General features: G+C 43.0%; 1 protein-coding gene across 2 annotated transcripts; it reads right to left on the bottom strand.

Annotated features, from left to right (window-relative positions):
• Nucleotides 1-18,022: 18,022 nt before the first annotated feature.
• On the bottom strand, nucleotides 18,023-55,238 carry LOC147463305 (BTB/POZ and MATH domain-containing protein 1-like). Of its 2 annotated transcripts, XM_086487970.1 has the most exons (5): nucleotides 55,091-55,238; nucleotides 54,472-55,004; nucleotides 53,852-54,200; nucleotides 19,077-19,353; nucleotides 18,023-18,694 (listed from the first exon to the last, which is right to left on the bottom strand). In XM_086487970.1, the coding sequence occupies exons 2-5, from the start codon at nucleotides 54,900-54,902 to the stop codon at nucleotides 18,513-18,515; spliced, it is 1,239 nt and encodes a 412-aa protein (XP_086344096.1). In that variant the 5' UTR covers nucleotides 54,903-55,004; nucleotides 55,091-55,238; the 3' UTR covers nucleotides 18,023-18,512. The 2 variants fall into 2 exon arrangements, with proteins under 2 accessions (XP_086344096.1, XP_086344101.1); XM_086487975.1 differs by lacking the exon at nucleotides 55,091-55,238 and having other exon boundaries at nucleotides 54,472-55,084.
• Between the last annotated feature and the right edge of the window lie 16,851 nt (nucleotides 55,239-72,089).

Here is a 72,089-nt window from a genome sequence, read left to right as displayed (position 1 = left end):
TAACCTACTTCTTGTTTTGAAGTACTAAAGCCATTGAGTGGTTGCTTTCCCATGGATGTAGCCAATGTTGGGTGAACCACGTATATTGTGTGTACTCTCTCTCTCTCTCTCTCTCTCTCTCTCTCTCTCTCTCTCTCTCTCTCTCTCTCTCTCTCTCTCTCTTGTTGGGATTAAAGCCCAAGCGGCCTCTTATACAGATATGGCCGCCCGCCCGCCTCACTCGCTTATTACTAACTCTTTGTATATACTCACTTATACTTGTGTGAATAATAAGATTTGGGAGATAATCCTTCAACGAATTCTCTGCGTACTATGTAAGTTCTCTATTTGTGTATCTGTGTGTGTGTGTGTGTGTGTGTGTGTGTGTGTGTGTGAGTCGATCTAAGCTCCGCTCCGTGACTTCAATTGGTATAAGAGCAAGGTCAGTGCGTTTTCACGTAATCGCGTCGCGCGCACTTTTCAGGCAGATTCTGGATCCGGAGCTTGGAAATTCACACTCAACGTTCTGGGAGTATTTTCAGCAGGTGACCTGCGGTCATACCCCCCTTTCGAAGATGTTTATGCCCTCAGAATTTCGTTCTGAGTACTACATCAAAAGATAGGTTTCAGCCGCAAAGAAACCCGTCTTGTGTAGATTGGCAAGCAGGAGGTGGTTGGCATCAATATTGGCATCAACATACATCACTCATTAGTCTTCAAAGCATCATCTATAGACTAGGTACACATATATATCATCAGATATATATATATATATATATATTGCAGTCTGCATTGCTACTTCTTGTGCTTGCCAGGTTCTAGGGGAGGTGTGGCCATACGACGGCTTGACACCACTGGCATGTATTGCAGATTGATGTACTGTGATTGTGGGTGTGCTAGTTGTGAGTCACACTAGCAGACAGAACACCGCAGCGGTCATAGGATAGTGATTGTTCTATTGTAGGATGTATGCTAGTTCTGGGCAGTTTGCTGAGCCATCTGAGAGGGTCGTGTGTGAGGTTTTTTTGAAGCCAAGCACTGGGGGCTAGGTTACCCAGTGTGAGGTGGATTAGGTTGCTGGAATTCCCCTCTACACGCATCCTCTTCCGCGACTTTTATCCCATAGGATGTATGACTTTGTGTAGACACTGGATTGCATCTTATGCGTCAGGCCGTTGAGGCATTGTTCAGGGTTCAGTCTTGAGACAGATACAGGTTATGTGATTGCCGAGATAGGAGACAGTGTATGCTTACAAGATAGCATATTACAGAGATTTTTAGATTTGTCACTCGTCAGCTATTTATGGTTGTTTTTTAGCTATCTTTTGGTTTTCAGAGCTCAGTTTACAGGGGAGACTCTGTCAAATTTATTCAAAATACTGACAGTTCTTGAGGAGAGGTGTTCAACTTGTTGTTTACAACTTGTTTATTGTGTACAGAGGCTAGTTTAGAGGGGAAACTCTGCCGGATTCTTCCCAGGAGTAAACAGTTTGGCAGACATGGCATGCTCAAAGTGAGACTTTTTACAACATAAAGAAGCTGGATGGCACAAACTATTCAAGCAGATTTGACAGGTTTTGGTGCAGAAAAAACAAGTGAAGCCACTGAAGCTCAAAGGGAAGAGACCAGAAGGTATGGTTGAAGATGAGTGGGAAGAGTTTGACGAGTTAGCTTGTTCCACAATCATGTTGACACTGGCAGAAAATGTTTACTTCAACATAGCAGAAGAGACTACAGCGTATGGCATATGGAAAAAGCTATGTGGTATGTACGAGAAACAAAGTGCTGCTTCTCAGATTTATTGGCTCAAGAAATTGGTGGATTTGAAGATGAAGGAAGGGACAACCATGTCAAATCATCTCAATGAATTTCACACAATTTTTAGTCAGTTAACAGCACAAGAGATAGTCTTTTGAGATTCAGTGAAGGCTACGTTTCTCTTAATCACTTTGCCAGACAGTTGGGATACTTTTCGCACAGCATTAAGTAATTCTGTAGCACCAGAAGGTCTTACAAGTGCCAATGTAGAAGGCAGCTTGATCACAGAGGAAGTGAACAGGAAGAACATTGACAAAGGCAAAGGCAATAGTGCTTTGGTCGTTCGAGGGAGACAACATTCTAAAGAGAAGAAGGGTAAGAAGGCACAAAACCGAAGTAAGTCTCGTGACTCGAAGTCAAAGGATGACATAGAATGCTACCATTGTGGCAAGAAGGGTCACATGAAGAGAGACTGTACGAAGTGGAAACAAGAAAAAGGCAAAACAAAGAGTTCTGAGCAAGATGAAAAGAAGAGTTCAGTGAAGATTGAAAAGGTGAATGTCACAGGATCTGGTTCAGACAGTGATTCTAGTATAGTAGCTGGTGACATCTTCCTCACAAGCAATTTTGATTCTATTTTCTTGACTGCAGAGGATGGACATGCTATGAGCGATTCGATTATCAACTCAGGGGCATCTTTACATGTTTCTCCGCACAAAGAGCGGTTTACATCATATGTGGCTACTAAAGATCATGTCAGACTTGGCAATGAGCAGGTTTGTGACATACTTGGAGTGGGAGATGTGCAATTGAAGTTTCAGAATGGCTCTTCTTTATGGCTCAAGAATGTCAGACATGTTCCAACAATCCAAAAGAGCTTGATTAGTACAGGGAAGTTGGATGATGCGGGTTATGTGACAGTTTTTGAGAACAGTGCTTGGAAGATCTCCAAAGGTTCGATGACTGTAGCACATGGCAGCAAGTCAGGAACTCTGTACACTTTACATGTTTCAGAGGTTAAAAACCATGTAATTAATGTGATTGAGCAGCCAAGTGTCTCACTATGGCATCGTAGGCTGGGCCATATGTCAAAAAGAGGAATGGAAATACTTTCTCGTTATGGTTATTTACCTGGCTTTTCATTTCAAGATTTTGAGTTTTGTGAGCAATGTGTTTATGGTAAGCAAACACAGGAACCGCATAGATCAAAGAGAAATCGTACGGATGAACGGCTAGCTCTTGTACACGGTGACTTATGCGGACCAATGCCTAGTTTGTCGCTGGGCGGAGCATCGTACTTTTGTACATTCATAGATGACTATTCTCGCAAAGTATGGGTTTACTTCTTGAAGCCCAAGGATGAGGTGCTCAAGGTATTTAAGACATTCTTGCAACTTGTGGAGAATTAGAGTGGTCAGAAGCTGAGATGCTTAAGGACAGACAATGGTGGAGAGTACGTTTCGAAGGCTTTCCAAGACTCTTGTGAAGCAAAAGGGATAAGGTGGGAACTTACTGCACCATACAATCCTTCACAAAATGGAGTTGCAGAACGTATGAATAGGACCATAGAAGAGAAGTTCAGACGCATGTTGTCAAATGCTGAGTTGCCTGATGGATTTTGGGCGGAAGCAATGGCTACAACAGTCCATTTGATCAACAAGTCTCCTAGTAGGGTTCTGGATAAGAGTGAAGTGGTCGAGATGCTATGGACAGGCAAGGCACCTTCGTATAAGCATCTCAGAGACTTTGGTTGTAAAGCTTATAGCCATATTTCTAAGGATTTGAGGAATAAGTTAGAACCAAAGAGCAGGAAGTATATATTTCTTGGCTACGGAGAATCGGGCGAGATGGGTTACCGGCTTTGGGATCCTGAGTCCAGAAAAGTTATTCGTAGAAATTATGTGCATTTCAATGAAGCCAAGTTTCACACTAAGCCAGAGAAGACAGAGGAGATCAGAAGAGTTGTCCTCAGGGAAGATGGACCTAGTGCTAGCACATCAAGACAGCATGGTCAGGCTCAGGAACAACCTATAGTGGCTAGAGAGGCAGAATCAGTTGTGGTGAGACGTTCTGAGCGTGTCTCCAAACCACCTGGTCATTAAGTGCCACCTTTAAATTATGTCATGCCTCACGGATTTCAAAGAACCATCTTGTTACAAGGAGGCATTACAAGTGGCTGACTCGAAAAAATGGCAGTTGGCCATGCAATCAGAGATGAAGGGTCTGCATAAGAATCAAACGTGGGATTTGGTTCAATTGCCAGAGGGCAAGAAAGCTCTACCTTGTAAGTGGGTTTATAGGTATAAGCTTACTCCTCATGATGGACAATCAAAATACAAAGCACGGTTGGTTGCCAAGGGTTTTAATCAAGAACACGGAATAGGTTTTGATGAAGTATTTTCACCAGTTGTCAAGATGACAACATTGAGAAGTGTACTTGCTTTGGTTGCCAAACATGATCTGCATTTACATCAGATGGATGTGAACGGCATTTCTTCATGGATATTTGCATGAGGAGGTTTATATGCAGCAGCCAGAAGGGTATGTTGAGAAAGGCAAAGAGAAATTGGTATGTCGTTTGAGAAAGAGTCTCTATGGCAAAAAGAAGTTTCACCAATTTATGCTTTCTCAAGGATACAAGAGAAGTGAGACAGATCATTGCTTGTATACTCGACAATCTAAGGATGGTAGCTTGATAATCCTCATCTTGTATGTGGATGACATTTTACTTGCTAGTAGACAAATGGCAAAAATTCAGCTCTTAAGTAAAAAATGGCAAAGGTGTTTGACATAAAAGACATGGGTGAGGCAAGTCATATACTGGGTATGCGTATCCAGTGAGATAGGTCAAAGAAGATGCTTTACTTATCTTAGGAAGAGTATATTAACAAGGTGTTGCAATGTTTCCATATGGACAAGGGAAAGGCATTGATGACACCATTGCCGTCATATGTGAAACTAAGCAACCAAGATTGCCCACAGTCTGAGGTGGAAAAGGTTGAAATAGATACGGTGCCGTATGTGTCTGCATGTGGGAGTTTGATGTATGCAATGATTGCTACATGTCCGGATATTGCATTTACAGTGGGAGTGGTTAGCAGATATATGTCAAATCCCAACAAGAAACATTGGGAGGCAGTGAAAGGTATCATGAGATACTTAAAACATACAAAGAGTATGCGCATATGCTATGGTAGTCAAGATTTGAGTGTCAGAGGATACACTTAGATTATGCAAGAGACTTGGATAAGAGGAGATCTACATCAGGCTATGTCTTTACATTGGCTGGAGGTGCCATATCATGGCGATCTCGATTACAAGATTGTATTACGCAGTCTACTACAGAAGCTGAGTATGTTGCAGCAAATGAGGCATGCAAAGAAGCTATTTGGCTTGGTAGATTGGTAGCAGACTTGGGAATCAAAGTAGATATGCCAGAGTTATATTGTGATAGTCAAAGTGCTATACAATTGGCAAAGAATCCAGTGTTCCATTCAAAGACTAAGCATATTGATGTGAAATATCACTTCATTAGGGAAGTACTTGAAGACAAGCAGATACAACTGCTGAAGATCCACACCAAGGACAATCCTCCTGATCTACTCACAAAGGGACATCTAGGACAGGGCTTTGTGCATTGTCGTGAGTTATTGGGCAGCATTGGATAGATGGCATCCATGTAAACCTTTGTACATTTATGTTCATAGATTTACAGTTACTTAAAGTGACACATTGGACTTTAAGTGGGAGGTTGTTGGGATTAAAGCCCAAGTGGCCTCTTATACGGATATGGCCGGCCGCCTAACTCGCTTATCACTAACTCTTTGTATATACTCACTTATACTTGTGTGAATAATAAGATTTGGGAGATAACCCTTCAACAAATTCTTTGCGTACTGTGTAAGCTCTCTATTTGTGTATTTGTGTGTGTGTGTGTGTGTGTGTGTGTGTCAATCTAAGCTCCGCTCCGTGACTTCATCTCTCTACTCTATAATCTCTTGTGTGTGAAAATTATCTCTCTCCATTAAGTAATCTACTCAATTATCTACTTAGCTACGTCATATTTCCTAACAAGGAAGCCATGTAACACAATTAGTATGGTAGATGTTTTTTGGTAGATATTCAACCCCGAGATACTATATCATGTCATCAAGGGAGAAATGGATCAAAATTTGTAGAGAAAGGTGACAATTTGCAAGTCATTCTGCATCTCTCTCTCTCTCTCTCTCTCTCTCTCTCTCTCTCTCTCTCTCTCTCTCTCAGGAGGAGGAGCCATACATTGTGTGTAACAAAGAGACACTTGAAGTGGTTGAGAGCTTTAAGTACCTTGGCCTTGAGGTTCCGGTCAATTACAATTGGTATGAATGCAGTATTCATTTTTTGGAAGCTGGGAATAGAGCGTAGGGATGTCAAATGCTGGGTTCTCAAGAAAGTACCTTTTTGACATAGTGGTGACAAAGATTCTTCTTTATGGAGTTGAGGTGTGGGGCGGAAACATCCCAAAGTCTACTTGGAAAGAGTTTGAGAATGCTAGCACTTTCTTACAAACTTTCTCCAAGTTAAGACACAATCACCTTATATGATCCTAGTTCTCTTTCAATTGAGGTTATGGGCATTGAAAGGGTTGTGGAGTACATGATAAAGATGCATCAAAACCCCTCACATCAACTTCCTACAATTGCATGGGAAGGAAGAAAAAGGTTCAAAAAATGCATAAAAGCAAGACCTTGGGTAGGGGATGGATGCAAGACATAAACAGGAATCTTAGGAAATGGGATGCATTATACTTGCCACATGATGCTCCCAAGTGACTCAAGCTTTTCTACAAGACCAATGTATATTGGCTTGGGAGGAATCCAGTGGTTCATGCTTCATACATTATACCACCCATATTGCCCCCAACTATAAGCCCATGTACTCTCTTGTACGTGTAATCTTGTAACCCCCTATGAGTGAACTCACATGCTACACTTACATATTTTCCCATGACTTTAACCTACACACTTTCCTCTTCTAGCCAAAGTGTGGACTCTCCATTGCAATTCTCATCACCATGATGCTGGAGCATTGGGAATCACTTGCGAAGCCCACATATAGTAGAACACATGTATCTTTGGTCCCATAGGTCATATTTAATCTCTGAGGATGATAATGGAATCTCTCTCTCTCTCTCTCTCTCTCTCTCTCTCTCTCTCTCTCTCTCTCTCTCTCTCTCTCTCTCTCTCTCTCTCTCTCTCTCTCTCTCTCTCCCCCTCATACTAGCGACTCTCGAGATTCAATAGAAGTACTAGGGAAATGTCACTTGTGTGCACCAAAATTTCCTAATTCACCCTATATATGGGATATTCCTTTGTCAAATCTATGTTTTTAACCTATAGAACCCCCCTATTTTACAATCATGTGACACCATTAGCTAACTCTTAGTTAATGGCCCGGACTAGTGAGAGATGATAGAGCTTGAAGATCACTTCCACTAGAAGACTGCAAAGCGCTTGACTCGGATCGAATCAGACCCATATCGTTCACTAACATCCCCAACTTTGATGTATATCATACACCACCCCCAATATAGTACATGATGGAGTTAGCTAGGGTGCATACCATACTTGTATACTTTTTCATATAGTCGTACATTTTGAGCCCACAACTATAGAGTTCCATCCTCTATCCATCCATCATAGTCACCACTCATTGTAGACCTCAAATCACGAGTTTACCAATTAGCTTTAGTTATAGTCTTTATTTTTTAGTTAAGGGTTGAGAATTTCCTCTTTGGGAGGACAGACATGTCACATCTATGCAATGATTTGTCTCGTAGGCCAAGTCTGGCCTTTTGAAGATGCTAGTAAAATGTGTGTGTGTGTGTGTGTGTGTGTGTGTTTCATAGCAAATTGGCCAGCCAATTCTAGATTTGCAGCAAATCAGCCAACATTTTTAGTTTTTAGCCCTCTTGCTTGTGGGTGATGTACAAGACCTGCAATCAACAGCAATACAAATGTGGTTTGATACTTTTGCATCCCATTTAGCCTCTTCTTGGACATTCTCTCACCGCATTGAGTGCTCCCATCGATGTCCATCGTCAGCAACATCAAGATCTTCATTTTTAGACATGTTTTAAGCGATGGATTGGTTGTATTTTTGCATCCAGATCCATGTTTTTGTAGCCAGCTTTCAGCCCTTGTTTCCTCTCACATCGGGAGCACAAATCATTCCTTGATGGCCATCAGCAAAACCTCATGGAGAAAGATCCAAAGGTGCATCAAATCAACCCCGGCGATGCTCCATCTTGAAGAATTACCATGGCAACATTCCCCATTCAAGTTGGTAGAGTAAGCACGTGAGGTATTGCATGTGTCTCGATTTCATCTATGCAATCAAAGGTAAATACCACATCGGAAATGGTGTGGGGGGCCCTTGAGAGGATTGGTTGGGACCCCATCGGGTGTCATTCTCCTCTCTCTCTCTCTCTCTCTCTCTCTCTCTCTCTCTCTCTCTCTCTCTCTCTCTCTCTCTCTCTCTCTCTCCCCCTCTCCACATCTCTCATTCTCTCTCTTCAAAGAAATAAAATTCAATCATTAGCACAAGGAAATTAGAAAAGACTTGTGGAAGGATTGTGTAACCATTTGTCAAAGGGAATGACCTAGGGTCAGTTCCCATCACCCCCATCCACGACAAGGTTTCATTGCCTCAAGAAATTTCAAAGCCTAAGCAAAGCAAGGCACTGCCTTCTCCTCACAAGTTTTCCTCATTGCAACAAAGAAAACACTTGTAGTGTATTGGGATAAAGGTGGTGTGCCTCTTACCCCGATCGGACGAGCCAGAGGCATCCAACCGACCATCACTTGTACACACTTTCATCGCTTATTCTTTACTAGATAGAAAAATAACGAGCTCTATCTCACACATAGTGTTGTGAGTTGCTCCACCCACATCCTGTACTCTCTCTCTCTCTCTCTCTCTCTCTCTCTCTCTCTCTCTCTCTCTCTCTCTCTCTCTCTCTCTCTTTCTTTCTCCACACATGCACCGCATTTGTGTACTCATAGTTGGTATGAGAGCCAGAGTGAAGGTCTTGCATCATTGCAATGTCGTGGCAGAGAATGCGATGAAGTTGCAAAATTTCCTTCATTGTATTGCAACAAAAATTTGACTGAGTAACAGGTCAATTTTCAGCTTGGTTCCTGGTAACCTTACCAAACACGTCATGGTCTACAACTTTCCAGTTGAAAGTTTTTTCAAACTCTACACCAATTTTGCTATATGTTTGGTAGACTACCTGCAAGTGGAGAGTAGACAGCTATAGATTTTTACAAATCTCTTTTGACCTATAAAAATAGTTGTTTCATGTCCATTCTTGTGCATCTCAAACATTTTTCCAAGATCTACAACTTTGCAGAAGGAATTTTTTGCAAATTCTAAACATTTTGAGAGATATCGACTGACCGACTGCACAATTTTTTGGGAGTTGCAGATTGATATGCAGATGATGTATGCATATTATGGTGATTTAGAGTGCTTTTGGAGTTAATTTTCTACTTCCAAAGAGCTTGGATTGAGTAGCCCAGTCACTCCATTTGTGTATGTTGAGTGTGGATTTCCATTGTATGCACATTGTGGAGCTATTTTAGCATCTTGGATGTGGTTTTGAGAGTTTGCATTGAGATTTCACCCATTTTGTAGGGGAGACTCTGTGAGATTTTTCGCCATAGTTTTGACATGATTGCCATACACTCTTTTGATGTATTTGCGGTCATTGGATTCAAACGGTGATTTTCTCTTGTTGTGGTTGACTTTGATCCCACATTGACAGGCATATGGTTGGATTGGTGTTCTTATATCCAGTCTTGCAAGAGTGAGATTTGTGTATACTCACATTGGCTACAAGTAGACTTATGATATGCACTATTTTTTATCCACGAATATTCCAATTCTGAGTCGACTACATACAGTTTACAAGTAGTCACTTGTTGTAGGTTCCATGTACTGTTGGTAGTTGAGACTTCCATCAGTGTGATGATTGTAGAGCAAAGTGTGGTTACACTACTATGGGAGATTTTATGCGTTGATGCACTTGAGCACTACAAATGCTGGTGAGCTCTTTTGAGAGGTTTTTCTCTCCGCAAGGAGGTTTTTGTTCCAGGTTTGGTGCATTTTTCTTTGGCATTGGTTTATGTACATGTTGTAGAGCCATAGCTTCACTTATGGAGGTTGATATGTGTGACAGCTTTGAGTCCATGACAATGACTCATGTGAGACAGCGTTCTCGTTTTGTGTAGACACTTGAGATGTTGGAATTGTAGTCACACAGGACACATCACATGTCATTGATGTGGATGCATGAGACAGCAGTGTAGATGTATGCATGATGTAGAGACGGTTTTGACGCATACTAGAGAGATGGATTTGTATGGTAGTGATGGTGATGTCACATCTACATCTAGTGTTCCTCTTGCATTTATATTTGATAGAGATGCCACTTACTCTCAATGGCTGCTAGATGAGTATGCAATGTTCCACGTCACTCATGTTGTGAGTGGTTTAGCACTTTTTCTAGTGAAAACCATGGTCATGAGCATCTAGCTAACGGATCAACATGTGACATAGAGGGTACAAAATATGTATGCTTTTCATTCCCCAATGGTGTATCTTATATGCTATGACATGTACTTTATGTTCTTCTAATTACACAAAGCTTGATCTCAGTGAGATGCTTGACTGACAGTGGGTGTCAGGTGTACTGCTTAGCGAGTAGTTCCTCCAAATGTGTGGTTTGCTAGTCATTGTGGCAGGAGCAAGGATTGGCTTGGTCTACCCTATGCATGTATCTCTGATGTGCGAGACGGCATAGTCTCGATTACATTACAGTCATTTCAGTGAGAAACTAGACATATATCTTTCGTAGATGAGCTCCAGAGTGTTGTGCATGACATGTCTGTAGATGCACAATTAGAGAAGCCATGCTCTAGAGAGACACATCAAATTGATCCTCTTAGGACAGAGATACCTCCTACCACAGAGATGAGCCATATGGAGTTCTCTAACATGCTCATCCTAGAGGCTGATGCGAGACATGTGGAATCCCTATGGATGATGAGGGAGTGATGACTGCCCTGGATGATGAGGGAGTGATTCCAAGACATGTGGATACAATCCCTATGGACGATGAGGGAGGTGAAAACCTCCCTAGAGTCATGATTGATGCGTCCATGCACTAGTTTTGATGGTGATGCAATGAGCATTGAGGTATGTGCTGTGGATATTTTGGAAGAGATCATTGTAGTGGGGTTGACGATATTTCCATGGATATGTTGGTAGAGATTATGTGTCTTTCATCAGTCTTTGGGACTCTCATGTACAACCTCTTAGTGTCAAGACCTGACATAGCAGCTAGAGTGGGAGGCTTGCAATTGGGGTTGTCAGTTACGCAATGACTAACACGAGCATGATGCATCATGGAGCACTTCCCTCCTCTCCGTGATTTGCAAATAGAAAGCAAAAAATAATGAAAGAAATATTATCCATGGGCCGCCCAAACACCCCCCCCCCCAAGTGTATATCGACTAATCCACCCTCCTATACTAAAACCATCTCCATGTACCATACTTATAAACGCCTCTTGAAGTGCTTGTCCAAGAGCAAAACAAGAGGAATTTTTTAAGCAATGTTCTTACACACCTTGAAAGTGCCAAGAAAACTAATCGCACAACCTGGCCTGGCACTTTTGACCTTTCTCTTTGTCTAAACAATGTCCATAGAGTGGGTTACAATAGTGTAATGACTTGTGGTCTACGGCCAACTAATGACTAATGTGAAACTAAAATCATGATTTGATCTTTTTCTCGCTTCTGGTGTCAAATGTAACCTATGTAAATGTAAGTGATTCTATCTCTATCTTGCAGCATGATGTTAGATAAAATCGAAGATTTTGCAATAATAAGCCAAGGAGAGACACCGAGCATGCTATGTGGCCAAATCCTTGAGCTTGAGATAGAGCTAGTGGAAGCACAGGTGAGCCTCAATGAAAAAGAGGCAAAGCTTCAACGATATGCCTCCTTGTATCGACCCATGTCTAACGAGGGTGCTACTTCACAACAAGAACCTACAAGACAATCATGAAATCTTAGAAGATATGAGTTTTGCATAGATGACCTACTAGACAAATTGGCATACTCAATAGCTTAAGTTTTAGAACTCAGAACTACATTCTTCTCCCTCACCTCCTCCTATCTATATTCTCAGAAAGACAATGTGTTATATTAAATTTTTTGTAATCTCAAAACTACATTTTGACCCCTCACCTCCTTCTATCTGTATTCTCAAAAGGCATTGTGTTATATCAAACTGTTACCTATAATTGAAAAACTTTTTGTTAATGTTAAGAGAGAGAGAGAGAGAGAGAGAGAGAGAGAGAGAGAGAGAGAGAGAGAGAGAGAGAGATGTGAATATCAAATAGCATAACATTGTATTTCAACATGCATTGTTACAAAAATAAACAAAAATTACGAAGGCGTGATCACAAATCTTCGTCGTCTTCAAACAGTCCAACGATGTCATCTACTTTATTCATATCTGAGCATTCTAAGGCTATCTCCCATTCCATATCATCATCATCGTCTACTTTTGCAGCAATAGCTTCATGCATTTGAAAGACACCATAGTGCTTTTGCACTGCTCTTGTTGCAATGTTTTGAGGCTTATAGATAAGTCTCATATTGCAAACAACATACACCAAATCAGTAGCCTGTTTAGGATAAAGCCGGTTTTTTTTTTATATGCATAAAGTCAAATGCCAACCAATTTCTCTCACACCTTTCACTTGATGCAATAACTGATAAACCCTGACTGCAATGTGTTGCAAAGCCACCTTCTCTCCGCCATACTCTTTCCACCATAAAGGTGCACTTTGTTGGAAATAGGGTTGCAAGGAAACTCACACAGATTAGAGAAGACGAAGGAAGCTCAAGGAACACAATAGAGAGTAGTATTAGTTCGTGTGTAATGGACAGATAAGATATCCCTAGAGTGATTGGCATATAAAATGCACGGAGGGAAAAACCTCCTAATCAGGGAAAAAATGCCCCGGCAGTCCTACATGTGTTTGCACACGTCTACCACATGTATATGGTAACAAATCCCCCCCTGGGAGTGATGCGGTGAACAAGAGCTGGCACATAGAGTATAGGGAAGTGCCATGTCTTGAGAACATCATGAGTCCACAAAGGTGAGTAAGCCCAAAGCTTTGCGGAAAGCTTCAAACTTCTCACGAGACAATGCCTTTGTGAGAAGATTTGCGAGGTTGTCATGTGTTGGCACATAAGCCAAGCTAATCTCTCATGCTGAGTGTCCTTTGTATGAGCATGAAAAACTGGGTTCTTCACAATTGCTAATTCACTCTAATTGTCAGTGTGTAGAAAATGTTGGCAGTGCCATGTCCAACACCCAAATCAACTATAAGGTATCTAAGCCATACACACTCAACCATAGCTGTGAAGACTGCCATGTACTAAGCCTCACAACTAGAAGTAGACATAGTAGATTGCTTCTTGCTCGACCATGATATGCATGAATTGTCGAGCACGAAACAAAAACCACTTGTGGACACTCATGTGTCAAAACAACCAACGCAATCTCGGTCCAAAAAAGCATGTCAACCTGGTGGCAATGATCCCCCTTGGGATAAAACAACCCAAGATGCAAAGCGCCACTCAAGTAGCCAAAACTTCTCTTGACATCCTACCAATGCTTAAACACAAGGCTATGCATAATTTTGCTAACTTATGAGACTCCAAAATGAATATGCAGCCTCATGTTGCATACATAAATAAGGCATCCAATAGCAGTTTGGTAAAGACTGGCATTGACAAGATCGCCAGCATCATGAAGACTCAATTTCAAACTTGTTTCCATGGGAGTGGCAATAGGTCTACAAAGTCCAAACTTACATAGCATTGTCTCTATATAACTTGTCTGACACATGGCAATACCACCATCACACTACTTAAATTGTATGTCTAAGTAATGATGCAAAAACCCAAATTTCTCATCTTGAAAGTGGCATTCAAATCAGCCTAAAATTCAAAAATATGTGCCACATTCAGACCAGTGATTAACAAATCATCCACATATAGAACACAATGAGAAGTACATCACCCTCATGCTTTACATACAAAGTGCTTTCTGTTGGACTGTTACAAAAGCCTCGTTTAACCAAATGAGTGTCAGCTTTCTCATACCAAGCACAAGGAGATTGTGTCAATCCATAATATTTGCACACTTTATTTGTTTCCCTTTAATGACGAAACCGCAAGGCTGTGCTACATAAACTTCCACAAATATGTCACCATTCAAGGAATCACTAACAATGTCTAATTGATTTATATCCCATCCAAATGAGCTGACAATGCACATAGAAGATGGACAGTAGTTATATGACAAGTGGAAGCAAAAGTCTCTTCATAATTTATGCCTTTCTGTTGTGCATAACCCTTTGCAACAACTCAAGTCTTATAGCGACCAATCTCACCATCCGACTTGCATTTCAACTTGTAAATCCACTTGTACCAATGGCCTTTTGGCCAGAGGCAAATCACATAAAGTCCATGTCTCGTTTTCTATAAGTGCATCATATTCCAATTGCATGGCAGCAATCCATTTTTTGAATTATGTGCTTCATTAAAAGACAGAGGTTCCTCAACATCACATAAGCTAGACACAGCCAAAGCATAAGAACCTAATGCATAAGATGCATGGTGAGAACATGAACGGTACAACTAGACAAAGGTACATCCAATTTACTTTTACGCAAAGTATGCACCAATCATTTTGGCATATGTCTAGCCTACTCATTCTCAACCCTTTGCACATCAAGTACATCATATATATCTACATCAGTAATAGGCTGATCTATAACATTTTCAGAAACCCCCATAGGGTATACATTTGCCTCATCCAAATTTACACTCAAATTTTCACCACTCAAAAGAGGACACGAGCTGTTATAAATGTGTCTAGCCTGCTCATTCTCAACCCTTTCCACATCAAGTACATCATATACATCTACATCAGTAATAGGCTGATCTGTAACATTTTCAGAAACCCCCATAGGCTATATACATTTGCCTCATCCAAATTTACATTCAAATTTCCACCACCCAAAAGAGGACACAAGCTGTCATAAATGTCATGTGAGCTTACATTATTGTCTCTAGTACATGACAGCAAGGGTTGAACAGAATCTTCCACAAACACAACATCCGTGAAACCAAAATACGCTTGGTTTGCATGGTACAACCTGTACGCTTTGCTTTCAATACTATAACCAACAAAAATGCATTTGGTAGCCTTATCATCTAATTTTTTGCGTTGTGTTTTTGGCACCTAAAGCATAAGCCAAACAACCAAAAACATGCATGTGATCAATAGATGGCTTTCTATCATGCCATGCTTCATAAATAGTTGTAGTTGCAAAGCTTTTGTAAGACACCTGTTAAGTTCATAAGTGGCACATATGATAGCCTCAAGCCACAAAATATGTGGCAAAGCTTGACTTTTGACCATACATCGTGCTATTTCCATAAGTGACATGTTTTTCCTCTCAGCAACACTATTTTATTGAGGTCTATACGGCAGTGTACATTAGGGTTTTATTCCACAAATAGCCAAAAATGCATTAGATTCATGAGACATATACCCCCCCCCCCCCCCCAAAATCGGAACGAAGGGTGCCCATAGTACATTTAGAGACATTTTCAACCATAGCCAAAAATTGCTTGAAGCACAAACACTTCGCTTTAAGTAGATACACCCATGCATGCCTGGAGTAATCATCAATGAAAGTCACAAAGTAAAGGTAATTGCCCAAGGACGGAGTTTGCATGGACCCACAAACATCATTATGCACAAGTTGCAACCTGCATGTAGCAGTAGTTGAACCATCCTGTGGAAACTTTGAACGTTGCATCTTACCCAAAATAGAGCCTTCATAAACATGCTTCGCAGGGATGGTTGCGGTTGTGATTGCAACTCATCAAGAAGGATGATGACCTAGGGTCTACATTGCCTCTAATGGTCCAAGTGTGTTGTGGTGTAGGTAGTTCTTTACCGTCATTCTCGGTGTGCACCATGAGAAGGGAAAAATGGGGAAAAGAGTGAAGCCCAAAAAATAACATCAAAGAATTGAGGCAAGTCAACATTTATTGGGGTTATAATTAACTATTTGGGTGACATTTCCACAATCCCCACAAGGGATATTCCACAAGAAAACTACAAGAGTAATATATCACATTCCCTCCCTTCACTTCTTTTGCCTTCGAAACATCTTGTTGAGATTCCTGAATGGTCGGCCAATTGTTAATGCTAATCCTCTGTAAATATGGGCTTGGCTCATTTCATTGATGTTTCTTTTTAAGCTTTACTCTCTTCCCCATCTTTCAATTTCCACGGTGCACACCAAGCAAATGAAAATAAAACTTGGTTGCTCCAGAGGCAATCATGGCAATGCCCTCTATAAAGCAACTCTAGACCCTAAGCCTATGTCCATCAAGGTAGACAATCGGGGGGGGGGGGGGGCCGACTCTGAACCACTCATCTGCAACTCATTCTCACCCGAAATTTTTGATGCAACCGTCAGACGCACTACACGTCAGCATACAAAATCCAAGCCGTAAGCCTCCAATGGGGTGACAACAGGTTAGCACGCGGAACGTGATGCTGTGTTGATACCTCAACTTGCATAACGGCAATCCTGCAACCAATCAATGGCGTCGTAATCAATAGCGAACTCTAAGCGACTGAGCAATTGTGCAACTCACCACCTTATAATCATTGGTCCCCGCGCCTCTCAACCATTGACGGCCAGGAATGGTCGCCTACTAACCATTCCCATAATCAGGGCTCCCTGCCTCCACCGGTCGTCCGTGATTAATGGGAATGGTCACTAGGTGACCATTCCCTACACCCTCTCAAGCATCCAAAGCCATCTTTGTGACAAAAAGCAATTAAATCCCAGTCAACTTTGAATTCCTACTGATTTTTTATCCACCCATTTTCTTTTATCGTCCTTGTTGCCACCACAATACATGGTTTGGGCTCTCTGAGTTTTTCCTATTATTAGTAGTCATGCAATGAATCATACACAGTTGCTATAATTCTGTAAATCACCTCAATTAAGTTCCCAGTATAACATGATGAAAGGTACCAAGGTTTCAATATGAATCCGTGGTCAAGCAACTGCAGAGAGAATGTTTCACACCTGCAACAGTCTAGCAAGAATCACTACCAATATGTAATCCTGCAGCTTCGTCTATGTGCTAACTCACAAGACAACCTTTGCCAAGGCATCGCCACCTGTGTGAAAATCTGTGCAATTAATTGCCAAAACTAAGTTAAAATATAAAAATAAATATGAAAAGAAATGCCAAAAAACACAGCGACACAATAAAGCATACAAGCTACTCCCTTACATCTTTCAAATACAAACCAAGATTAAAGCTAAGCTTCAACAGTAGTTTCTTCTTTAACCAAGAGCACCATTAAGAGAAAAGCAATCATGACCAAGAATTGTCAAAAGCTATGTAGCAAGACAATCTATTTAGACAAGGGGTACAACGCCATGGGGCGTGATTGTAAATAGGATGAGGTGACCAGAGGTTAATCCAAAATCCTAGACAATTTGATGATGGGTGTAGCACATATGTGCCTCAACCAAGCCATGTGAAAGACAGAGGAATTATTTGTGTGCCACTTAAAACTGAATAGAAAATGTCCCCATATTGATTTCAAAAGTAACTGCAAAATCAGATGAGCGGGCCCTTAGGTGTTTTTTTTGGTTTGTCAATTCAGTGCATTGAAATAACACCCTTCAATTGATGAAATCGCTTCTCTCATTGATTGGCTGCCAAATGTATCCCCTGTCAGCACAAATATTAAGGAAACATAAATTTGTGCCTCCATAGCTCACCTCAACCCCATTTCAATCACTTCGTTTCAGCAAAGCACCGTCCTCCAGGCTCCCCTCTTAGTCTCATAAACGCCAAGACACTACTAGCTAATGCCGAACAAAACACGACGACTTGCAAGCACTGTTAAACTACAGCAGAGGAGTCCCAACATGATTGCTATTTCACTACCAATGGGACCTTAACTTGATTAGTCATAGTACATCCTCCACACTCGCACCGCGCCACCCCCCCCCCCCCCCCCAACCCACACACACAGGGTCCTCCATGCAGTGTGAGCAGAGGGATTGATGGCCATGAAGAAAATGACACACTCAGTGACAAGTTTGATATATCGAAACGACAAAAAATTGCATCCTTTTTGACACAAAAGTTCAGCAATATCAAGACGTTAGTAGACAGGTTCACTAATGGATTACAAGCATGCCTGAAAGAGCAGCACCACTTTCACAAAGGGCACAGATCCACATCAGAGAAACCAAGGCGTAAATCCAAAGAATACATTGGAAGTTTTCCAGATCTACGGGTCTCAATGATGGGAGGAGAGAATGTTGATAGTAAGCTATTCAAGTACTACTAGCAGAAATCGAGAGACCGTTCAAAAACGAAATCAACAGTGGATTCTTTGTACAGAGATGACCATTAAAATCTCTGACTGAGCTCAAGAGCCTTAGGCTTCAAAGCTCCCCTATCATTGACAGCTTTGGTAAAGCGTTCTAAACGGGTCAGCATGTCGTCCGCCAATTCTCTACTTTGATAGAAGCAGTTCACCTTGAAAGGTTTTAGTCATGACCTGCAAGACACATTTAGGAAGAGCAGCCATCAGGCCTCCGACGACGTCTTTTGTCTCACCCGTCGCCCATTCGCATCAGTACCATCTGAAAGCTGAGCCCACGTACTTTTTGTAGCATCCTCCTCTACACCTGCCACTGTACGAAGAATCTCTGACTGCAAAGATGGGCAACTCTCTCGCAAATGCTTGAAGCCATCCGAATGTAAGACAACTGGCAGAAATATCAAGGAGTTTAATATAAGCATAGATAAAGGCAGCCCAAATTCACTTTTAAGTTATCAAAAAATGGCAGTGACTACAACCATAGCGTGCGCACACCCCCCCCCCCCCCCAAAAAAAAAAAGAACACCCACACAATACACCACACACACACAAACTACCCTTCATATGGAAGGTCTGTGTACTTCTTTAGAACCCTCAGTATGACAATTAGAAGTGCAACCTACTTTCTTGACAATCATGAGATGATGAACCACCGAAAATCAGAACCTAACCCGGTGCTCAAAAAGATGCTAATTGCATCGACATCTTACCTATTGCACTTTGAATGTTTCCTAAAATTCAATACCATACAGTCAATTGCAATTATTTACCTCGTAGATTTGCAGCGACAAACTTCAGACACACCAGTTTCAGTTGTAACGCATGATGCTGCTCAGCCAGGGCAAGAGTAGTTGCCACGTTTTCCACAGTCACTTCCTTGCAGAGTCGGGACTCACAAACCAGCCTTAATCTGTCTAGGCAAAAGCGATCTGCAGCAGCAAGCAAATGTTGTGCCATCATGGTGTCCACCTTGCAACTGGTGGGAGAAGCATTTGTCATTTCTATGGAGTCAGGCAGGTTGTCCCGGTAAATAAAATGGAGCAACGCCTGAACACAAAGAAAAACCACCAAAAAACAATACATAAAGAGAGCTTGAAAAGGAGAAAAAAATTAACACCACCAAAAAAATGACTTGTTTCACTCCTAAATATGAAAGGGACATCTAAATAGCCTCCCAGTACTCATTGAGAGCTTCATGCCTTGCAACTGCACGGCAATAGCAATAGAGTCTTGAGTATGCACTGCAGAAGCATGATACCTGCATGTGTGGATCCACTGAGTATGGACTCCGCTTGATGAGGATGGCAGAGGGTGAAATATGAAAAGGGGCAAAAGCACAAGTGACCCCTCTTGAGAAACCATGTTATACAGTCTTCAATCAAGACTAAAGACTACTAGTTCGAATTTTAAACATGGTTTTTGCCATACGCAAAACCGGCAGGTCCATTCATGAATGCCGGCGACGCCACTTCTTGTGACGTGCCAGCGGACCTGTACAGACCTGCTAACGTGGCAGAATGTATGCCTGATGTGGCAAATTTTTCTAGACACAAAATTTGTTGCAGATACCCTACATGGGATTATTGGTTTGAGTTTCTTTTAGGACCAATTTGTAGATAGCAGATGCTTTTGATAGCTATTGGCTCCCTGGACCTATAAAGCAAGGGCAAGGGCAGAATGTACGCATGCTGATGTGGCAGATTTTCCCAGACACGAGATTTATTGCAGATTCCGTACGTGGGATTATTGGCTTGAGTTGCTTTTGGGACCAATTTGTAGATAGCGGATGCTTTTTTGATAGCTCTTGGCTCCCTGGACCCTATAAAGCAAGGGCAAACTCAGATTATAATTGTCTTACTCAACAATTGTAGCACAGTTATTGCAACTACCAAGGAGCCAATGAGGAGGGTGACCTTGCCGGTGTCTCCTGTTGCTAGGTCTGCTTCAATCTGGGGGCCAAGATGATGAGAGTCAACTCCAAGGCCTTTGACAAAATCTGAAGAGGAGAAGTTCTTGGAAGCTTCTGGATCAAAGAAGATCAAAGCTGAGTGCCCTTGAATCATTCTTGAGCTCTGCATAACTCTATGGATAAATCAGAAGTAGATATTCCTCTAACATCAAGAGGTCAAGGCGTCTTAGCATGAGGTTCCTCCGTTGTGGGGTTATCTGTGCGCTCTGAACAATGGCCTGAAGTGTGGTGTGACCTGCTGGCAGAAGACAGGAAATAAAGTAGAAGGTGACATCTGGCAGATTGCACAGGAAATTGCCACGGCTTTCACGCTGATGACATGGCAGCTGTATGGCCGCTGATGTGGCATGCTTTTGGGTAAGAAGTTGGGCACCAATTTTAGCTGCTGCTTTTTGTCAGCGCAAGCTTTTTGTATCAGTTGCTTTTAGGCCTAGGGCCTTTATAAGTGAGGCCTTGAAAGTTGGGAGCACTCTGGCGGATCAACTTGGGGGCAGATTGCAGAGTGTCTCAATATAAAAATAAGTACTGAAAGAAGTGCCAGACTTTGGGACCAGTGCATTTGGGAGTGGAACTCCACCACTTTGAATCACACCTACTGTTTGTTTTCAAGTTCAAGTGTTTTGAGTCTTAAACTTTGTCCGACCTACAGTTTTGGGGAATGAAGAACCTAACACAATGGAGATTCGCATAATGAGAGATCCGCTGATGATGAGTTGGATGACAAACTTGAGGAATCTTTAATTTAGGATCCAGAACTTGCAAATCTAGCACTTGTGTTAAGCGCCTTACGAAGCTTTCGAAGGATCCAAATTATGCAAAAATTTGGAAGGAGCAACCGATCCCAGAGTTTTACGAGAGGTGGCAAAAGGTCACGGACTCTCCTCTCAAGATGGCAATGAACGCGAAAGCAACACCGAAATCTGAAACAAAGACCTCTATTTTGAGAGCAAAGGAAATTGATCGAGATGTGGAGCAGACAATCAACAAACCATAAAATGCAAGAACCACTCTTGAGAGAGACAGAAATACGAGTCTTCCCCCGGCTATCCTGCCCTTGCAATCAACTTTCGAGGATTTGGCAAAGGAGTCTAAAAGGAAACACCATCGACGTGTTCACTTTGCGGACGAATTTAGTTCCCCTTCTTCTAGTTCCAAAAAGAAAGAAAGAGGGACATCGAGGAAACGAAATCACAGAAAAAGCAAACCAAGAAAGCACTACCAAAAATCTCGTCATTCAAATACAAAAACTTCTTTTGTTGATGACTCTAACAATGATTCTAACACCTCCGAACCACTTTTGGTAGAAAAAAGAATTGCTTGATTCGGGGAGAGAAGTATGACAACCTAGAGTGGAGAAAAGCCAAGAAAGAGTTCAAAGGACAGGGATCAAAACGAGAAGTTAATACTTTTTCGGGCAACAAGGATACCTATAAGGCCTTGTCTTTTGTTCAGCAGTTCAACACTGCTTTCTCAAAAGGCAACTTTACTAAAGCCTCCAAGGTTCAAAAGGTGGCATCCACCTCAAAAGGGAATGATGCATAGACATGGTGGACCGTGGTCCACTTTTACTGCACAAAAAAGTGCCTCACAACTTGGGTAAGTACAAAAGGTTGCTTTGATTTATTTACTTTAACTCCCTAGATTGAAGCCAATGTTTTGATGGCAAAAAACCACCTACGAATAGAGGAAAGATACCCTTTCAACCTACAACTAGAGATATTGGTATACTTTCCTACCGGTTGCTTCTTTCTAGAAAGTGCATTTGAAAGAATAGATGGACAAAACTATTGCGATTTTTTGAAGGAAATCCAACGCTATTCTCTCAATTGCAAGTATCTAAAAATTTAAGGATCATGCTTTGGACAAATTCTCTATGATGTCAGAATCATTGACTTATGCCATGGGTGAGCCAATGCACAAAGCTACTGAGAAAGAAGCTTTAAAAGGAAAGAAGAAAGCCAAAAAGTTGGTGCAGAAAAGGGAATTCACAACCCCACAGTTGTCTGCCTAGCATAAGGCGGAATATTATAAGCAAGGAGAGTGCTTCATGTGTGGTGAAGTGAGGAACGTCTTAGCAAAGTGCCCTAAGAAAGAGGAGAAGCCAAAAGACAAACCAAAAACTTCCTAAGTGACAAAGGAAAGAGCTAAGAAGGGCAAACGCAGATTGGACTTGTACCAAACTTTGGGGATGCCTCAGGATCACGAGGATGCGAGTATAGAGCTTTGTAGGGTGTGGAGCAAAGTACAGGATCAAGAAGCCCTAATTTTCTTCAAGAATATTGTTTGTGTCCCGTGCACACTGTACTTGCACCACGTGGACAAACTTCTGATACAATCTAGCGTCAATCATAGTTCAGCTTAGGACCTAGCTTGGCACTTTGTGAGCCTCTAGCAAGACGTGCATGTTCAGGCAGGTCATAATTGTATACCCTCCCTTGCACACTACAGGCAATAGGCATATAGGCGTGTGAACACTCTCTTGTCTCATTAATAATAATAAGTGACATTTTAGCCTATTCTATCAAAATCGTGGAGTCTCCTTTATGGCTGCTCGACCAGCATTAATTGAGTAGATAAGTGACCTTGGGGTCATCACTCAAGGAGGGTAGAAGCAGAAGAACCAGAAGAAGTCAGTACCCAGCAATACAAGACCAAGCACCCGCAGCACCATCAGCCCTCAGCGTTTTCAAGCCTCTACACCAGCATTCTCATCCTCAGCCAACAATCAGCCGAGTACCATTAGCATTTCTAGCATCAACATCAGCATATTTCAGCCTCCCCCATCAGCGTTTTTCAGCAATAGCAGATTTCAGCCCTTATCGCCAACCAGTTGCAAATTCCAGTCATAATTCCCTAGCGTTTTCAGCATCTAGTCCTTAGCCTCGCAGTACCAAGTACCTACAACACAAGTACCCCTCATCATCGTCGCAATAGCAAGCATCTTCAGTACCAAGTACCGTTAGTACCCAGATCCCATCAGCATGAAGTACTCAGCATCCGCATTCATCATTTAGCCATTGTATCAACATTTGTGCAAGTAATAAAGCAAGTACTTGCTCTGGCAACAGAGCAAGGGGGCTCTTGAGGGTGGTTGGGACCCGACATGCAATGTTGTCTCTCTTTTTTCTCTCTTCGTCTCTCTCGTTCATTGTGTTCAGTTCAATTTCTCTTTTCAAGTAGCCTTGTGTTTGTGCGGAGTACTAGATCCTAGCTAGATCCTTAAACACTTCCAATGCACCTGACACTTTGTCCAAGCAAGTCTCTACCATACTAGAGCTTATGGACCATGTCGCGGTTGGTTACAGACTCGTGAAGGGAAGACTAGAATTTACAGCTGAGGACCAATCGACAACTACATAGAATCCTCACCACAACGTTTAAAGTCTAGGGATTCTCACAACACTTTGTCGACACCTACATGGCCTCACTTAACAACTCGCCATTAACATACTCTTCAACAAGAAGGTGGGTAATTCAAATGTTTCCAGACAAAACACACTTCCTACGTCTGTCCCCGCAGAGGAGATAACCTCCCAAGTAACCTCCTACCAAAACCACAATGGGACTTGTTCCCAACATTTAGGCAATTTTTGTACCCAATGCTTCCAAGGAATTGTGCAAAGCTTATGGAAAAATTTAGGCAATTTTTGTAACCAATGCTTCCAAGGAATTGTGCAAAGCTTATGGAAAAATTTACGACCACAAAGCACTTATCTTCTTTGATCTCGTAGCCAACAAAAATTTCCTCCAACCAAGATTTCTCAAGCTCGTGCACTTTTGAGTACGACAAGTTTGCTAGAGGCATTGAGGCATAGCTAGCTACAAGAGATACCAACATAGTTGTCAGGCTTATTAGATACCAGCATAGTTGTCCTGATTATTGGTGCCCTTCTGATCACCATTCAAGGGTACCACGGCAAGGCCGACTTTCACATCATGAAACTGGGACACTGTGACACTCTTTTTGGGAAATGCCTTAGCACAACCAAAATGAAGCTATTATTGAGATCCGCAACAGAACCATCACCTTGAGCCAAGATGGCAAACCATAAACCCCAAATGATTTTGTTTTACTTTGTATTTAGACACTTTTTAGTTCACTGTTTCAGAATATTATTTGCGAATTGTTTAGAATAGATTATATATGTTTTGAACTTGTCTCGGTGCCGATTGAATTTATTGGTTATGGTTGCAGTGTTGGTTTCAACTATGCTTTCAATGCTGTTTGATAACCTTTGAACGACATTGACTACGGTCTGGAGAGCGTTTAGTTGTACTAGGAAACTCTATCGACGTAGGCTACGGTCTAGGGAACGATTAGTTGTAGATGGAAACCTCTGATGAACGATGCAAGCTACAGTTTGGGGGAGCATTTGATTGTATATGACACCCTTTGAACAACAAAGACTATGGTCTGAGAAGCGTTTGGTTGTATTTGTATGTCTTTATCTTTTGTGACTGCACATGTTGTGTCATTTGTATAGCATTTTTAGAAGCATATGAATCTAGCTCATCAATAGTTCCAATTTAGATGAGATTAACTGTGTATGCAATCTTAGTGCATCGAGACACCCCTGAAAGATCAATGCAATCTAGTGTAGTGGCTAATATTGCTACAACAAAATATCAAGAGTTCTAATGCGGATGAGATGATTGGATAATATAATTTGATTGTGGAACTATATGACATGATGCATGCTAGTGTGATGTTCAGTAATGATTGTCATTGGCATGTATGCATGAAGGTAGCGTCTACTCAAGGATCCGATTAAGTTTTGCAGGTGTAATCGCGGAAGATTACTCCTGTTAGAACGAGGCATGGCCAACTAAAGAGGACCTTTATAAAGCGCCCAAAAGTGGCCGAATTGAAAAGAACCAATTTGTACACTTAAAAACTTATGACATGGCTACCATCCCGCAAATTGTTGAAATGTACGGAAGTCCCAAAAATGGCCTTTTTGTCGCCAAATTGTAATCTCATGTTTTTCAGGCCTAGGGTCTTTAAATATGAGCCTTAAGGGAGCTCTCTAGCATTGCAATGTGTGCAAATTGCAGAGAAAGGGCTCCCGGGCAGTTGTACCTATGTCAAGGTAGTATAAAAGAAATACCAAAAGGGACACTGGTGTTATGAGTTTTGGCATCTCTCTGGATTCGTCCAATTGGTCCAAGTTTCTCCAAGGGAGAGGTGTTAAGGAGTGAGGGCTATTTTGTGGCTGTGCTCGGCCAATGTGATGTCGGGAGCTATGTAGCCATGTTTAGCTCTGGTTTTGGCTTGGTTCCATGGCCATATAGGCTTTTGCAAGCTGGGAGTATTTTTCCCCAGCCTTGGCACTTTTTTCCCATGGACCTATTGAACATTGGTGCCTATTTTCCACATTCTCCCCTATTTATGAGATTGTGGCTAGTGGATAGTTGGCCGCGACCAACATGCTAGGGATTACTTGTAGGTCGGCACGGGTACTAGGGAGAGCACTGGTGTGCACGGGCCCTTGAGATGTAGGGCGCAGCCCTAGGTGAGCGATAGGCGATGGGGAGAGCATCTTGCTAGCGTTTTGTTCAACATTGCCCAATGTTTTCCACATTCATCCCTAGCCTTTTTCATCCAGAATACTTCAGCAGTTCAAGGGAAACATTGGGTTCTCACCTTGCATTTTTCATCTCATAGAACCCACATAGAGACGATGTGATCATCTTGATGTAGAGCACCAAAGCTGAGGTGCAAGGCAGTGGAGGAGATGTCCCATGCACTCTAGATGGCACCATGCCATGAGGCATGCTCCTCTTCCTATAGATCAATTATGGAGATCCAACCAAAGTCTTGCTTTCTCAAGAGGGTAGGCCAGCCCATGTTGAGGTTGAGTCCATGGTCTTGTGTGCAGGAGCCAATGGCACTAGCAATCGCAATTGTGTGTACCTAGGGTCTATCCATTGGGAAAGTCAAATCTATGCCGTATCACCCTTTGTCACTTGTATGAGCAATTTGTTATAAGCATTATCACGAGCACATCTAACTCGATGTCCACAAGGACAAACTAACTCCTATTTCTAGGGTTTAGGACATCCTAGAAAGTGTTCCGGCACCCTTGTGAGCCTGTACGCACAATGTGCATGTTCAGGCACTTTAGATTAGTTGCATACCCTCTGATTGCACATGAGCACAGCCGGTGTTTGCTAGGTGTAGGCACTAGGGAGTATTCCCATACAGTTGCATTAGTACCAAGCCTAGGTGATAACTGCATACAAAGCACCTCTTATTGGTAGTTCATCAACTTATTAATAAGTGACATTTTAGACAGCAATTACCAAATCGTGGATATGAGATTGCATGACCCAACTTTAAGTCATTACCCTCAGTACCAGGACCAAGTACCCACAATACCTCAACATCTCTAGCGTTTTTGCACCAAATCAGCCTACAGCATCCAGGTTAAGGCTGAAAACTGAAAACGCTGGTGGTGATGCACCGTACAATCGCAAATCCAACCATCAATACCAGCATTTTCAGTTTTCAGCCCTAGACAGCAGATCAGCCAGCGTTTTTAGATTTTAGTCCTAGCGTCATCATCAAATCGCACCCTCAAGCTAGATCAGCCCTAGCGTTTTCAGTTTTCAGCCTTTAGCCTCGCAGATCCAAGCATCTACCGCAAGATCCCATCAGCATCTCAATATCTGGGACCATTGTATCAGCATTTGTGCTAAAGCAAATACCTGTCTAACGATAGAGAGGGGAGCCCTCCAAACCCCCCATCTGGTGTCTCTCTCTAACATTCACAAGACCTTCACTTACAGTATCACTCTCTTCTCTCTCTAGTCTATTGCACATCTATCTCATTAAGGAACCTTGAGTACATGCTCATCCTGAGCATTCACCATCAATCACTTCCACTGCACATTACAAGCACGGAGAGCTTTACCCAGATCTCTCTCTCTCTCTCTCTCTCTCTCTCTCTCTCTCTCTCTCTCTCTCTCTCTCTCTCTCTCTCTCGAACAGATGTAATGTTTTGTTTTGGTCCCATGAGTCATATCTGACCTCCGTGGACGATAATTAAATCTATCTATCTATCTCTCTGTTTTTTGTTATAGGAGTCAGGTTTGGGCACTCTCTGCCGTTCCCCTCATACACCGAAAAAGTGCACAAGAAGAATGATCGAGACTATGCACCCAGGCTCCTAGGGCAGACGCTTTTGTGACTAGTTTCCTCTGGACTGCGTGAGCTTTACTTCCCCAAGAGGAACAAAGTCTGGTACAATGCTTCTAAATGCTACAGTACTTGATGTCGACGACAACGTCAAAGCTGAAAACTGCAAATGCTAAATAATCTGTTGTGGATCTGCTACTATAGCGGTACTGCGGGGCTGATCTGCAACCGCCGAGGCGAGCAAGGGCTGAAATGTAAAAACGCTGGCTGATCTGTAAAAACGCTAGGCTGATCTGCTACTAGTGGTCGATACGGCGAGGATCTGCAACGAGAAGTTGCGGTCCGGCGAGGCTAAGGGCTGAAAACTCTGAGCGTTGAGGGCTGTGGGCTGAAAACGCTCATTTCCTTATGCTGAAAACGCTAGGCTGATCTTAAAAAAAACGCTAGAGCTCCTCAGTTGCTGCCTAACTGTTGAGTGCCCGCCTCCTTGTATCTCTGCTCCTTCTGACTTCAATTGGTGCACCCTGCTCTGCTTATATATTTCCAAAGAGGTGGGTCGAGCAATCATCATGAAAGCCCCACGATTCTGGATAATTAAATAAATAAGTCACTTAGTAAGTTAAGTGACTATAAGAGGTGGTTCACATACCGTCATAAAATTGGGTTCTCATGGTGGAAAATGCTCATGCTAGGTACTGACTGCTGAGTCATGATGCTAATGATCCTTGGTTGTGCAATCAGAGGGTATGCAGCTACTCTAAGTGCTTGAACATGCATGGCTTGCGCACATGCTCACAAGGGTGCCAGAACACTTCCTAGGTTACCTAAACCCTAGAAGTAGGAACAGCTTGTCCACATGCACATAGGGTTAGATGTGCACGTGACAGTGCTGCTATCAAACAAAATTAGAGCCTCTTCTGTTAAAATGAAGTTGGCATTGGTGCCGCTATCAAAGAAAATTAGAGACTCTTGATCTTGTACTTTGCCACACGCTCTACAGAGCTCTATACTCTCATTGTCATGATCCTAAAGGCTCGGGCGTCCTTATAAAATCTGATACAACTCCTGCCTTTGTTTTCCCTTTCTTTGCTCGTTCCTCTTACCGCTTTTGAAATTTCTACTGGCTTTTCCTCTTTCTTAGAGCACTCTGCTAAGACGTCCCCTACTTCTCCACACCAAAGCCCTTTCCATGCTTGTAGTATTTCGCCTTTTGCTCGACAAACAACTGTGGGGTTGTGGCTTTCTTTTTGTGAGCAAGCTTCTTTGCTTTCTTCTTTGCTTTCGGCACGTCTTCCTCTGTAGCCTTGGACACTGGTTCATCGATAGCGTTAAGTCAAAAATCCTGACAACATTAAGTAATTGTCGAAAGCATGATCCATAAGTTCGTGCAGTATCAATGGCTTTCCCTTCGGTAGACCTAAATAGTATCTATTCCTTTAAAGACACTTTCCGGAAAGAAGCAAATGGTAGGAAAGCATCCTAAAATCTTTGGTTGTAGAAAGGGTATGTTCCTCTTTCATCTTAAGGTGGTTCTATGCCATCAAAACATCTACTTCAAACTCGCGAGTCAATCAAATAGATAAAAACAACCTTTTGAACTTGACCCAATTTCGAGGCACTTTTTCGTGCAATAAAAGCGTTGGCCATGTCTGTGCGTTCCCTTTGAGGTGGGATGCCACCTTGCGAAGCTTGGAGACTTCAGTAAAAATGCCTCCTGAGAAAGCGATGTCGTATTGCTAAACTAAAGAACCTCATGTCTCAGTAATTGTTGCAACTTCTTACAAGAGCAGACCTCCTTGTACCCTAACTAAAGAACAAGACCTCATGTCTCAAGTAATTGTCGCAACTTCTTACATGAGTAGACCTCCTTGTACCCTAACTAAAGAACAAGACCTCATGTCTCAAGTAATTGTTGCAACTTCTTACATGAGCAGACCTTGTACGCTCCCCAAATCATTTAATATGTTATTGATAGTGTCACCTTTATCACAAGAACTTTGTGGAACATCCTTCTTTGGTCCATGATGAAGACGTTCCAAAGTCACAAGAGAACCCTCTATAGACAAGGTACACCCCGGGCTTCAAGGTTGCAAGCAACATCTCTAAAAAAAAGGTCTTCAAACTCCTTAGCAAGGATAAATACAACGGTTAAATCCATCCGCCTCTGCCACACACAACACTCCCAACTGACTGGTTAAAGATTTGGAAAGGTACCAGGCACAACCCTCGCACACGAGTATCCTCTTGCCTTGAGAAAGTAGCACTAATCTCGTCCAACTCTTCACTGGAAAAGAGTGCACCGTATACCAACAAAAAAACGCAGGTCTTCAAGGGTTCTTCTGGAAAAAATATCAAAAACGCAAATTGGAGACATCTCTCCACGGCGACAATGCAACCACGAGCAGCCCTCCTATTATTCAATCAACCCTTCACACAGTACCAATCCCAAGGCTGTCATCATCAAGCCGTGGCTCTGATACCATGTCTAAGTGCAACAAAAGGTATGGTAACATGGGAGCACGGGGGGTAGAGAGATAGAGAGAGAGAGAGAGAGAGAGAGAGAGAAGAAGAAGAGCACAGAGAAACTTACCAGAAAGAGAGAGAGAGAGAGAGAGAGTGCGTGTGCTCAAGCCTTGCCAAGCAAGCTTTGCTACACGAGAATGATCGTCCTCTTCTACTGCCTATTCACTCTGTTCATCGGCTTGATCCGTGGAATAAGCAAGAAGATACTCCATGACTTCATTTTCCCAAGCTTTGTCCACATCAAATCGGTTATATTACTTTCTCAAGGCAAGAGGATACTCGTGTGCGAGGGTTGTGCCCGGTACCTTTCCAGATCTTTAACCAGTCAGTTGGGAGTGTTGTGTGTGGCAGAGGCGGATGGATTTAACCGTTGTATTTATCCTTGCTAAGGAGTTTGAAGACTCATACTCCTCCTTATTTGGTTGATTAGGAGGCGTTGCTTTCATGAGTGATTGTTATAGCCCTGGACCAAATTATTCTGAGAGAACAATCGACTAAGCTCTGATATCATTTAAATTTTTCCGACAAGCCGGTCAAACACTGCAACAATCTTGAACTTCAAAATATAGTAAGTTGTCACAAACTTGGACACCCAAGTCCAAAATCCGGCACGACACACGAGAGAATCACTTAAAATACTTCACAACTTTAAAATTTAAGTCGACATGGCAGCCCGGCATAGTTCAGAGCCCAAAGGTAATGGCCCCAAACCTCGCGCCCCTTTCGGTATTTCTTATATTAATGCTTGAGCAAAGTACAGCACCCGAAGGGTCCTCTGCTCTCAGACTCTATGACCAGATGCTTTGAAGAGTGAGGCTGTCACAAAGTGATGACGTGGCGGACATCAAAAACCCTAATTTCTGCCAGAAACCCTAAAAAACCTGCAAACCCTAATTTCTACCACAAACCCTAATTTCCGAAAATCGCGGAGATCTGTTTTCTTTTTTTTTTAATTTTGGGATATTTTTGAGCGACGCAAATCTCAGTTTTTGGCGAGAGAGAGAATTTGCTTTTGCTTTCAGAAACTCTCTGTGAGAGAGGGAAAAGAGCTTTTGCTTTCAGGGCTTTTGATTTTGAAGCTTTTGGGGCTCTGCTTTTGGGCATCCCTTGTAATCTTTAAATTAGTGGTGAGGGCCTCACTTCTCAGAGCATCTCGACGCAGAGTCTGAGAGTGAAACCCTAACCGCTCTCTTGTACTTTGATGATTGATTAATACAAAAAGAAATACCGAAAGGGGCGCCAGTCTTTGGGGCCAATATCTCTAGGATCGGAACTCCGCCGAGCCAGTGCAAATCTATTGCGATCTGTGAATTGTTTGAAGTGGTTATTTGGTGTTGTCACGATTGATTCTTGACTTGGAGTGTCCAAGTCTGTTACAGTGGTATCAGAGCACGGCCGATTTCTCTTCTACGAGAAATCCAATCCCCAATTTTTTTTTCCGCGGCACCTATGGCTTCACGCAAGGATCAGTCGACTCCCTCTACATCTGGAGATGCGGGCTAGGATCACAGCGAAGATTCAGACATAGAGTATGGCCCGCCTCGGCCTACTCAGGCAGAGCAAAGAGAGATGAAGCGTCGTCAATGGATCGACGAAGCAACAAAGATGATGCTCAGTTTTGCGAAGGATCCGAAATTGGCAAAATATATAAGCAAGACTTCTTTTCAGGAAGTGCATGCACAGTGGCAGAAAACCACTACACCACCCCCGACATCTGCTTTCAAGAAACCTTCTGATATTCAAAGAAGGAACTAGAAGAGGTGGTTGATGCACGGATTGCTCAGCTTTTTGACGCACAAAAGAAAGCCAAAAAGCATGGCAAAAAAGCAAAAGAAAAGCACTGCCTTTCCAGGTTATTTGGATCATCAATCGACTTTTGACAAGGCAAAGAAACAGAAGAAGCGTGTTCGATTTGAAGGAGTACCCAATTCTTCTTCTTCTTCTTCTTCTTCTTCTTCGGACAGTTCTTCTAGCTCTTTAGATTCGAGCCAAGAAGACAGAAAAGGTAAAAAGCGAAGCAAGAAGCAATGCTTCGGAAAGGGCAAGAGAAAGGCAAAGAAGTCTAAATCTCGCCCAGAGACTGACAGTTCTACTGAGGACTTGTCTACAGACAGCTCAGATTCCGATGACGGAAACTTTTATGCGAACAAGAAGAATTTTTATAAAGCCAACCAGTATGACTTTCTGGAAGATAAAAGCAAGAAAGTCCGAGAGTTTAAGGAAGGTGGACAGTCAATTAAATTTGACACTTTCTCAGGATACTCAGATGCTTCGAAGGCTTTGTCTTTTATACAGCAGTCTGACATCGCTTTCGCGGGAGGACGCTACTCAGAGCACTCCAAGATTCGGAGAGCTGCCTCTTGCTTTAAAGGGAATGCTCGCACTTGGTGGTCCACTCTTCTCTTAAACAAGACTGCGCCAGTTAAATGGCAGAAATTTAAGAAGCTTTTTATTTCTTCTTGGTTGACGCAAGAATATGAACGAGATGTACGAGTTGCTTCGAACCATCTTCGGATGACCAAGAAAGACACAATCAATGCTTATTGTGAAAGATTCTGGAGCTCTTTTCTACCCGCCTCTTCATTCAAGAAGATCTCGTTCAGAGAACAGATTGAGCGGTTTACCTTGGGTCTACCTACAGAGATCTGAGATCACTGCTTGGAACAGAAGTCAGCTTCTATTCAGGAGTTGATGAGTCATGCGAAGCGGGGCTTTGCCATTCACTCTGGCAGTCTGACCTACCCCACAGATGAGGCCATGACACAACGAGCCGAACAGACTTCTAGGAATGAAAGTAGAAAGAAAAAAGAGCAACCCAGAGAAAAAGGATGCACGACCCAAGCTTACTCTTGCGGAGAGAGCTCGCTTCATTAGAGAGGGAAAGTGCTTTGGATGCGGGGAACATGGACATATCTCCGTGAAGTTCCCTAAAAAGGCACAGAAAGAACAATATGATAAGAACGACGACAGGCCTGAGAGTTTGAGAGCAGCTGAGGAGCGTGGCAGAAAAGGCAGATAGAAAAGCAGAACTAGTACCACATGGCGTGGGACTTGCACCGAATCAAATGAATGAAAGTACAAACTTTGCCGCTTTTTGGGGCAAAGTGAAGGATCAGGAAGCTCTTTTGAAGGAGCCAAGGCCAACTTCTTTTCACTTGGAATTGGCGGCTCGATTTGGAATTACGCCCGACAGGCTGACGCCACAGGCGGAGGTAGTTCGACTGGCACCCGGATGGAATGTTGCCATTACACCGAGCATTGGCAAACTTCGTTTGCAATGACAGGGGTGTTCAGGGCACGCGAGTGACGTTCTACTCGGAATCCCTTGGTACCACCAAAACTACGCCGTGGTTGACTACCGGGCCGAGAAAGCGACTTTGACAAAGGAAGGGCTCAGAGATTGTACTTGATGAACTTCAGTTTCTTTACTCATTCTTTTGGGAGAGAACTGAACGATGGATAAAGGTTGAATATGTTTTGACCTGATCAAAGAACGTCAAGATTTTTCTCCACACTCATGCCGATTGCTTTTCAAAGGGCCTGAAGATCAAACCATTGACCTGATACCTGGAAGCACGTCATCGAACCGGCCACCTTACCGTGTGACCCGAGTACAGATTGAAAAGATTATGCACCAAGTGAAAGACCTCTTGCAAAAGGGTCTTGTCCAGCCTGGTACTTCACCGTACTGCTCTCCACTGCTGTTGGATTTGAAGAAAGACGGATCTTGGAGAATGTGCATTGATTATAGAGCTCTCAACAAAATCACCATCAAGAACAGATTTCCGATTCCTAGGATCGATGATATACTCGACAGGTTACGGGGATCCTCGTGCTTTAGCAAGATTGACTTGAAGAGTGGATATCATCAGATGCGAATCGCGCCGAAAGACGTCTACAAGATAGCTTTTCGGACGACTTTTGGGTTATTTGAGCTTTTTGGTGATGCCTTTTGGTTTAACCAATGCTCCTGCGACATTTAACCGGATGATGGACAGGATTTTTCGAGTACAGGCTATTTGTTGGCACTTTCTTTGATGATATCATTGTTTTCTCCAAGAATGAGGCAGAACACAGAGATCATCTGCTTCAGAGATACACTTTTTGGGACACTTTGTCTCAGCAGCAGGAGTGCAAGTGGATTCGGCCAAGATAGAGACTATACGTGATTGGCCCGATTGGAAGAATGTCCATGAAGTTGGAAGCTTCTTGGGACTGTGTTCGTACTACAGGCGGTTCATACGAAAGTTTGCAGAGGTTGCTTCCCCTTTGCATATCTTGACACAGAAAGGAGTCCCTTTCTCGTGGGGATCCACAGAAGTGACTGCCTTTCAGACATTGAAAGAGAAATTGACTACGGGACCAGTTTTGACTTTGTCAGACTTGCAAAAGCAATTGAAGTATATTGTGATGCTTGTGGTCGTAGTGTAGGTGCGGTCTTGATGCAAGAAGGCCATGTCATTGCTTACGAGAGCCAATTGTTCTCTAGGCCGGAGATGACAGCACAGATATATGAGAAAGAGCTTTTGGCAATGATCCATGCTCTTACTCAGTGGCGGCACTACCTACTCAGAGCGGATTTTACTGTCTTTACAGACCATCAGAGTTTGCGCTACTTCTTGTCAGAGAAGCAGCTTTCGGAAAAGCAGATGCGGTGGGCGAACATCTTGTCACAGTTTCACTTCCAGATTGTCCATGAGCAAGGACAGAAGAATGTGGTGGCAGATGATTTATCTCGGAAGCCGTTGGATCTGGCTATTTCCGAGATACATCATAGGAGCTTCGAGGATATAGTCGATCAGTATGCCACAGATACAGATTTTGCAGATATTTTCACACGGATACAGGATGGGGAGACACTAGTTGGATACTCCCTTCGGGAAGGCTACTTGATGAAAAAGGTTGTGCGTTACACAACCGTTGAGGAAAAAGGTTATGACCGAATGCCACTGTCCACCTTTTACAAGTCACCGCGGCATTGCTACCACCATGAAGGGGGTAGAGAGATACTTTTTGGGCCGAGACTCAAAAAGAGTTTGTGCACAGTTGCTTAGTATGCCAGAAGGTCAATTTTGACAGGCATAAGGCACACGGATTGTTAAAGCCTTTACCCATACCCACCCACCCCTGGAAAAGTATTGAAATGGATTTCATTTTTGATCTCCCGAGAACACAAAATGATCACGATGATTTTCCGATTACATGGCACGTCTGAGACGATTGTCTCCGACAGAGACCCCAGATTTATGAGTTTGTTTTGGAAGGCAATTTGGGAGAACATTGGCACGCAGTTGCAGTTCTCGTCATCGTTCCACTTGCAGACTGACGGGCAATTTAGACTGACGGGCAATTTGAAATTGCCAATTCAGTGATTTTAGACTTATTGAAGTCTTGTATCTCGGATTAGAAGACTCAATGGAAAAAGAACTTACCTTTGGTGGAATTTGCCTACAATAACACGATACACTCTTCGACGGGGAAGACGCCATATGAGATTGTTGAAAGTGCTGCGAAGGTTCCATCCTTCCTGAGCACGAAAGATTAGATATTTGAAGCGGATGAATATTCGCGAGATTTGGATACGGATTTTTCCAAGGTTCGCGAGACTTTGCAGGAGTCTCAAGAACGACAGAAAAAGACAGCGGATCGCCATCGTCTCGACATGAAATTGAAGGAGGATGATTGGCTGCTCTTACGTTTTGAGAAGGCACGCCTACGAAAGAAAAAGGGAAAGGAGAGGCTTTTTCCAAAGCTTAGTGTGCGATACTATGGACCTTTCCAGATCACTGACAAGATAAATGATGTCTCCTTCCGATTGAAACTGCCAGATACTTGGAGGATTCACAATGCATTGCATGTGAGTCTCTTGAAACCTGTTAAGGGTGATGTGCGTGATGATGGGGAGCCTGATGAGCAACCCGAAGTGGAAGAAAACGAGGAGATCCTTGTTCCTGAACAGATTTTGGCACATAACGATACGAAGGAAGGTAAAGTCCGAAGGCGGTTCTTGGTTAAGTTCAAGAACTTTCCTGCATTTGATGCGAAGTGGATGGAGGAGGAGGACCTAGCAGATACTCCTCGTATTGTGAAACTTTACCTCGATGTTTTGGTTTAGCATAGTCTACTCCAAACGGAACCCAGAATTCAGCTTGGCCAGAGATCTGGTGCAGTGGGATGCACAAGAGGGGAGTCACTCCGCTCCCTTGTCAACAGATGCCTCGACTTTGATACTAAAGTCACTGATGTCTCTTTGAGCTTCAGGGATACTGATAGCTGACAGTATTCTGTTGGATGACTTTATGAAATGGAATTCCTGATAATGATACTAATTTGTTTCTTCACTTCTTTTGAGTGCAAGAACTGATAGACGAAATGACTGCAACATTTTGGTCTACTTGATCTCGAATAGACATGGTTGCAATAGGGGTTAGTCAATCGGACATCGATGAGGTCCCGATTGGACCTAGATGTGATTACTAGCTACATTGCCGATTAATCATGCTCTAAGATCCGAATGAATGTTGAATGGCATGTGATGTCCTGTGATGTCTGGTGATGTCCTGTGATGTCGTGTGATGTGACTGTCGATTTTGTACATGTGCTAGATGTATGTTCCTAGTACGTAGGTACTAACAGTCAGTGTCTGCTAAGACGGTTAATGGCTTTTGACGGTTTTGCAGGTGTAATCGCGGTCGATTACAATGCTTTCAAGAGGGGGGTATGTCACAAAGTGATGACGTGGCGGACAACAGAAACCCTAATTTCTGCCAAAAACCCTTAAAAAACCTGCAAACCCTAATTTCTGCCACAAACCCTAATTTCCGAAAACCGCGGAGGTCTTTTTTCTTTGTTTTTAAATTTTGGGATATTTTTGAGCGACGCAAATCTCAGCTTTTGGCCAAAAAAAGCATAATTGCTTTTTATTGCTCTCATTGAGAGAGAGAGAGAGAGAGAGAGAGAGAGAGAGAGAGAGAGAGAGAATTTGCTTTTGCTTTCAGAAACTCTCTGTGAGAGAGGGAAAAGAGCTTTTGCTTTCAGGGCTTTTGATTTTGAAGCTTTTGGGGCTCTGCTTTTGGGCATCCCTTGTAATCTTTAAATTAGTGGTGAGGGCCTCACTTCTCAGAGCATCTGGACGCAGAGTCTGAGAGTGAAACCCTAACATTTCTCTTGTACTTTGATGATTGATTAATACAAAAAGAAATACCGAAAGGGGCGCCAGTCTTTGGGGCCAATATCTCTAGGCATGGAACTCCGCCGGGCCAGTGCAAATCTATTGTGATCTGTGAATTGTTTGAAGTGGTTATTTGGTGCTGTCGCGATTGATTCTTGACTTGGAGTGTCCAAGTCTATTACAAAGGCCCCTTGGTGTTAAGAGTTAACCATCGTTGCTTCGTCATTTTGTATGACTAGTGATTGTCTCGCGTTGGCCACCCATTGCACATCATGTAGATTGCATGGGCAGACACTCTTAGCACGTGTCCGGCAGGTAATTTTATGAGCCTGGCTAGGTGCACACATTTTTTAGCCATTTTTGGGCTTTTATATTTTTTGCACCAGTTACACATTTTGCCCTACCTCAACCTAGCATTCTATAAATAGACTGGTTAGGGTCTTGTAGTCATACATTGTGTATTGAGAGCATCATCTGCAGAGCACTTGTGTTCTCTCTCTCTCTCTCTCTCTCTCTCTCTCTCTCTCTCTCTCTCTCTCTCTCTCTCTCTCTCTCTCTCTCTCTCTCTCTCTCTCCTCCCAAGGCCTAGCGCTAGCAGTTGTACACACTTCCATCGCGAAAAACTGCAAATTTCAACCTAACCTTTTTTTCTGGACAACCAACGTTTTTGCAAAGCAGCCCTGTGTATTTGCATCCGATGGCCCTAATCTGCAACTTCTCACAAGCGCTACCTCCCTCCTTTGCAAAAGACCGCCGCAAAACAACCCCAAATCAGCCTTGCGTTTTCTCGCATCCCTAGCGTTTTTAAACTTGCTAGCGTTTTTTTTTTTTAAGACCTGCTGCGTTTTTTGAAAAACACTGACCTTACGCACTCGAGGAAGCGGATTTTACCAACCTGGAGTGTCTTCTACTGCCAGGAATTTGCAGATCTACACCCATCGTCAAGTATCCCTTGAAATCGGCACTATTTTGGCATTGATAACTTGCTCTGTTTTCAGTCCCTCGATGGCTGAGAAGTGCGAGAACCGCCTCCTCTTACACTCTGCAATGCTCCCGTACTGATCGGTGGCGTATAGGCACGCTGAAATCTCTATTACAGCAGCGTTTTCAGCACCCTTTGCAGCGTTTTTTGGGCGGACAGCAAGCTGAATTTTTACCCTTAGTGCGGTTGATCACTACCTTGCTCGTCAGGACACCATCCGATGGTTGTCTGAGCGGTTATTTTAGATTGCTGCAGCACTGGAGACGGTACCTTCATCGGCGACTTGCAATCTTATCGATCTACCTCTGGGACTACTCTTTGACATGTCGACTCCGAAGCAGAAGGGACAACAACAGCAGTCCCAGAAGGGGGCCACCACGTCTTCTACGACTACATTGACATCTGCCAACGCAACATCCAACAATTATGCCCTCACCTAGTTTGTTGAAGAGAAGACGTTGGATTTACACAACTATTCTGTGTGGAGGCACGAGTCCGCACAATCATTGCCTACCATCGACTCTCGGAATGGTTTGAGTGATTTCACCCATTCGGCTACAAAGCCTACCCTTCCCACCGCCACTCACGACCAGATTGACGAGTTGGGTGGATCGGGACATACAAGTGGTCACCTTTCTTATGATGAACCTCTCGAACCACATCACGAAGGAAGTTTCCAAAGAGGAGCATGCACATCCATTGTGGAGACGGATTCTTGACCAGTTTGAGGAAACCTCGTTTGCCAGACGGATCACACTTGGACGGGAGTTGTACAATGTCCAGTTCAAGGATTTCAACCACTCAATGGGTTGACCCACCGCATGCAAGAGCTCTGGGATGACCTTGTCTCTATCGGAGGCGACATCACCTCGGCACGCATGGCTAGCCTCTTACTATTCAAGCTTCCCCCACGCTTTGATCCCTACTTTCAGAGTTTGCTCACATCTGCACATACCTCTTTTCCCACCTGGGACGAGATTCTCCCTTCCCTCAGACAGATCGAGGAGCACTCCGCATTCAGAGCGGGAGATGTTGATGATGCAGAAGGAGCTTTAATAGCTCAAGGAGGCAACAAGAAAGGTAAAGGTAAGAAGAAGAAGAAGAACAAGGACATCGAATGTTACCACTCCCAAAAGAAAGGGCACAAGAATCAAAATGCAAAAAGAAGAAGCGCGAAGAGGCCAACAAGGAGAAACAGACAGCCTTGACTTGAGTTATAGCCTCTCACAAGACGGCGAGGACCGCTCTTGTCGCGACGACAGACCACGCTCTTGCTACACAGCAGTCAGGTACTTGGGTTGTTGACTCCCCAATAGTCTTGGTTTAGCTCTCTCAACGAGACTCATGGGCAGACCGTCACTATGGGTGACAACCATGAGATTCAAGTGTCTGGCACAGCCCAGATTACCCTCTTCCGTTCTACCTCAGGCCCAAAGTTCAGTTCAATGGAGGCGCTTTACGTTCCAGACATGGCCTTCAACCTCCTCTTTGTGTCGAGTTTGGACTCTCAGGAAGCTGACATACACTTTGGGAGTGACACAATGTCACAAGGACGGGGCAACTACTAATTATTGTCACGAGGATGTGGCAACTGCCAACCCTAGTTGTTGGTCTTTTCGATGATTTCTATTTAATTTTTGGGACCCTCTTTTTGAAGTCACAAATGGTCGGACATCGCGTGGCCAATGTGAAACGACGAACGGCCGAGAGTTTCACCCACAGTTGGGAAGGGCAGGTCGTCACGAGATGGTCGAGCCAATCGGCATTGGAATCCGAGCAGTAAAAGGGTGTCTAGGCTCAGTTCAAAGTCATTTAGGCCCCCTTGCTACACTTATAAGTCGCTGGGTACTAAGAAATTAACTCAAAAGAGGCATAGTGGACACTTGGCAACACCAAAGCCTCCACAGAGTCAAACCAAGCCGTCTCAGCTAGGAATTTGCGCAAAATCCACAGGAGGGTTGCCTCTCTCTCACAATGACAGTGTGTGTGTGTGTGTGTGTGTATGAGAGTAGTTGGTGCAGATGTTGAAGCTTTAATGGAAAGCTTGCCTTCTCCCTTGTCTTATGTAGCGCAATGATTCCGCTCTAGTGCATCTCTCTCCCCCTTTGAATACAGAAATGTGATGCCCCACTCGAGGGCTTTTCATCTGTATGTACAGTTGTGTGGGTTCATGTGCGATTGTCGAGGCAAGAGCCTCTTGCACAGGTACTGGATTAGCTAGTTGCTAATCCCCCGTAGGTACAGGTGAATTCGGAGAGATTTCATGCAAGAGATCTCGTCCGATTCAAAGGGCAAGTAGCACTACAGGTGCGGGAGCTTGAGGACTTGCTACAGATGCGACCCAGCTTGCGGAACAGAGCCCAAAACAGGGAAATACAGCCTGCTCTGTATTTTTGCAGGTTTAGGGTTTTGGCCCTAAACGGTCCCTAATACCCCTAAGAGGTTCGAGGACGCGAAGGGATTGATGTACGGGTTATCTGGTGCAGAAAAGAGAGAATTAAGCGTGCTGCAGATTCTTGCCAGGTTTTGCTAAGTGTCCATATGCGTCAAAAAGGTCACTTGTTGCGTGGGGATATTGTCTATAAAGCGTCCTAGTACAGTTATGCTGCCAAAATCAGGCCAGAACAGGTCATTTTCAGCCCGGATTATGTGGGTCACTTTGCTCTTCTGTCTCGAACCACAGAGTCTTCTTCTCTATGGCATGCACGATTTGGACATCTATGTTATCAGAAGCTGCAACAAGCTGCTAGGACCTCTATGGTGGAGGGTTTACTAGCGATACGCTCCTCAGCAAGCGTATGCGAGGCTTGCCAATTAGGCAAGCAACACAAGGTTGCCTTTTGAAAGCAGGCATCCAACACAGCTTCGACACCACTCGCACTTGTTCACATTGATCTATGTGGCCCGATGAGCACTCCTTCATTTTCTGGCTCACGGTTTTTGCTTGTGCTTGTGGATGATTGTAGCGGGTACACTTGGGCTTCGTTCTTAAAGCTCAAGTCAGAGGCTTTCAGTTTCATTCGGAATTGGAAGATGATGGTCGAAAAGGAGAAAGACTTACACGTCAAATGTATTGTCACATCACACGTCTAACTCTATGGTACGTGGACAAGATACTTCATGACAAGGGTTCAATTCAGTTAGATTAGGAAGTGATCTGGCACTTTTGTGAGTCTGTTCGCAGACAGTGCATGTCCAGACACTTAAAGTAGATGCATACCCTCTGGTTGCACACAGCATGACCATCAGAATCCATCAAGAGCATTTTACAATGCAGAAGACCTATTTTCCCTATTTTAGCCATTTTTCACTTATTATTTTTAAGTGACTTTTGTTGGAAACTAGGTAGGGCAAATTCAGTGAGTGACTATATAAGAAAAACCTTACGCTAGCAATTCTGGCAGCAGAGGCGGCTCGAACTTCGGTTCAACAGGCACCTTCTCAGCAGGACCCCCAGCAGGCCTAGCGTTTTCTGCATCAGCAAGAGGCACTAGTGTTTTGCATTCACAGACCAGCCCTGGCGTTTTTGCATGGCAAATCAGCCTCGGCGACAACAAGACACAGCAGATCAGCCCTAGCGTTAGCAGATTTCCCGCAGTAGACAGTTTTCAGCCCTAGCGTTTTTGGTTTGCAGATCAGCCCCGGCGTTTTGCAGATTCACCGCGACGGAACATCAAGGAGCACCAGCGTTTTCAGTTTTCAGCAGTCAGACACTGCAGTAGAAGTCCCAAACCTCGCAAATCTCACCTCCCCGCAACAGATTCTCGCCGCACGGTCAAATCCATCGAAGTTGCAGATTCAGCCTGGAAAACGCAGATTCCAGCATCTGCGTTTTCAGCGCATCGTCGTTGCATCGTCGTCGTCGTCGTCGACATCGTCATTGACATAGAGTCAGAATTCAACAAATAAAGATTTGTAGATTTCAGCCATTAGCGTTTTCAGATTCTAGCCCCGTTTCGTCGTCATCCTCATCATCGTCGACATCGTCGGCAAGTCCAAGCATTGTCGAGATTTGTGCAATCAATAGTAGACCGCTCTCGCCATGGAGAGTGGGGCCTTCGGAGGAGGGTTTGGACAACATTCTGGTGTCGTATTCTTCTCTCTCTATCTCTCAGTCTCAGCACCTTCATTCACAGTGTTCACCACTTTGTTTGTGTCCATTGCACTCTCTCACTAAAGGAACGGAAGGCTTTCCCTTCCGTAAGTAAAAGGAACCCTTGAGCATAGTTCGGAGCACTCATCTTGAGCAAAGTTCAACATTCACATCCGTTGCACCTTACATTGGTATCAGAGCTTTGGCAGTGTTCTGTATCACTCAAGGAAAGAACCACATAATTTTTTTTTGCTTGTTGCAGTCACACGTAACCCAAGTCCTCTTGGGCGTGTCGATTCCTAATCGTGTTTTTGAAGAGTGACAGGAAACCCAAGAAAGAAGGGCTTGTCCAGCCTCCCCTTGTTTCTCTTTTGACTCATTGAGAGCGGACCGTGCACTTAGCAGCCAGCCAATCGACGTGAGGTGGGAAAAAGCAACCTTGGTGTGAGCGCAAGGCCGCCAAGGGGTGCGCTCGCAGGGAAGAGTATAGCTCGGGTAAGAGAAGATCCTTCTCTAACACAGATTGCAAGCTAAAGAAGACCCTCAAGAACCCAAGACCCACAAGAAACCAAGTTCCTCGTGAACTTAAGAACCAAAGATCTCAGTGTATGGTCATCACCCGAAGCAAAATGGATACTTTGCATGAAGGTGATGAGCATGAAGACGGTGAAGAAGAATTTTCCCCACCAGGAGGTTTTTTTTACCATCCCCCTTCCCCATCTACGCCACGGTTTGCACTAACTCCTATGGAGGCTTTCGACACGATGATGATGGACTGGAAGTTGGAACACGACGCAAGGAAGATAGAATGCGAAGCATGAACAACAAAAAGAATGGCAGAAATTGATCATAAGTACCAAGAAAGAATGGCAGCCATAGCGCGTGAGAGCGAGCAAGTACGCTTGGAAGCCAAAGAAAGACGAGCCGAATTAGATCGTGAGCGCAAAGTAAAAGAAGCAGCCTTTGATCACGAGAACAAAGCAAGAACAACAATGAACGACCGACACATGAAAGAGATGTTGCGACTCTTTTCTCAAGTGCAGGCACAGATGCAAGAGATTCGGGAAAGGAGACTCTCTCCGTCTCTTCTTCTCCCAAGCATGACACACATCATTTGCATGATGATTTGAATGACAATGATAAGCATGATGATTTGAATAACAATGATAAGCATGATGATTTGAATGATAATGACAAGTGCATGAAGATAATGTGACTATTCACAAGGAGCATGTGTTAGTTGATACTTTCTCTAGTGAAGCTAACCTCATTGCAGAGACGATCAATCATGAAGCACCGATCTTGGCTCTCGAGCCTAGGTCCAAAGATTCAAGAACCCCCTCAAGAAGAACCGATCTTGGCCCTCGAGCCTAGGTCCAAAGAACCCCCTCAGGAAGAACCGATCTTGGCTCTCGAGCCTAGGTCCACAGAACCCCCACAGGAAGTATTATGTGTACGAATGATTAGTTAGTACGCATTGTTCATTCGTGATGCTTTCCTGTTAATCACCGTCCTTATGTGATCCCTTTTCATAGGCATGACATATTGTACAATGCGCACGATTCCCTCATGAATGAGCACAGATGTATGCGGATTATTCATGAAAAGATGAAATGTTTGCATTCAAGGAATCCACATTCCATGTCTCTTCCTTGGCATGACACAGTATCTGAAAGAGCACAAGAAAGATTGAGCATCAAGCATCGGCATTTCTATTGTGTTTTGCCACAGTTGATTGATTTAGATCAGAAATTCAAGATTCGATCTCATTGTTTGCGTGTGTTTGATGAACGGTTTGGCACTGCATCTATATGTTCATCTACATTGCATGCACAGTCTTTAAGTTTTTCCAGTCACTCATTGTTTGCGTGTGTTTGATGAACGGTTTGGCACTCCGTCTATATGCATCTACATTGCATGCACAGTCTTTAAGGAAGACTAGAATTTTTCCAGTCACTTTACATGGAATGGGTATGTTCATGTTTTTGTGTTGGAGGCGGTTTCAGGAATTTTCATCCTCGGAGATTCTTGACGAAGGTAGACGCATGACTATAGACAAAGTTAAAGCATTGAATGAGCCACAAATGACTGTCGCTTTCGGCGCGGCCCAAAGAAGAAAGCGTTGCAGACCTTTATGAAGTTCAAGTATCGCACGACCCATGCATCAGAGTGGGCGGGCGAAGAGTCCTTCACACGATTCCAGACACTGTTAGCAATCTCCCTCGACGCCATATAGTTCGGTACCAGTACCTCACTTTCAAAAGTGAGGGGATGTCATGTGACACATCTAAACCTATGTGTACGTGGACAAGCTTCTTCATGACAAGGGTTCAGTTCAGTTAGATTAGGAAGAGATCTGGCACTTTTGTGAGTCTATTCGCAGACAGTGCATGTCCAGACACTTAAAGTAGATGCATACCCTCTAGTTGCACACAACATGACCATCAGATTACCATCAGAATCCATCAAAAGAATTTTACAATGCAGAAGACCTATTTCCCTATTTTAGCCATTTTTCACTTATTATTTTTAAGTGACTTTTGTTGGAAACTAGGTAGGGCAAATTCAGTAAGTGACTATATAAGAAAAACTTAGCGCTAGCAATTCTCGCAAAAGAGGCAACAGGAACTTCGGTTCAACAGGCACCTTCTCAGCAGGACCCCCAGTAGGCCTAGCGTTTTTGCATTCACAGACTAGCCCTGGCGTTTTTGCATGGCAGATCAGCATCGGCGACAACAAGACACAACAGATCAGCCCTAGCGTCAACAGATTTCGCGCGGCAGACAGTTTTCAGCCCTAGCGTTTTTGGTTTGCAGATCAGCCCCGGTGTTTTGCAAATTCACCGCGACGGAACATCAAAGAGCACCAGCGTTTTCAGTTTTTAGCAGTCAGACACCGCAGCAGAAGTCCCAAACCTCGTAGATCTCACCTTCCTGCAGCAGATTCTCGCCGCACGGTCAGATCCATTGAAGTTTGCAGATTCAGCCCGGAAAATGCAGATTTCAGTATCTGCGTTTTCAGCACGTCGTCATTGCATCGTAGTCATCGAAATCGTCACTGACATAGAGTTAGAATTCAGCAGATAAAGATTTGCATATTTTAGCTATTTGTATTTTCAGATTTCAGCCCGTCTCGTTGTCGTCGTCGTCGTCCAGGATGAAGCAAAACATCGACACCATCTGCAACAGGTCTTTCAAGCATTGCGTGATCACAAATTAGTTATCAATGCCAAAAAGAGTGAATTTTCTTGCCGAAGATACACTTTTTGGGACACATCGTCTCAACAGCAGGAGTACACATGGACCCGGCCAAGATTGAGACTATACGTGATTGGCCAGATTTGAAGAATGTTCATGAAGTTAGAAGCTTCTTGGGCTTATGTTCTTACTACTGGCGATTCATTCAAAAGTTTGCAGAGGTAGCTTCTCCTTTGCACATATTGACACAGAAAGGAGTCCCTTCCTCGTGGGGATTGACAAAGGTGACTGCCTTTCGGATACTGAAAAGAAAAATTCAGTACTGGACCAATGTTGACTTTGCCGGGTTTGCAAAACTCATTTGAGGTATATTGTGATGCTTGTGGTCGTAGTCTGGAAGCGGTCTCAATGCAAGCAAACCATGTCATTGCCTATGAAAGCCGAAGGGGAGAATTGACAGCACAGATTTATGAGAAAGAGCTTTTGGCAGTGATCCATGCTCTTACTCAATGGCGACATTACCTACTCGCCTGATTTCACGGTCTTTACTGATCATCAAAGATTACACTACTTCTTGTCACAGAAGCAGCTTTCGAAAAAGCAGATCGAGGACATGATTGAGCAGTACGCCACAGATCTGGATTTTTCCGATGTATTCACTCGAATACAGAATGGGGAGGTAGTAGCGGGATATTCCATACATGATGGCTACTTGATGAAGAAAACGATGTTGTGCGTCACAGCAATTGACAGAAAAGGTTCTGACTGAGTGCCATTGTCCACCTTTTACGGGTCATCGTGGCATCAACACCACCTTGAAAGGTGTGGAGCGCTAGGCAGAGACTCAAGAAAGATGTGGACGACTTTGTTCAAGGTTGTTTAGTATGCTAGAAGGTCAAGTTTGACAAACATAAGACACAGGGATTGTTACAGCCTTTACCAATTCCCACCCGCCCCTAGGAAAGTATTGCAATGGATTTCAATTTTTGATCTCCTGAAGACACAAAATGGGCATGATGGCATTTGGATTGTTATCGACAGATTAGCAAGTAAAATCACTTCATTCCAGTGAAGAAAACAGTCAAGCCGGATCATTTAGCGAGACTGTTCATTGCACACATGTTCCAACTACATGGCATGCTTGAGACAATAGTCTCCGACAGAGATCCCTGATTCACGAGTTTGTTTTGGAGGGCTATTTGAGAGAACATTGGCACACAGTTGCAGTTCTCAACATCATTCCACCCATAGACAGATGGGCAATTTGAGATTGCAAATTCAATTGTTCTGGATTTATTGAAGTCTTACATTTCTGATCAGAAGACTCAATGGGAAAAAAAAATGCCTTTGGTGGAATTTGCCTACAATAACACGATACACTCTTCGACAAGGAAGGCGCCATTTGAGATTATTGAAGCTTCTCTGAATGTTCCACCCTTCCTTAGCACTAAATGTGAGGATTCTAGGTACTAATCCTTTATTAAGTACTTAAACTCATGATTAAGACTTAAGAAACTTGAATTGTACTCGAGACAAGACTTAGAAGACTCTGTGTTTGACTGATTGAACTGTTGAAAACTGAGTACAATAGGCTCCTTATATAGGAGACGAAGAGACATAAATGAAAAGACACATCTCATGGTGAAGAGACGCGACTTTAGACGTAAAGGCACATCCTTTTGGCGAAGAGCTGCAACCATTGGGCGAAGAGTCGCACCCGTAGAGCGAAGGGGTGTGACCAATCGTCGAAGGAGTGTGGCTTTTGGCGAAGAGGCACGTCTCTTGGGCGAAGGGGTGTGACCATCCAAGCGCAGGAGTCCTCCTTGGCATGGCACTTTGCGTATCTGCAACTAGAAGTAGATGTATTGTTGTTAACATAGTCACAATCGTGACATTCCCTCCCATTTAAAATGAGAGCCCGTGTCAAAGAAATGACTTCTCATGTTGATATAACTCTGGAAAAGCATTGAATCTTCGAAAATCTTCAGTCTTTGAGTTATCTGAAGTCTTTGTCTTGAACCTTTGCTTCTTGCGAAACCTTTTTGCTTTGACTGCTAAATCCCATGTCATTGCATTATTCAAAGACTTTTTACAAGAATCTGGCATAATCAGGTTGACTGCATCAAAGAGATTGATCTTCAAAATTCTTCATGCGATGTAAGATTTCTGGTTCAAAATCTTCCAGTAACTGCGAAATATTTGGGGAAGAGGAAATCTTCTCAAGGTACTCTTCAGATGGGGTGACTTCAACTTTAGTAATCACTGGAGAGGACTTTGGCTTGAGACTATAATCATCTTCCAAGAATGAATCCCAAAATTCTTCAGAATCATCTTCAGGAACTGTCACTTCATGACTTGCAATTGGCATATCATCATCCAGTAAAGAATCAAAGAAAGCATAGTCGTCTTCAGACTCGGAATTTGCAACTATCTTCTTATCTTTGTCTTCATCAATTGATTCAGGAGAAGTTAATGAATTCAAAAATTCATCAATAATAATATCTGCATCTATATCGGAAATCATATTCTCTTCATAATCCACTGTATCATGTCGCTTGACTAGTAGACGTGAGGCTTGAATCGCTCTTTCTGCATGAGAAAGCCCGTGTAAAGTCAATTCACGTCCATCTTTGAACAAATTGATAGTATGTCCTCGAAAGCTAATTGCTGGATCATATTGGAATAACCAATGCTAACCAAGAATCATGTCGTAATAAGATAAAGGCATGACTTCAAAATCCAGTTGATTTGCATAAGTTTGAATCTCGAACTGCAACTGTCGAACTGTCTGATCACAAGTCAAAATTGATCCATCTACTAATTCCACATCATATAAGTGAGATGTCTTCTGAGTTGGTAAGCCAAGCTGTTGAACTATCTGAGTGCTGACGAAATTATTCGAGCATCCGCTGTCCACCAAAATATTGATGGAGCGACCATTGAGTGTTCCAAGAAGGCTCAAAACTTGCTTTGAGAGAGGCTCCAAAACTGAAGAATTGCATTGAGCATGTTTCATAAGAATACTCGTATCCTCTGAGACACGGATCTTATTGACCACAGATTTTCCTTTATCCTTACCAGAGTCTGGTTGTTCAAAATTCGATGATGTTTCCGCGTTGGAATTTCTTTTCGAGTTAGACGGATTTGGTCTCTTTGGACATTGATACCATCTATGGTCACCACTCCAAATTGTACATTATCCTTCCTTCTTTGAAGTCGAAGATCCATTTGACGAAGAGCCTTGCTGAGTATTGGAATGCCGATCTTGAGAAAAATCACGTCCTTTACCACGATCAAGTGGAGGAACATGTGAAGAAGATCTGGTTTCAGATTGTCGATCTTGAGAATAGAACCTTGAAGTTAAATAAGGTTGCGTTGCTTGCTGTCTGAACTAAGACTGATGTTGCTGACTTTGGCTATAGCTGTCTTTGCGACCGCGTTGTGAAAAGCGAGCGTTGTTTGAAGATCTGTCACCAAGGAGAGAATTCCGTGTAGGGCGCCGATTATCACCAAGACGCTCCACATAGGCAATTGCAGCATCCAAGGTGGTAGGGTTGTATTTGTGCATATCGTCCGTCAGGTTGGGTTCGAGTTCGTCAATAACACTATGAAGTTTATCAAAGGGACTAAGGGTCTTTATCTCCAGAGTTAGCCTTTGGAACTCTGTGATGTACGCGGCCAAGGAACCTGTCTGGCTCAAGCGGCAAAGAGAGGACCGGGCATGAAAATCCGCATTGGCAGGTTCGAATGCCTTGCGAATAGCACGCCGGAATTTATCCCAAGAAGGTGTGTGTTTACCATAAGCAACCCGTCGTTGTCACCAAAGAAATGTTGTCCTTGAGTAGAGAACTAGCAAGTGCAACTTTTTAACTCTCGACCAAATCTGTGTTTGATAAGTAAACCTCCATTTTGAACAGCCATTGGTCCAGCACGCGCTTGTCGCAACGACCATTATACGGTTCCGGCAGTTTAACATCAAGCTTCTTCTTCTGTGCAACATTAAAAATTTTATAAAGTAATTGAAGTTCGCGATTGTCTACCTCTTTAGTTGGATCTGGTTCATTTGGTTCGTCCACTGAAGCTTCGGAAGAAGGTGTTGAAGATGCTGCATTAGTAGTCCAAGAAACAGCAGGACGACTTCGAGAAGTGTTGTGCGTGTGCATCTCATCCAAGCGAGTGTGAAGTGATGCAAGACTTATGGAAAGTGTGGCCATCTGCTCCTTGATAAGAGTAAGGGCATCGTCAGATTGACCACCTCCATCCTGAGAACTCGGCATGGTTACGTCTCAAAAGGAACTCGAACAGGTGCAAGTTCAGGTCGGGAACAGGTTCGGGGACGGGTGCTCCGTGAGTGGAAAATGCCTCTAGAATAAGTTTGTGCTCTGGAGTCGAGAAATCGGGAGTAATTATCACTTCCGGCTCTAAGTAGAGAAATTCACCCGCAAAATTTCATCGAGGAATTTCATGTACTGGGTCGCGTCGAGAAGGTGCGCACAGAGCAGAACAAGGAAGAGGCAACGTAAGGTTTTTTTACACTTTCTTAATGTAGGCTCATGGGAGTTTTCAAGTATAAGTGTTCACATTGGCTAAAAAATTTGGGTTTTTTCACATGGGTTTAAAAAAATTAGTTCTGGGCGGCCAACTTAAATCAAGTGCATGGCCGGGTGTTTTTAATGAAAACCCTTGCGTTGAATTGGACAAGCTTCCAGCGTAAAAAAACTGCCCAGCGTAAGAAATTCAGCAGCGTAGGAATCTGCCCAGCGTCTCCAAAATTCGTTTCAGCGTATCAACATGGCAGCGTTTCAGCATGAGGGTGCACGAAGGGGTGCATGGGGAAGGGGTGCGTGAAGAGCATGCAGCGTTTCAGCCCAGCCAGCATGCCAGCGATTCAGCCCTTCATTCAGCCAGCCCAGCAGCACATGATTTGGGGAAAGGGTGCACAAACTTCAAAGGGGCACAACCCTTGGAAAAGGTGCGAGCACTGAGAAAATATTGTTTGTCGTGTGCCCGTTCGCGGGAAGGGGTGCGAGGACGGGTTAGAAGGAGTAGTACAACCCGAGCAAAGGTACACAAGGCTCTCCGAGACACTACGCACACACATTTGTGTTCTGTCTTTATTTATAGAATTGGAATAGAAAAATTCATGTTACCTCATGCTTGTATGCACATGCGTACCATCTTTCTTCTGCTTCCATGCAACTCCGGGAAGGGGTAGAGTGTAGCGGCGAGGGTGAGAGGCTCACAACCTTGGGTCCCCCGGAAAAAATTTGCTCTGATACCACTGTGAGGATTCTAGGTACTAATCCTTTATTAAGTACTTAAACTCATGATTAAGACTTAAGGAACTTGAACTGTACTCGAGACAAGACTTAGAAGACTCTGTGTTTGATTGATTGAACTGTTGAAAACTGAGTACAATAGGCTCCTTATATAGGAGACAAAGAGACATAAATGAAAAGACACGTTTCATGGTGAAGAGACGCGACTTTAGACGTAAAGGCACATCCTTTCGGCGAAGAGCTGCAACCATTGGGCGAAGAGTCGCACCCGTAGAGCAAAGGGGTGTGCCAGTCGTCGAAGGAGTGTGGCTTTTGGTGAAGAGGTACGTCTCTTGGGCGAAGGGGTGTGACCATCCAAGCGCAGGGGTCCTCCTTGGCATGGCACTTTGCGTATCTGCAACTAGGAGTAGATGTATTGATGTTAACATAGTCACAATCGTGACACTAAAGATAAGATTTTTGAAGCCGACCAGTACACGAGGGACTTGGATACTGCTTTTGCCAAGGTCCGGGAGGCTTTAGCGAAATCTCAAGAACAACATCGACGAGATTTTGAAATTAAAGGAAGACGATTGGGTGCTCTTATGTTTTGAGAAGGCACGCCTAAGAAAACGAAAAGGAAAGGAGCGGCTTTTCCCAAAGCTTAGCATGAAGTATTATGGCGCTTTCCGGATAAAAGAAAAGATAAATGATGTCTCCTTTAGACTCAAGCTGCCCGATACTTAGAAGATTCACAATGCATTTCATACGAGTCAATTGAAGTCTTTTAAAGGCGATGTGCCAGTTGATGGGGAGCCTGATGAGCAACCCAAAGTGGAGAAAAGCGAGCCATTCCAAAACAGATTTTGGCACACAAGGACAGAAAGATAAAAGGTAAAGCGAATAGGCGGTTCTTGGTTAAATGCAAGAACTATCCTGCATTGGATGCGAAGTGGATGGAGGAGAAGGACCTAGGAGATACTCCTCAGATTTTGGAACTTTACCTTGAAACATTCGGTTTAGCATAGTCTACTCCAATAGAACCCCCAGTTCAGCAAGGGTGAATCTAGAGCAGCAGGTTTGCACAAGAGGGGAGTCACTCCGCTCCTATGTCAACGGATTAACCCGATTTTGAATAGTCATTGATATCCTCTTTGGGTTTCAGGGATACTGATGGGCTGATCAGTATTCTGTTGTATTACTTTATGACAGGAATTCTTGAAAAAATGAATATGATTGATTTGTACTCTACTTGTTTGAGTGTAGGAACTGAAAGACGAAATGATTGCAACATTTCAGTCTCATAAATCTCTATGGACGTGATTACAATAAGGATTAGTTAATCGGGCATCGTGAGGTCTGAAATGGATCTAGATGCGATTACTAATACGTTGCCGATGGTCATGGTCTTCTGCAATTGATGTCTTGTGATGGGATTGTCGATTTGAACAAGTGCTAGATGTGTCGTGTCTAGTGCATCGATACTAACAGTCAGTGTCTACTAAGACAGTTTATAACCTCTGTCTCTTTTGCACGCATAATCGAGGGCGATTCCGATTCTTTCAAGAGGAGGGCATGTCACAAATTGATGACGTGGCATGTCCAACTTATGGACCTTTGCCAAGGGACCTAGGTGCCATTAATAAGAAGAGAAGAGCATGTTGATGTGGCTGCTGTACGGACTGCCGTAAAACGCATTGGTTGCTGACATGGCAAACTGTACGGATTTCCGCGATTTCCGCTGGCTGCTTTTGGCAATGCTACCTTTTATTTGCCCCAAAAAGCAATCAACGCAATTTGCGGAATTCCGTACAGTAGCCACGTCAGCATGCAAGCGCACATTGCTGAAATCGGTACTGCTGCTACATAGCCTGCTAGCGCAAATTACGGGATTGCTATTCGTACAGTTTGATGCCACGTCATCATCAGCCTGCCCGGGTGGTCATGCCACGTCATCAATTTGTGACATAAGCCATATTAGCCTTGTTTGTTCACTAAGCTTTGATATCACTTAAATCAATGAGTCGCCTGACATGAGTCAAACACTGCAAACAATCTTTGACTTCAACATATAGCAAGCCACATTAGCCTTGTCCGCTTGCTAACACGTCAACATACCACATCAGCTCTGGTCAACATACCACATCAGCTCTGGTTTGGGTAGTCAAGAGGACTTGGCCTCTTCATTAAGAGCTACATTTGTACCACCATTACCTGTGGATCCACCTCCACTGCCTCCACCTTCACTATCACTAGAAAATTTGTATCGATCGATGGAATAGAGGAAACAAGTAGGGATCAGTTGGAGCAACTACAAGTTGGGGTTGAGAGATAGGTGCCGTCTAAGTCTCAAAAAAATTCCGGAAATCTTCTCCTTCTACATAAGGTGCATAAAACTCCAAAGTAATAACCGCCTACAATTCTCAAAAAAGGTCCACCAAATATTCCCTATCAAAAGCAATTGTAACGGGAGCCTCTAAAGCTGGAGGGTTTAGGAAAACCGGAGGATTCTGTGAGATTGTAGACAGGAGGGTTTTGTGAAGCAAGAGGGTTCTAAGAGAATGTAGACTAGTGGGTTTTGTGAAGCAAGAAGGTTCTGTGAAGCAAGATTGTTGACACTATCCAAATGGGAGGTTAATTTGGATTTGCATTCATCAAGAAGGATTGTTCCTCTTGTGAGAGCAATTAGAAGGCTGGTCTCTAATACCACCGTAATCGCCCGCAGGTCAGATGAGACCCCAAAACATGTAAAATTGCTCTAAAAGACTTGACCACATCAACTGGTAGATGTGATCATGACAAGGATAGGCAACAAAACTGCATGGTCTTTTGAAGAGCTGGCTACTAATTAAAACAACTAACTCAAGTTGCTCTATAGAAAATAAAGTGGAAAACTTCAGCGCTTGGTAATGAGAAAACCATAACCAGCTTTAAATAGCCTTGTGCAACAAAAATCAAACATCTAACAGCATGTGCAATTATAAAACTAGGCACACTGGCATAATAGATACCCACAGCTTAATTGACACTTGGCTTCTGCACTTTTATTCGGTGCATAGTAAGATGTTGCGACGGAGCTAAAAACATTAGCTGGATATGCAGGCATCATACCCATACTTGACAACACAAATATGCTTGCATGACAACAACACAAATAGGCTTGCATGACACCTTCAAAAAGTACAAAACACATGCCTCAGTATGAAAAATATACCTGAAAAACAGGAGGTTCAATGTCTTCAATTTCAAAGGTATCCTTGATATTGTCAGCAAGGGCTCCATACAACTGTGCTCTAAAAACAGGGGACCGGGCAGCAAGCACAAGTTTGTGTGCTTTGAAAGTCTCTGACCCAACTATAAACGCTACATCAGTATTCTCTCCATCATCCAAAAGAGCCCCAAACTGCTCACCAATGTTTGATTCTGGAACAGCAATTGAATACAGACTTGGTCCTTGAGTAGAGGACACTACAACACCGACTGTGCAGCTGATAGAAAGGCGATCATTCTTAAGATAGTCAGAGGTCTCCAACCCCGTGCGTCTGAAAAACCGCTTGTAGCCCCTGAGCCATAGAAGCCAAATGAAATAACACAGAATTAGTGAAAGAAATGCGGAAACAGCAAAGGGAGAGCTAGTGCTCACAAGCTCCAGCAAAGTGCTTGTGACACAGAACATCACTACGTATTCACAAAGCGTGTGCGCAAGCACCAAAGCCTCAATGGCACAAAGAAAATATGGAAATACAGAACTATCTTAAAATATCCCTATATACATGCTGTGCACATCTAGCAGGTGCAAATGCCATCATAAACAAGTGAGCATTTGAAACTTACCACATACTGCCTCTGTATTTAAGAGTGTAAGGACCACTTTCAAGAGCACGGTCAAAATGGCTGTGCACTTTGTGTTTTCCCCTTCCACTTTGATCAAGAAGAGTCAATTCAAAAAGGGCACGAACGTCTGTGCCTTCACTGGCCAGGGCTATGAAGACAGAGACATAAATGGACTGATCTTCTGGATTTTTACCATCGGGATAAAAGTAGACAGCCCACTGATAGCCCCCAACAGAAAAGGTGTCGCTTGAAATATACTTGCCAACGCCCATACCCTTTGCGAGAGAGTATCCCTGGATGGTGAAATGGTGAGAACCATTGATTGTTTCTGTTACAGAGCGGGATCTCGATGGAGCTGAAGCAATTGCAGCAGCAGAAGAGGAAGGCACAACATCCAGTACTTGCGCTCCCGCAGGATCAAATAAAGCCATTAGCTGCTTGAGAAAACGTGGGCTATTCTGTGAAAGCACCGTCCATCCGCAATGTCAAGGCATCAGTCCTCGCAGGGACTTGTTACAAGAAACCCTATCGATCTGCAGTAAAAGCTCTGCGTTACAAACAGATGAAACCCTAGCGAGACTTACTTGGCTCTCCGCACAATGAAGGAAGTCTTACACACCCTTCGAACCCGCGAAATGGCTGAAAAAGACCTTCAGACGCCCCAGAACAATGTGTCACCCTCGTCACGCGTAGCAACCCTGTTCGATTTCTCTGCTAAGACCTATATAATGCTCCCTCAATATTGTGATCAATATATGTATTTAATAGTGCCGACTCTAATGGATCTCCCAAAAAGAAAAAAACATTACTTTCAAATGAGATATTCATTCGAGAATCTTTCCTAAATGCCAAAGAAATTCCTATGGAGTCGGATTTCATCTTTCTTGTTATCGATTCATGTGAAAAAGATTTATGTCAAGACAATTAACGTGAGAGCAAGAGAGACATTAATTGAGAGTTACAGGGGGATGTCAAACGTAGATTTCATTTGAAGCATCAATCAGTTATCAAACCACTCTTTCGATTCCAATTAATGGGACTCTTTCATTTCTCTCATTTAAGCTCGTCGTCTTCATCAACAACATCTTTGGATCTCCAAAAACACTAGGCATGCACAGAAAGTACTACGGGGTGAGGAATAACTTATCCATCCCACAGACTAGAAGAATAAAAGAATGCAATGGGCCAAAGTCACTTAGACTCGTCTAAACAATGCTAACTCTTGGAGAGTATATATAATCAAGAGCATAGTGGCGTTTTAATGCAAACATTGTTGGAGCATTAAGTTGTACTTTTTCTTCCAAATATGCAAGCCAAGTTTTTAAAAGAGTACAACAGATTGCAAGATACACAAACAATGACATGATAGTAAAGTACTTGAGAAGGACAAGTATACTTAACATTAGTATGCATGCAATGAAAAGTTTGAGCAAAATATGTGCACTTATTCAGCATGTTGTCTCTTAGAATGCAATTATTGCAAGGAGTATATAGATAGCAGGAACCTATTCCTTGGAAGCGGCTTTTACATAGCGAAATTACCAGTGGTTTGAGTAATTACCTGTTAGTAATTGTACAATCAGACAATCAGTCAAATCCAAGTACATGTGCCTATAAATAGGACCCGCTACTTTCATTTTGGGATCTTTTGTCGGCTACTCTTGGGGAGAGTTGTATTGTATTCATGAGTCCTTGGAACTCTTGTATTATCTGAACAAGGGAAGGAGAGTGACTAGAGAGTTTGTTGAAGACAAGGACCACATCATCATAGTGGCTAAGGAATCGGATCAAGGCTTGGATGGAGAATTGTGCTCTCAAAACGAGGAAATTGATGGCAATCCAGGGAGAAGAGGGAGTGAGGGGCATCGAGCTTCTCAGCATTCACTACATTCGAGAAGGCGCCATTTAGAGAGAATTGAGAGTCATTCTCATTCACATGGGTCTAGACATTCAGACCAAAGGGTCAAAGCGAAGGATTGTACGGATGTTAGCGATGCCAGTATTCATAGTATAAGAGCAAGATCACTCACAAAAGCTAGTCAAAGCAATGAACCTGATATGATCATAGAAATGGATGATAACTATAATGACATATGGGAGCCAGACACAAATCGTTATAACAAGAATAGACATCAAGAAAGAAAATCAGATCACAAGGAGAAGTCTAAACGTAGAGAAAAAGAATCAAATCATCATAGATCACAAGGAGAAGTCTAGACGCAAAGAAAAAGTATCATACCATCACAAATCTAAATATAATCAATGATCAGCAATCTAAATATTGTGTTTCCAACCTTCAAAGGAAGCAGAAAGGATGATCTAGATATTCATATACAAGCCTTTGAATAATATGCTAATATGAAGGATATCGATGAAGATGAATGAGCATAATACTTTCCACAAACCCTAAGGGATGTAGCAAGGAAGTGGTACTACCACTGCCCAGTATGTAAGCTTTGAACTTACAGTGAGCTAAGAAGACATTCTTGCTAGAGTATAGTGAAAATTGCAAGGATGAAGACATCCTTTATGAATTGGATAAGATCAAACATGGTAAGTTGTCTATCAAGAGTTATGTGGAAAAGACTACGGAATTGACTAGGCAATTGAATGAACCACCATCATAAAAATGCATGTGTGTATGGTTTCTGAGTGGGTTCAAAAGTAAGAAATTAAGAGAGACAGAGATACCAGCAACAACTCAGAAGTTCAATGATCTATTGCAAAGAGATCTAAAGTTATGGCAACATGTAAAGAAAGAGAAGGGCCCCAAAAGAAAGGGAGAGTTCTAGAGATAGTGAGTCATCAACTGAAGGGTCCAGTACTAGCTCCAGTTCTTTGGATAGTGGGTCAAAGGACTAGTACAAGAGTAGAAAGAAAGGAGCGTGGACAAAAAGGATTGAGGCAATATCCAAACAGATATTTGAGATATCTAAGATCAAACCCTCAATAGGGATACAAATCAATGAAAAGCTTAGTTTTTGTGTACATGATTTTTGCCAAACAATCCATATAAGGTCCTAATGTTTTCAAATGAAAATGGTAGGAATCAAGAAGAGTCGGATTCGTCTAATTTTCTAAATGGATTCCAAGATGTTTTTATCGATGATATCCCTTTGGACTTACCTCCAAAACAAGGGGATGATGGCCATCGAATTGAGCTCCTACCAAGAAGCTCACCACCTAACAAGCCTCCTTATTGAGTTTCTCAAGCTCAACAAGAGGAGATCATGAAACAAGTACAAGAATTGGTAGACAAAGGGATGGTGAGGCCTAACTCCTCTCCCTTTTGTTCTCCAATCCTTTTAGTGCAAAAGAAAGATGGTACATACCGCATGTGTGTGGACTATTGAGCGCTAAACCATATCACTATCAAAAACAGATTTCCCGTACTACGGATCAAAGATCTGTTTGATAAGCTACAAGGTTCGACCTACTTCAATAGTATTGACCTTAAAAGTGGCTATCATCAAATAAGGATAGTGAATGAAGATATTGTAAAGACCGCGTTCCGTACAACGTTTGGTCTTTATGAATATCTTGTCATGCCTTTTGGTTTGACAAATTCTCCAGCCACATTCAGTCGTTTAATGGAGAAATATTTAGACCCTACCGCAAATTCACTGGAGTGTTCTTTGATGATATCATCATCTATTCCAAGTCCTTGGAGGAACACAAGCAACATCTCCATGTGATTTTTCAAGCTTTGAGGGAGAACAAGCTTTTTATCAATCAAAAGAAGAGTGAATTTTCCCTTCAAGAGATTCAATGCTTAGGTCATGTTATCTCTCAAGATGGTATCCGGATGGATCCATCAAAGTTGGAGGTATAACAGCATGGTCTAATCCAAGGAATCTATTGAGTGCCAGGAAGTCGTGATGACGAGAATTGCATATGCACGTACATGCTCCTCTAGACCGAGGATGTTGTTGGAATTAGGGTTGGAGAGAAAACCACACAGCTTGGAGAAGATGAAGGAAGCTCAAGGCACACAATAGAGAGTGTGTTACTTAGTGTGCAATGGAAAAGATAGATAGCCCTAGAGTGATGGGCGTATATACAATGCACGGGGGGAAAAACCTCCTAAAGAGGGAAAAAATGCCCCGGCGGGCCTAGTGTGTTCACACACATCACTACCACATGTATATGGTAACAAATCCCCCCTGGAGTGATGCAGTGAACGAGAGCTGGCACATGAGTAAAGGGAAGTGCCATGCCTTGAGGACAGGATCAGTCCACAAAGGGGAGTAAGCCCAAAGCTTTGCGGAAAGCTTCCACCTTCTCACGAGACAATGCCTTTGTGAAAAGATCTGCAAGGTTGTCCTGTGTTGGCACATAAGCCAAGTTGATCTCTCCTGATGAGAGCCTCTCCCTGACATAGTCGTAATTCACCTCAACGTGCTTTGTGTGAGCATGAAAAATTGGGTTCCTCGCAACTATCAATGCGCTCTGACTGTCAGTGTAGATAGTGTTGGCAGTGTCCTGTCCAACACCCAAATCAGCCATAAGGCGTCTGAACCATACACACTCAACCGTAGCTGTGAAGACTGCCCTGTACTCAGCCTCACAACTCGAAGTGGCCACAGTAGGTTGCTTCTTGCTCAACCATGATATACATGAACTGCCAAGCATGAAACAAAAACCACTTGTGGACACTCGCGTGTCAAAACAACCAGCCCAATCCGAGTCCGAAAAAGCATGTAAGTCTGGCGGCAATGATCCCCCCTTGGGATAAAACAAGCCAAGATGTAAAGTGCCACTAAGGTAGAGGAAATTCCTCTTGACAGCCTGCCAATGCTTAGACCCTGGGCTATGCATAAATCTGCTGACATGTGAGAGTGCAAACTGAATATCTGGCCTCGTGTTGCATACATAAATGAGGCAGCCAACAGCAGTTTGGTAAAGAGTGACATCAGCAGGATCACCAGCATCATGTAGACTCAACTTCAAACCTGTTTCCATGGGAGTGGCAATAGGTTTGCAATCCTCAAGTCCAAACTTACATAGCAATGTCTCTATGTAACTTTTCTGACACAAGGCAATACCACCGTCACACTGCTTAAACTGTATACCCAATGCAACAGCCCCAAATTTTTCATCTTGAAAGTAGCATTCAAATCAGCCTTAAATTCAGCAATATGTCTCTCATTTGGTCCAATGATCAGCAAATCATCAACATAAAGAACCACAATGATAAGTACATCACCCTCACGCTTTCCATACAATGTGCTTTCTGTTGGACTGTTACGAAAGCCTCGTTTGACCAAATAAGTGTCAGCTTTCTCATACCAAGCACGAGGAGATTGCTTCAACCCATACAAAGCCTTCTTACATCTGCACACTTTGTCCTCTTGTCCTTTTATGACAAAACCGCGAGGCTGCGTTACATAAACTTCCTCAAATATGTCATCATTCAAGAAAGGAGTAACAATGTCCGATTGATGTACATCCCAACCAAAATGAGCTGCCAATGCACATAGAAAACGTACAGTAGTCATACCCAAGTGGGAGCAAAAGTCTCTTCATAATCTATGACTTTTTGTTGTGCATAACCCTTTGCAACAAGTCGAGCCTTATGGCGATCGATCTCACCATCCGGCTTGCATTTCAACTTGTAAATCCACTTCGTACCAATGGCCTTTTTGCCAGGAGGCAAATCACATAGAGTCCACGTGTCATTTTCTATAAGTGCATCATATTCTGATTGCATGGCAGCCATCCAATTTTTTGAATTCTGTGCTTCATCAAAAGACAGAGGCTCCTCAACATCATGTAAGCTAGACACAGCCAAAGCATAACAATCTGATGCATAAGATGCATGGCGAGAGCCTGAACGAGTACGACTAGACAAAGGTGCATCCAATTTACTGTCACGCAAAGTGTGCACCAGCCATTTTGGCATACCTCTAGCCTGCTCATTTTCAGCCCTTTCCTCATCAAGTACATCATGTACATCTGCATCAGTAATAGGCTGATCTAAAACATTTTCAGAAACCCCCATACGCTGTACATTTGCCTCATTGGAACTTACATTCGTATTTCCACCACTAAAAAGAGGCAACAAAGTGTCATAAATGTCCTGTGAGCTTACATTACTGTCTCTAGTACATGACAGCAAGGGCTGAACAGAATCTTCCACAAACACTACATCCCAAGAAACCAGAATACGTTTTGTTTGCAGATGATACAACCTGTAACCTTTGCTTTCAGCACTATAACCAACAAAAATACATTTGACAGCCTTATTATCCAATTTTATGCGCTACACTTGTGGCACCAAAGCATATGCCAAACAGCCAAAAACACGCATGTGCTCAATAGAAGGCTTTCTATCATGCCATGCTTCATATGGAGTAATAGACTGCAAAGCTTTCGTAGGACACCTGTTAAGTACATAAGTGGCCCACATGATGGCCTCAAGCCAAAAAGAATGCGGTAAAGCTTGACTTTTGACCATACATCGTGCCATTTCCGTCAGTGACCTGTTTTTCCTCTCAGCAACACCATTTTGCTGAGGTGTATAAGGCACTGTAAATTGGTGTTTTATCCCACGACTAGCCAGAAATACATTAAATTCATGAGACATATACTCCCCCCCTCGATCAGAACGGAGGCTGCCCATAGTACATTTCGAGATATTTTCAGCCATAGCCAGAAATTGTTTGAAGCACATAAAAACTTTGGACTTCGCTTTAAGCGGAAATACCCATGCATGCATGGAGTAATCATCAATAAAAGTCATGAAGTACACGTAATTGCCCAAGGACGGACTCTGCATGGGCCCACAAACATCACCATGCACAAGCTGCAACCTGCATGTGGCCCGAACTGAACCATCCTTTGGAAACTTAGAACGCTGCATCTTACCCAAAATACAGCCTTCACAAACATGTTTGACAGGTGCTTCAAGAGGCGGCAAAGAAGCAACCATATCAGATTTCTGCAAACGCAGCAAACTGGCAAAATTCAGATGACCAAAACGTGCATGCCAAAGTTTTGCATCTGAAATAGCCCTTGAATCTGCGAGAGCATTTGCAAAATTTTGTCCACACTTGTCATACAAAGTGAGCTTATACAGCCCACGGCACAAAAGCCCAGATGCAACAATTTCATCACCAAAACCGAGATCATGAACTGTACATGTGTCATCCACAAATTTGACTACAAGTCCAAGTCTAGCAAGTGCGGATACAGACAAGAGATTCTTCTTGATCCCAGGTACATAAAGTGCATCAACAAGTGTGAAAGAACTGCCATTAGCAGCAATAAGCACAATCTTTCCAACTCCTTGAACTGGATAAGAGGCATTGTTGGCACAAGTGACTGAATTCCCATGAGGGACAGACTCGAGAGAGGTAAACAATTCACGATGTGAGGTAATGTGCTTTGTAGCACCACTTCGAAATACCACACATGTGAATCTGCAGCAACTGACAAGCATGCATCATGGACAGCAGGATTGTAAGTGCACTCTGCGCTAAACGCCTATTCTGCATCAACATTAGTGGAACCACCCTCTTTCTTCTTAGACTCTTTGGCCTTCAACTTAGGACACGACTTGATCAAGTGATCATTGGCTTTACAATAATGGCAACGCATCTTCTTTTTGCCCTTATCACCAGAATTGCTAGACGAAGTACTACCAGCAGAAGCATTGGGAACAGAATTTTTGCCACTCGCAGCAGAACCATAAGAAGTGGCTGCATTACTGTTACCACCCTTTCTTTGAGAAGCTTGACAACTTCAGGATTTCCTTGGGTCATCAGTCTCCAAGTACTAGCAAAAGTTTGGTAGGAATCTGGTAAGGCATCAAGAACAGTCTGCACAAGGGAACTGTCTGAAATGACTTCACCTGCAGAAATAAGTTGCTCATTGATATCCTTGACACTAGCAAGGAAAGTGTCCATATCATCTTCCTCATGCATAATCTTCGACTCCAGCTCTTTACGCAGCAAAGCAATTTTAGCCTCATTGCGGCTTGCATAAAGACCTGCTAAAATATCCCAAGCCTGTTTTGCAGATTTTGTTGAACGGATGTGAGGAACAATAGCGCGCTTCACAGACAACGCAATCAATGCATGAGCCTGCGCATCCTTAAAATCCCAACGAGCTTGTTCTGTCGTAGGCAAAACAACTGTAACAGCTGCAATCCTTGCAGCAAGACCCTCAACATTCTCAACATCGCCTACATCCTCAGCTGCAATCCTCAAGTCCAAACTTACATAGCAATGTCTCTATGTAACTTTTCTGACACAAGGCAATACCACCATCACACTGCTTAAACTGTATACCCAAGTAATGATGCAACAGCCCCAAATCTTTCGTCTTGAAAGTAGCATTCAAATCAACCTTCATTTCAGCACTATGTCTCTCATTTGGTCCAATGATCAGCAAATCATCCATATAAAGAACCACAATGAGAAGTACATCACCCTCACGCTTTACATACAATGTGCTTTCTATTGGACTGTTATGAAAGCCTCGTTTGACCAAATGAGTGTCAGCTTTCTCATACCAAGCACGAGGAGATTGCTTCAACCCATACAAAGCCTTCTTACATCTGCACACTTTGTCCTCTTGTCCTTTTATGACAAAACCGCGAGGCTGCGTTACATAACCTTCCTCAAATATGTCATTAGTCAAGAAAGCAGTAACAATACCTGATTGATGTACATCCCAACCAAAATGAGCTGCCAATGCACATAGAAAACGTACAGTAGTCATATGACAAGTGGGAGCAAAAGTCTCTTCATAATCTATGCCTTTTTGTTGTGCATAACCCTTTGCAACAAGTCGAGCCTTATGGCGATCGATCTCACCATCCGGCTTGCGTTTCAACTTGTAAACCCGCTTCATACCAATGGCCTTTTTGCCAGAAGGCAAATCACATAGAGTCCATGTGTCATTTTCTATAAGTGCATCATATTCTGATTGCATGGCAGCCATCCAATTTTCTGAATTCTGTGCTTCATCAAAAGACAGAGGCTCCTCAACAGCATGTAAGTTAGACACAGACAAAGCATAACAATCTGATGCATAAGATGCATGGCGAGAGCCTGAACGAGTATGACTAGACAAAGGTGCATCCAATTTACTGTCACGCAAAGTGTGCACCAGCCATTTTGGCATACCTCTAGCCTACTCATTTTCAACCCTTTCCTCATCAAGTACATCATGTACATCTGCATCAGTAATAGGCTGATTTGTAACATTTTCAAAAACCCCCATAGGCTGTACATTTGCCTCAATTGAACTTACATTGGTATTTCCACCACTGAAAAGAGGCAACAAAGTGTCATAAATGTCATGTGAGCTTACATTACTGTCTCTAGTACATGACAGCAAGGGCTGAACACATCTTCCACAAACACTACATCCCGTGAAACCAAAATACGTTTTGTTTGCGGATGATACAACTTGTAACCTTTGTTTTCAGCACTATAACCAACAAAAATACATTCGACAGCCTTATCATCCAATTTTCTACGCTATGTTTGTGGCACCAAAGCATATGCCAAACAGCCAAAAACACGCATGTGCTCAATAGAAGGCTTTCTATCATGCCATGCTTTAGATGGAGTAATAGACTGCAAAGCCCTCATAGGACACCTGTTTAGTACATAAGTGACACACATGATGGCCTCAAGCCAAGAAGAATGCGGCAAAGCTTGACTTTTGATCATATATCGTCCCATTTCCATAAGTGACTTGTTTTTCCTCTCAGCAACACCATTTTTCTAAGGTGTATAAGGCATTGTACATTGGCGTTTTATCCCACGACTAGCCAAAAATGCATTGAATTCATGAGACATATACTCCCCCCCTCGATCGGAACAGAGGGTGCCCATAGTACATTTCAAGACATTTTCAGCCATAGCCAGAAATTGTTTGAAGCACATAAAAACTTCGGACTTCCCTTTAAGCAGAAATACCCATGCATGCTTGGAGTAATCATCAATGAAAGTCATGAAGTAAAGGTAATTGCCCAAGGACAGAGTTTGCATGGGCCCACAAACATCACTATCCACAAGCTGCAACTTGCATGTGGCCCAAACTGAACCATCCTTTGGAAAACTTAGAACGCTGCATCTTACCCAAAATACAACCTTCACAAACATGTTTGACAGGTGCTTCAAGAGGCGGTAAAGAAGCAACCATATCAGATTTCTACGAACGCAGCAAACTGGCCAAAATTCAGATGACCAAAACATGCATGCCAAAGTTTTACATCTGAAATAGCCCTTGAATCTGCAACTGCATTTGCAAAATTTTGTCCACACTTGTCATACAAAGTGAGCTTATAGAACCCACAACACAAAAGCCCAGATGCAACAATTTCATCACCAAAACTGAGATCATGAAGTGTACATCTGTCATCCACAAATTTGACTACAAGTCCAAGTCTAGCAAGTCCAAATACAGACAAAAGATTCTTCTTGATCCCAGGTACATAAAGTGCATCAACAAGTGTGAAAGAACTGCCATTTGCAGCAGTAAGCACAATCTTTCCAACTCCCTGAACCGGATAAGAGGCATTGTTGGCACAAGTGACTGAATTCCCATGAGGGACAGACTCGAGAGAGGTGAACAATTCACAATGTGAGGTAATGTGCTTTGTAGCACCACTATCGAAATACCACACATGTGAAAATGCAGCACAACTGCAAGCATGCATCATGGACAACAAGATTGTAAGTGCACTCTGCGCTAAAAGCCCATTTTGCATCAACATCAGCATTACAGTCTCCTTTTATAGAAGACTCAACAATGGCTGCATTTGTAGTGGAACCACCCTCTTTCTTCTTAGCCTCTTTGGCCTTCAACATAGGACACGACTTGATCAAGTGATCATTAGCTTTACAATAATGGCAACACATTTTCTTTTTGCCCTTATCACTAAAATTTCCATACGAATTGCTGCTAGCAGAAGCATTAGGAACAAAATGTTTTCCACTCATTGCAGAACCATAAGAAGTGGTTGTATTGCTGTTACCACCCTTTCTCTGAGAAGCAATAAAAGCCTGTTCAACTGCACGCTGCCTAGTCCTGTTTTTTCTAGAAAGTGACTCTTGCAACAGCAATGTGCATAATGCATCAAACTTGACAACTTCAGGATTTTCTTAGGTCATCAGTCTCCAAGTACTAGCAAAAGTCTGGTAGGAATCCGATAAGGCATCAAGAACAGTCTGCACAAGGGAACTGTTTAAATTGACTTCATGTGGAGAAATAAGTTGCTCATTGATATCCTTGACATTAGCAAGGAAAGTGTCCATATCATCTTCCTCATGCATAATCTTCGACTCCAGCTCTTTACGCAGCAAAGCAATTTTAGCCTCTTGAGACTTGCATAAAGACCAGCCAAAATATCCCAAGCCTGTTTTGCAGTGTTTGCTGAACAGATGTGAGGAACGATGGTGTGCTTCAGAGACAACGCAATCAATGCATGAGCTTGCGCATCCTTTACATCCCAACAAGATTGTTATGCCATAGGCAAAACAACTCTAATAGCAGCAATCCTTGCAGCAAGATCTGCAACATCCTCAACATCGCCTGCATCCTCAGAAGCAAGACGTACGTCAATGCCTGCACAATATTCCAGATTCCCTTTGACACAAGAACATGTTGCATCATGCAAGCCCACATATGGTTATTGTTCCCATCCAACCTGTCCTCAGCAACAAACAGCTTGAACACATCTGTGTTGTTGTCAGCCATGGTAAATGTTGCACCTGATGTGAAAACTGCCCGAAAAGAGGAGAAATGAAGCGGGAACAACACGTGCTATATAGAACAAACCATAGAAGAGTGTAAGGCACCTATTATGCAGAAAATGGCACTGACAAAAATTCTGCACAAAATGATAAAATAGCTTGTGCAGACCTACCTGTAGTGGAAACGGAGGCTGAAATGAGCCCGAATCAGAAATCTGAGTAGGCTAAGCTCCACGAGCTTGCCCAAAATTCTTGTCGACCTGCGAACGCCTCATTGTAATCGGAGAAAGTGAGCAAACGTGTCCTGGAGCAGGTGCCGACTGAGCTTGGGAGGACGTAACCTACTCTGATACCAATTGTTGGAATTAGGGTTGCAGAGAGACGCACACAACTTGGAGAAGACGAAGGAAGCTCAAAGCACACAATAGAGAGAGTGTTACTTAGTGTGCATTGGAAAGATAGATAGCCCTAGAGTGATGGGCGTATATACAATGCTCGGGGGGAAAAACCTCCTAAAGAGGGAAAAAATGCCCCGGCGGTCCTAGTGTGTTCACACACATCACTACCACATGTATATGGTAACAAAGCCCCACTGGAGTGATGCGGTGCACGAGAGCTCGCACATGAGTAAAGGAAAGTGCCATGCCCTGAGGACATAATCAGTCCACAAAGGAGAGTAAGCCTAAAGCTTTGCGAAAAGCTTCCAGCTTCTCACGAGACAAAACCTTTGTGAAAAGATCTGCAAGGCTGTCTTGTGTTGGCACATAAGCCAAGGTGATCTCTCCTGCTGAGAGCGTCTCCCTGACATAGTCGTAATGCACCTCAATGTGCTTTGTGCGAGCATGAAAAACTGGGTTCCTTGCAACTGCCAATGCGCTCTGACTGTCAATGTAGATAGTGTTGGCAGTGTCCTGTCCAACACCCAAATCAACCATAAGGTGTCTAAGCCATACACACTCAACCGTAGGTGTGAAGACTGCCCTGTACTCAGCCTCACAACTCGAAGTGTCCACAATAGGTTGCTTCTTGCTCAACCATGATATACATGAATTCCCAAGCATGAAACAAAAACCACTTGTGGACACTTATGTGTCAAAACAATCAGCCCAGTCTGAGTCCGAAAAAGCATGTAAGTCTGGCGGCAACGATCCCCCCTTGGGATAAAACAAGCCAGGATGTAAAGTTCCACTAAGGTAGCGGAAAATCCTCTTGACAGCCTACCAATGCTTAGACCCTGGGCTATGCATAAATCTATTGACCTGTGAGACTGCAAATTGAATATCCGACCTCGTGTTGCGTACATAAATGAGGCACCCAACAGCAGTTTGATAACTAGAGTGCATGTTAGCTGCGTTCGTATCGAATTAAGATTCAGTAAAATATCAAAAACTATATATGCCATTTCAGCACTTCTCAAATGAGAACAAATTTTGTTTATTTGATGCTATTAATTTGTCTAAGATATTGAGAGAAGGAGTGTTGCTTGCGATTAAAAAAGTCTGATTAATAAAGCCAGAATGAGCCGTCAAAAAAGCTCTTCCACGTGGTTTAACCAGAGGCCACAGATTTGAAATAGGCTCCTACGCTAACGAAGTAAAGAGTGACATCAACAGGATCGCCAGCATCATGGAGACTCAACTTCAAACCTGTTCCCACGGGAGTGGCAATAGGTTTGCAATCCTCGAGTCCAAACTTACATAGCAATGTCTCTATGTAACTTTTCTAACAGGAGGCAATACCACCATCACACTGTTCAAACTGTGTACCCAAGTAATGATGCAATAGCCCCAAATCTTTCATTTTGAAAGTAGCATTCAAATCAGCTTTCATTTCAGCAATATGTCTCTCATTTGGTCCAATGATCAGCAAATCATCAACATAAAGAACCACAATGATAAGTACATCACGCTCACGCTTTCCATACAATGTGCTTTCTGTTGGACTGTTACGAAAGCCTCGTTTGACCAAATAAGTGTCAGCTTTCTCATACCAAGCACGAGGAGATTGCTTCAACCCATACAAAGCCTTCTTACATCTGCACACTTTGTCCTCTTGTCCTTTTATGACAAAACCGCGAGGCTGCGTTACATAAACTTCCTCAAATATGTCATCATTCAAGAAAGGAGTAACAATGTCCGATTGATGTACATCCCAACCAAAATGAGCTGCCAATGCACATAGAAAACGTACAGTAGTCATACCCAAGTGGGAGCAAAAGTCTCTTCATAATCTATGACTTTTTGTTGTGCATAACCCTTTGCAACAAGTCGAGCCTTATGGCGATCGATCTCACCATCCGGCTTGCATTTCAACTTGTAAATCCACTTCGTACCAATGGCCTTTTTGCCAGGAGGCAAATCACATAGAGTCCACGTGTCATTTTCTATAAGTGCATCATATTCTGATTGCATGGCAGCCATCCAATTTTTTGAATTCTGTGCTTCATCAAAAGACAGAGGCTCCTCAACATCATGTAAGCTAGACACAGCCAAAGCATAACAATCTGATGCATAAGATGCATGGCGAGAGCCTGAACGAGTACGACTAGACAAAGGTGCATCCAATTTACTGTCACGCAAAGTGTGCACCAGCCATTTTGGCATACCTCTAGCCTACTCATTTTCGGCCCTTTCCTCATCAAGTACATCATGTACATCTGCATTAGTAATAGGCTGATTTGTAACATTTTCAAAAACCCCCATAGGTTGTACATTTGCCTCAATTGAACTTACATTTGTATTTCCACCACTGAAAAGAGGCAACAAAGTGTCATAATGTCCTGTGAGCTTACATTACTGTCTCTAGTACATGACAGCAAGGGCTGAACAGATCTTCCACAAACACTACATCTCGTGAAACCAGAATACGTTTTGTTTGCGGATGATCCAACAAAAATACATTCGACATCCTTATCATCCAATTTTCTGCGCTATGTTTGTGGCACCAAAGCATATGCCAAACAGCCAAAAACACGCATGTGCTCAATAGAAGGCTTTCTATCATGCCATGCTTTAGATGGAGTAATAGACTGCAAAGCTTTCATAGGACACCTGTTTAGTACATAAGTGGCACACATGATGGCCTCAAGCCAAAAAGAATGCGGCAAAGCTTGACTTTTGACCATACATCGTCCCATTTCCGTAAGTGACTTGTTTTTCCTCTCAGCAACACCATTTTTTCTGAGGTGTATAAGGCACTGGACATTGGTGTTTTATCCCACGACTAGCCAGAATTGCATTAAATTCATGAGACATATACTCCCCCCTCGATCGGAACGGGGAACCACCCTCTTTCTTCTTAGCATCTTTGGCCTTCAACTTAGGACACGACTTGATCAAGTGATCATTAGCTTTACAATAATGGCAACGCATTTTCTTTTTGCCCTTATCACCAGAATTTCTAGACGAATTGCTACAAGCAGAAGCATTAAGAACGGAATTTTTTCCACTCGCAGCAAAACCATAAGAAGTGGCTGTATTGCTGTTACCACCCTTTCTCTAAGAAGCAATAAAAGCCTGTTCAACTGCACACTGCCTAGTCTTGTTTTTTCTAGAAAGTGACTCTTGCAACAGCAATGTGCATAATGCATCAAACTTGACAACTTCAGGATTTCCTTGGGTCATCAGTCTCCAAGTACTAGCAAAAGTCTGGTAGGAATCTGGTAAGGCATGAAGAACAATCTGCACAAGGGAACTGTCTGAAATGACTTCACCTACAGAAATAAGTTGCTCATTGATATCCTTGACACTAGCAAGGAAAGTGTCCATATCATCTTCCTCATGCATAATCTTTGACTCCAGCTCTTTACGCAGCAAAGCAATTTTAGCCTCATTGTGACTTGCATAAAGACCAACCAAAATATCCCAAGCCTGTTTTGCAGATTTTGTTGAACGGATGTGAGGAATGATGGTGCGCTTCACAGACAACGCAATCAATGCATGAGCCTGCACATCCTTTACATCCCAACGAGATTATTCTGTCGTAAGCAAAACAACTCTAATAGCAGCAATCCTTGCAGCAAGACCTGCAACATCCTCAACATCGCCTGTATCCTCAGAACCAGAACGTACATCAATGCCCTGCACAATATTCTAGATGCCCTTTGGCACAAGAACATGTTGCATCATGTAAGCTCACATAGGCTAATTGTCCCCATCCAACCTGTCCTCAACAGCAAACATCTTGAACACATCTGTGTTGTTGTCAGCCATGGTAAATGTTGCACCTAATGTGAAAACTGCCCGAAAAGAGGAGAAATGAAGCGGGAACAAGACGTGCTATATAGAACAAACCGTAGAAGACTGTAAGGCACCTGTTATGCAGAAAATGGCACTGACAAAAATTTTGCACAACATGACGAAATAGCATGTGCAGACCTGCCTGTAGTGGAAACGGAGGCTGAAATGAGCCCGAATAAAAAATTTGAGCAGGCTAAGCTCTATGAGCTTGCCCAAAAATTATGTCGACCTGCGAACGCTTGCCAAACCTCACTGTATTCGGAGAAAGTGAGCAGGCGTGTGCTGGAGCAGTTGGCGACTAAGCCCGAGAGGATGTGACCTGCTCTGATACCAATTGTTGGAATTAGGGTTGCAGAGAAACACACACAACTTGGAGAAGACGAAGGAAGCTCAAAGCACACAATAGAGAGAGTGTTACTTAGTGTGCATTGGAAAGATAGATAGCCCTAGAGTGAAGGGCGTATATACAATGCTCGGGGGAAAAACCTCCTAAAGAGGGGAAAAATGCACCGACGGTCCTAGTGTGTTCACACACATCACTACCACATGTATATGGTAACAAGAAGAGATTCATAAGCTTGATTGTACAAATAATTGGCAAGGAAGGAACATACTTCTCCCCCAACAACAGTACGATCAATGGAAATGGCCTATGAACATTGAGAATAGCGGAATTAAGAGAATATAGTGAGTATTTTTATGAGACTACGTTGAGAACATAGAGGGTGAACTTAATTAGCGATAGCAACACAACCATTATACTTAAATAACTTGGCATGAACAATACTTTTGCAAGAGAGAGAATTAGAGAACGTGACAACAGTTGAGGACCGGATTTATGTGGAGTGTATTATAGATTCTCACATTGAGAGAGACTTGGTACAATACAATCTTTGTGTTCCTTGTGACCTAGGCGATCCGGGTAGAGGATCCCTTTTTACCCTTCGACATCATTCCAAGATGGATGACTAATCCATTTGGGGCTTGGGAGACTTAGCTACCGCAAGCATGTCTGCTCTTGAGTCCATTTCATTCTCCCAAAGTAGAGTGACAAATTCTACTTGGTGTTTGAGAGACGTCGTCATCACAAACATGATTCTAAGCATGCATACTACTTAAATTTGTGCACAATAAAAAGAGAATTAGTCTTATAAGACAAGGAGAAAGCACCAATAATGAACTTCCCTAATGCGAGGTTAAGAAGAGAGAATGAAACTACAAGGATCAACACTGATAACATCTATGTGGGGCTATACAAATATAATAATGGGGAGCAAGATCTCTATTATAGATGTGAAGAACCCTACACCGGAGAGTTGACAGACAAAAAAAGACTCTGTCTTTACCTACACAGAGGGATCAGAAGTGAAAATTGCCGCTTACGACAAGTATGGGAGGCAATACTCAACAATGGGCAAGAGAGAATTCAAAGGATATACATACTTTGGGGGACCACTACATCAGTATTATGTTACTTCTAGCTCACATAGACCAGCACCAACAACTGGAGTGCAAAACTCAATGACAACAGGAGGACAAAGAACTCAGGTTGCCGACTCTTTCAGTCAACCTTGGGACTCGAAGCTCGGACCAATGGGATCGTTACATTCCAGAGAGTCAATGGAGATGAATCGAGGTAGTGCAGTTCCAATCCCCACGTATACCACTC

This window comes from Adiantum capillus-veneris, chromosome 2 (assembly GCF_014529385.1).
Source record: "Adiantum capillus-veneris isolate H3 chromosome 2, ASM1452938v2, whole genome shotgun sequence".
Classification (NCBI taxonomy): Eukaryota; Viridiplantae; Streptophyta; class Polypodiopsida; order Polypodiales; family Pteridaceae; genus Adiantum; species Adiantum capillus-veneris.
This window is presented reverse-complemented; position numbering and strand designations above follow the sequence as displayed.

What these genes read in the sequence shown, in the direction of transcription:
- LOC147463305 (XM_086487970.1), bottom strand. Translation starts at nt 54,902, where the DNA reads ATGGCTTTATTTGATCCTGCGGGAGCGCAAGTACTGGATGTTGTGCCT. An exon ending in AAATACAGAGGCAGTATGTG is followed by an intron (nt 54,201 to 54,471) that starts GTAAGTTTCAAA and finishes TCTATGGCTCAG; the next exon opens with GGGCTACAAGCGGTTTTTCA. An exon ending in TTGAACCTCCTGTTTTTCAG is followed by an intron (nt 19,354 to 53,851) that starts GTATATTTTTCA and finishes CTTTGTGTTCAG; the next exon opens with GCGTTGCTCCATTTTATTTA.